At 47.3% G+C, this 71,783-nt stretch overlaps 1 protein-coding gene across 2 annotated transcripts; it reads right to left on the minus strand.

Annotated features, from left to right (window-relative positions):
• Positions 1-20,232: 20,232 nt before the first annotated feature.
• Positions 20,233-53,561, minus strand: GPT2 (glutamic--pyruvic transaminase 2). 2 transcript variants are annotated; one of them, XM_029211590.1, is made up of 11 exons: positions 52,065-52,401; positions 45,582-45,671; positions 43,439-43,547; positions 39,004-39,137; positions 36,633-36,876; positions 32,647-32,726; positions 30,835-30,971; positions 26,081-26,255; positions 24,182-24,337; positions 22,820-22,932; positions 20,233-21,564 (listed from the first exon to the last, which is right to left on the minus strand). In XM_029211590.1, exons 2-11 carry the CDS (start codon positions 45,612-45,614, stop codon positions 21,474-21,476), a joined length of 1,272 nt encoding a protein of 423 aa, XP_029067423.1. In that variant the 5' UTR covers positions 45,615-45,671; positions 52,065-52,401; the 3' UTR covers positions 20,233-21,473. The 2 variants fall into 2 exon arrangements, with proteins under 2 accessions (XP_029067423.1, XP_029067413.1); XM_029211580.1 differs by lacking the exon at positions 52,065-52,401 and adding an exon at positions 53,054-53,561 and having other exon boundaries at positions 21,009-21,564.
• Positions 53,562-71,783: the final 18,222 nt, after the last annotated feature.

Raw genomic sequence — 71,783 nt, forward strand, 5'->3', positions numbered from 1 at the left:
AGTCCCACCTTATCAGATATTTGATTTGCAAATATTTTTTCCCATTCCATGGGTTGTCTTCACTTTCTTGATAGTGTCCTTTGAAGCACAAAGTTTTTTTAATTTTCATTAAGTCCAATTTATTTTATTACTTATATAAAATTTTTAACCAAAGGGTATAACACTGGAAATGATCTTCAGTGTTCATTGAGGTATAGTAGCTGGTTTTTTACATACAGCAGTCATCTGGCTCTGGGAGTACGTAGGACATTGTAGACCTTGCTTGGTTATTAATAATTTACTTGGGAAGCCTACATGAAGTTACTGTTCAACAGTTACATCAATTAAGTCTTGGGTATTTTGCCCCAAGTACTGATTTTATTATAAAGAAATATTTCTTTCAGTTTTATTGAAATACAATTGACATACAGCACTGTATAAGTTTAAGGTGTGACAGCATAATGATTTGACTTTCATAATCATGAAATGATTATCAATAAGTTTAGTGAACATCCATCATCTCATATAGATAACAGTAAAGAAATAGAAAAATATACTTTTTGTGTGTAACGGGAACTCAGGATTTGCTGCCTAAACTTTTATATAATATATAGCAGTGTTAATGACATTTATTATGTTGTACATTACATCCCTAGTACTTATAACTGGAAGTGTGTGCCTTTTGACTGTCTTCATCCAATCCCCCCCACACACACCTCTGCCTCTGGTAACCACAAATCTGATCTCTTTGGCTATGGGTTTTTGAGTTATAATTGACCTACAACTTTATGTTAGTTCCTGGTACACAACATAGTGATTTCATATTTCCATACATTTCAAAATGATCCTTTGATAAATCTAGTTGTCATGTGTCATTATACAAAATATTATAGTATTATTGATTGTATTCCCCACACTGTACATTTCATACCTGTACTCATTTATTTTGTAACTTAAAGTTCATTACCTCTTAATCTCTCTCATGTATTTCTCTCATCCCCCCATCCCTCGTCCCTTGGCAACCACCTGTATGTTCTCTATATCTATGACTCTGTATCTGTTTAGTTATGTTTGTTCATTTGTTTTGTTTTTTAGATTCCACATGTAAGTGGAATCATACACTATTTGTCTTTGTCTGACTTATTTCACTTAGCATAATATCCTCTAGGTCCACCCATGTTTTCGCAAATGGCAAGATTTCATTCTTTCTTGTGGCTAATATTCCACTATATATATATATTTTTTTATCCATTCATCTATTGATGGCACTTGGGTTGCTTCCATATCTTAGCTATTTTAAATAATGTTACAATGAACACACGTGCATACATCTTTTCAAATTAGTGTTTTCGTTTTGTTTGGGAAAATGAATTGCTGGATCGTACGTATGGTAGTTATAGTTTTATTTTTTTGAGAGCTCTTCATACTGTTTTCCACAGTGGCTGCTACACCCACTCATTTTCTTGCTTTTCCTTGCTAACCCATTTACTTATGCCACACTTAGTAAGTTAGATCCATAAACCTAGTCTTCCTTTTCTGGCTTACTAGCTTGGAAGTTTTTATAGTATTTCATTAAGTAAACACATTTTATATTAATATAAATAGCTGGAGTTTGATTACAAAGGGATGCATGTAATCTAATAATAAAGACTCCCGGGAATTCCCTGGCAGTCCAGTGGTTAGGACTCGGTGCTTTCATTGCCAGGGCTCTGGTTGGATCCCTTGTCAGGGAACTAACATCTCGCAAGCTGAGTGGCTCAGCCAAAATAATAATAATAATAATAAAGACTCCCAAAGTCTTGTGATTAAGTCATCTCCAGTTGCAAGAGATTTGATAAAATTCTGAAGCCCACGTAATCTGGCACAGACTTCTAGAGAATATTGTTAGTATGATTCTTGTTTTTAATTTCTGAAATTTCAGTTAAATCTCTAGTCAAAGTGGGCCAAATGAGTCAAGCTAAAGATGCTAGAAGACCTGACTTCTCAGCTATAGGAAGAAAAGGGCCTGAGAAATCTCTTTAGCAGGGATAGGTTGAGAACTTTCAATCAGTTGGTGTACTTTAATAGTCTATGTGTGAACAGCTATTCCCCTCTTGTGAGCCACAAATTATTTTTTCTGTTAAGAATGCAGTACATAGCCATTAAAAAATCAAACATTGGGCTTCCCTGGTGGCGCAGTGGTTGAGAGTCCGCCTGCCGATGCAGGGGACGCGGGTTCGTGCCCCGGTCCGGGAGGATCCCGCATGCCGCAGAGCGGCTGGGCCTGTGAGCCGTGGCTGCTGGGCCTGCGCGTCCGGAGCCTGTGCTCCGCAACGGGAGAGGCCACGGCAGTGAGAGGCCCACGTACCGGAAAAAAAAAAAAAAAATCAAGTATTAAAGAACTATGTGCTTGGAAATATGAGTAATCCACTGCCCCCATCAAATCCCATGCTCATGAGACTATCAATACAAATAGATTGGTCTTTATTCTTCAAGATTTTTTAAAATGCATATAGAACCAAATCTCCCATCTTTAATCCTCCTCCCACAGGCAACCACTTTTATCAATTTCTTGTGTGTGTAAAAATGGGATACAACTTACTTTATAACTTTTCTTTGGTCTTATTATTCCTTTGCCATATTTGCATACTAATACATAAATATCTATGTCTTCTTTTTAGTGATCTCAAAGTTCCATTGTTTGAATGAACCATTATTCATTCTTCTATTGGTAGATATTGGGATCGTTTCCAATTATTTCTTATTACAATGATATGCATAATATCTTCATAAATATGTCTGTGCATTTGTGCACAATGCACAGATTACAAAGTTAAGCTTCTAATGCAAAGAACACTGGCACATAGTAGAACCTAAATAAATATTTATTGAATGAAGGAAGTGACTTGATCTTCCCGTATGGGCAATTGGTTTCAGCTGGACTCAGGTCTCTGAGGTTCTGACCTGGCTCAGGCATCTAAAAGGTGGATTCTACAGAGCTCACCAGGAGAGTTGAGCCATTTCCTTGAAGGCATAGCTGATCCTTTGTTCTCAGTGCTCTTGATGACCAGGCTCTCCAAAGAAACCTATCAATATGGATGGCAGTGGCATGACAGGACAACATGGTGATACCCTAGCCCATTCTCCTTTCATCCCGTTGATCCAGGAGTGTCTTATTTAAAGCTCCTTTGGTTCTAAGTCCTCTCTTGTTTGATCCTAGACATCAGTTAGTAGCTAGGTACCCAGAATGATCATCCTAGGAAAGACAGGCAGTGTTGGCTATTCCCTGTGTATCCCAACAGTCTAGAGACATCCACAATAGTGGCCCCACTATAGGAATTTATGCTTTGAATACTTCATTTCTTGCTATCAAAACAAAGCAACAACAAAAAAGAGAGATTCAATTACTGGCTAGGCTCTTGCCATAGCTGATCCTTCAGAGGTGGGAAAGTTCAAAGACCAAGGCTGAAGAAGCAGTGCTCCACTGGCTATCAGTCCTTTAGAAACCCTCTGACTCATTTTTAGAACGGCTTTGGCTTCAAAGAGTTTGTCCAGAGTTTCCTTGTCCTTTGTATTTACTCACAGAGGACTATTGACTACATTTGTTTTTTGCCATACGTGGGCCTCTCACTGTTGTGGCCTCTCCCGTTGCGGAGCACAGGCTCCGGACGCACAGGCTCAGCGGCCATGGCTCACGGGCCCAGCCGCTCCGCGGCATGTGGGATCTTCCCGGACCGGGGCACGAACCCGTGTCCCCTGCATCAGCAGGCGGACTCTCAACCACTGAGCCACTAGGGAAGCCCAATGGTATACATTTGTATCTGACCAAGACATTTCAAAGGAAATAATGGCTGATTACATTTCTGCTTATACTGATTAGTACGTATCTGCATCTAAGACATCTTGTGATTGCAATGAACAAAAACATACCAGTCTTAAGAAGCAGTGAGGCACACCTGGAGGAGGAAGAGTCCATAATACATAATACACTGTATTGTTGAAAGTCCAAGAGTCTTGATCCATGGACAATCATGGGTCCAGGGGTCTGTCTGTTAAGAGTTGACACAAAAGAGATCAGCTTATAAAGAAGTAAAACCTCAGCACACAAGCTTCCCAGCATGAACTATTACACTTTTTTAAGGTCCTGAATTTGAACTCCTGATTTAGTAGATCCACAAACAGAAAGAACCTCTCCTTGTTCCATCCACATAGACTGGATCCCAGGCTAGTCACCTTATTTCTCTTTGTTTGCTTAAAGAGGACAAAAAAGTCAGACTATGTCAGGAGTATTAAGGGCTTATAAAGGGCATTTAAAAAAATTTTAGCTACCTTCATTCAGTCCCCTCTCTCTGGGTGCTTATACTCTGGTTTTCCTCTAAAGCCAGGGGTCTGCAAACTGTAGCCCATGGGTCAAATCACCTACCACCTATTTTTGTAAATAAAGTTTTATTGGAACACAGCCATGCTCATTCTTTTCCATATTTTCTATGCTGCTCTTGTGCTACAATAGCAGGGTTGAGCACTTACAACAGGGACCATGTGGCCTGTAAAGTCTAAAATATTTACTGTCTTCCCCTTTATAGGTAAAATTTGCTTACTTCTGCTCTAAGGGACAAGTACTTTCCTCACTCTGAATTAGAGGCAGTTAAAGTTGGGTTTTCTGTCACTTGGCAACCAACTGAGTCCTTCCTGACACAAGGGTGGCCCAGCCCAAATCACTCTGTCTCCTAGAATGGCCTAAATCACATGCCCAGAGCAATGGCGCTGGTCCATCCCCATCATAGATGGACAGGAAGTATGTTCCTCTGACCAGAAGCTGCAATTTGTTTTCTGTCCACAGGGTCAAATATTTGAAATTGGGAGTTCCCAGAAAATCCCAGGTGCATGGTCACCATATGATGATGCCTCATTTATATATGCCTCATTTATATATATATATGTTGACAGTGGAAAAAGACGTATATATCTTTTTTTTTTTTTTGCGGTACGCAGGCCTCTCACTGTTGTGGCCTCTCCCGCTGCGGAGCACAGGCTCCGGACGCGCAGGCTCAGCGGCCAAGGCTCACGGGCCCAGCCGCTCCGCGGCATGTGGGATCTTCCCGGACTGGGGCACGAACCCGTGTCCCCCGCATCGGCAGGCGGACTCTCAACCACTGCGCCACCAGGGAAGCCCAGACGTATATATCTTTGATGAGAGGGCAATAGTGTTGTGGACTAAGAGGCTTAGCAGGATGGAAGCTTGCTGTCTTCTTCTATACCTCAGGGTGCGGACAGTGTCATAACAGCCATCCAACAGCATGGAATGACTGACATGTGCCAGGCTCAGGGCTTAGTGTTTTATATATGTTACATCACACAAACCCCACAACAACGCTGTAAGGTAGAAATTACTATCGCTCCAGTTTATAGGTAAGGAAGCCAAATCTCAGAGATATGAAGAAATTTCAGAAAGGTCACATGGCCAATAAGTGATGAAGGGAGGATTCCAATTCAAGTCCAAACTCCAAGGCCCAGGCTCTTTAATACAGTGCTATACAACCAAGTCAGCAAGCCTGTAAAAGCAGCACCTCTTTTTCCACCCTCCTAGCACAAATCCTGTGTGGGGCGCCCATTGGCCTGGTGTTGGTCATGTGCCATCCTTGAACCAATCACTGGGGTCAGGGGCACCAGGCTGGGTCCCGTGTCCAACTGTGAGCTTGAGGTGGGGCCATTCTCACCTAAATGACATGACCTGGGCAGTGGCAGTGCCAGCATTTTCATATAGAAGTGTTCAGGACTGGAAGGTGAGAGCATTTTGTGTGTTTGAGAAACATCAATTGTCCACATTTGTCAGGGGGTGGGCAGGGAGAGGCCGGGAGTTGGTGTGTTACCTCCACTCCTGGCTGTTGTGCTCTGTCCTTTGTCATCTTTGACCAGCTGGAATGTTCAGAAGTCATCCCTAGAGGACCCTTTCTGACAAAGCGATGTGTATCTATCAGGGAATAGAGCCTGTGGGACAGCACCTCAATTAGTATCTTGACAACCTCTGAGGCAAGTCAGTTGTTAAATATCTTGGTTTCCTTCCCTGCAACCTGGTGAAAGAGTCTGATCTGGCTCTCAAAGCCAGTCAAAGGGTCTAAATAACTACAAGACAGCCTACAAAATGAGAATGTAGCAGAGAGAATCACCTGTAGGCTAAAACCTGCCCAGTGGATGTTCACACCTGACTAGAGTCTGATGTGCACATCCACCCACCCACCCAGAACCCATCCTGCCTGCCACTGCACAGAATCTCTACATTGACACATGTCCATAATGTCTATTTAATCCATTGTTTTCTGTCTTGGTAAGAGTGTTTCAAAGACTGGGGGCTCTGTTAAGTGTTCCTGAGTATGAGGCATTCTTTAGGGGCTGTGTGCCCAGGTGTTTTGCACTTTCATCTCACAAAGCTGAAATATGACACAAGAGATGGGCTCAGCTACTAAGTTCAAGGGCGAGGGTTTGCTTTTAAACACACACACACACACACACACACACACACACACACACACACAGCCTCTGGGTATCAGATAGGTGACCAGCTCCCCCTGGTGCTTAAACATTTTTTCATCTGGGAATTACCTTTCTAGTCCTTTATCTTGGGAAAATTATGACTGTGCAACAAGATGCAATACAAGAATGTTTATTGAAAGATTATGATTGTAAGGAATTGAAAATTACCTGAACATCCCCCCATTAAACTTTGTTACATCCATTCAATGCATAGTATGTAGTTGTTAAAAAACAATGTTGTAAAGGATGTTTTATGGCATGATGTCAATTATATACTAGAAAATGCATTCAATATATTGCTGTTTTTAAAATATATGCCTGCATAACTGTTCTGATAGGATGTACGTGAAGTTGAAAATAATGATTTTTCTCTGCATTTGAAGGTTACAGGTGTTTAAAAATGCTTTTTATTATGAAAATATACACAAAAGTCAAATAATAAAATGAACCTCTATAATCTATTGCCCCTACTCATTAATTATCATCAATATTTGGCCACACTTGCTTCACCTATTTTTTTTCCAATAAAGAAATCCGTTTAATCTTAAAACTTACACTACTTTTTTGAACAGTAACATTTCACACCTATTTTTAAAAACAGACCTCTCTCTCCTGAAGTATTTTAAAGCAAATATCAGACATCATCGAATGTTATCCCTATATAATTCAACATGCATCTTTGAAAATGACATTTCTTATGTGTTTACAATGCCATTATCACACCTAACATATTAACAATAAACCCTTCAGTTTCTGCACTACCCAGATTATATTTGCATTTCCATGAGTGATTTTCTCTTATTTTTTCTTATCTGTGTTTGCTATTTTTTTTTACAAATAAACATAACAACTATTATTAAAAAGCCACAATTTAAACAATTAAAAATCCTTTGAGCAGAAGCAAGAAGAACTACAATCGTGCAGCCTGTGGAATGAAAACCACATTCACAGAAAGACAGACAAAATGAAAAGGCAGAGGAATGAACCAGATGAAGGAACAAGATAAAACCCTAGAAAAACAATTCAATGAAGTAGAGGTAGGCAACCTTCCAGAAAAAGAATTCACAATAGTGAGAGTGAAGATGATCCAAGACCTCAGAAAAAGAATGGAGGCAAAGATCAAGAAGATGCAAGAAATGTTTAACAAAGACCTAGAAGAATTAAAGAAAAAACACCTAGAAGAATTAAAGAACAAACAAACAGAGATGAACAGTACAATAACTGAAATGAAAACTACACTAGAAGGAATCCATAGCAGAATAACTGAGACAGAAGAATAACCTGGAAGACAGAATGGTGGAATTCACTGCCATGGAACAGAATAAAGAAAAAAGAATGAAAAGAAAGGAAAACACCCTAAGAGACCTCTAGGACAACATTAAATGCACCAACATTCACATTATAGGGGTCCCAGAAGGAGAAGAGAGAGAGAAAGGACCCGAGAACATATTTGAAGAGATTATAGTCGAAAACTTCCCTAACATGAGAAAGGAAAGAGCCACCCAAGTCCAGGAAGCACAGAGAGTCCCAGGCAGGATAAACCCAAGGAGAAACATGCCAAGACACATAGTAATCAAACTGACAAAAATTAAAAGCAAAGAAAAATTATTAAAAGCAACAAGGGAAAAATGACAAATAACATACAACGGAACTCCCATAAGGTTAACAGCTGATTTCTCAACAGAAATCAAGTCAGAAGGGAGTGGCACGATATATTTAAAGTGATGAAATGGAAGAAACTGCAACCAAGATTACTGTACCCAGCAAGGATCTCATTCAGATTCGACAGACAAATCAAAAGCTTTACAGACAAGCAAATCTAAGAGAAATCAGCATCACCAAACGAGCTCTACAACAAATGCTTAAGGAACTTCTCTAAGTGGGAAACACAAGAGAAGAAAAGGACCTACAAAAACAACCTCACACCAGTTAGAATGGGCATCATCAGGAAATCTACAAACAACAAATGCTGGAGAGGGTGTGGAGAAAAGGGAACCCTCTTGCACTGTTGGTGGGAATGTAAACTGATACAGCCACTATGGAGAACAGTATGGAGGTTCCTTAAAAAACCAAAAATAGAATTACCATACGATCCAGCAATCCCACTACTGGGCATATACCCAGAGAAAACCATAATTCAAAAAGACGCATGCACCTCAATGTTCATTGCAGCACTATTTACAATAGCCAGGTCATGGAAGCAACCTAAATGCACATCGACAGACAAACAGATAAAGAAGTTGTGGTACATATATACAATGGAATATTACTCAGCCATAAAAAGGAATGAAATTGGGTCATTTGTTGAGACGTGGATGGATCTAGGGACTGTCATACAGAGTGAAGTAAATCAGAAAGAGAAAAACAAATATCACATATTAACGCATGTATGTGGAACCTAGAAAAATGGTACAGATGAACTGGTTTGCAGGGCAGAAGTTGAGACACAGATGTAGAGAACAAATGTATGAACACCAATGGAGGGAAAGTGGGGGGGGCAGTGGCAGTGATGGGATGAATTGGGAGATTGGGATTGACATATATAACTCTAAAATGTATAAAATAGATAACTAATAAGAATTTGCTGTATAAAAAATAAAATTCAAACAGAAATTTAAAATCCTTTGATAGGGGCTTCCCTGGTGGTGCTGTGGTTGAGAGTCCGCCTGCCGATGCAAGAGACACGGGTTCGTGCCCCAGTCTGGGAAGATCCCACATGCCTCAGAGCGGCTGGGCCCGTAAGCCTTGGCCGCTGAGCCTGCACGTCCAGAGCCTGTGCTCCGCAACGGGAGAGGCCACAACAGTGAGAGGCCCGCGTACGGAAAGAAAAAAAAAAAAAAAAATCCTTTGATTTACACATTTTTTTCCCAGGAACACAGATTACATTAAGCGATTAAATACTAAATCTGATGAATCCAGCAAAGCTCTGAAGACAAGTAAGGGCTTGCAACTTTTTAGCTGCTTAGTGATTCTTAAGAATTCTTCTTAAGGATTTGTCAGCTTAAGTATTTTAGGGCAGAACAACATTATGAGGGAAAATCCTTTGTCTTTAAGAGAGAGACAGAGACACAGAGACTGAAAGAGACAGAGACAGAGCAAGTAAGAGAGACTGATTTCCATAATCAAATACTAGTCAGGAACACAGCTATCTCAAGGTTACCCAGGAGACCCCCACTCCCCGCTCAAAATCCACATTTCTACCTTTAAATGAAACTAGCCCCAGCCTCACTTGCTGCCCTGATAAACCCAGCAACAGCTGTGGATAGCTGTGGTCACACTATTTCCTCCTCCCAGTTCCCTTTATTAAAAATCAAGCTGAGCAGTTTGAGCATCTATAGACCAGATATATATACATACATATATATATATATAAAACTTTTTTTCCCCTCAGTTTTCCTTAAGCATATACTAACATATGCTGTGTCTGCAGCAACAGGAACTTAACTCTGGCTAACATGGCCAAAAGGAGAATTTATTGGCACTTAGGATCCAATAAATCAGATAACCAAGCCACAGGAACGGCGAGGATGTAGCTGGGAACTTTGAAAACAACTGAAGAAATTCAAGGCAAAACCCGTGAAGGCCTTTGGGCCATGGACTCTCATCTCTGATCTTCTCTGAATGTCAGTTCTGTTGTCTCATTGAAGACCGCTTTCCTCCATGAGACAAGATCCATGTTTTTCTCTGGGGCTTGAGATTCATTTTTTAAAAATAATTTAGCCTTTCGAGAATTAGACCATATTTCAAGTTAGACAATCCTGGGAATGGACTTACTGATCCATCCGCAGTCCAGGAGGTACAGACTCACCTTAGAGTGAGGCAGCTCCTGACGTGGGGGGAGAACATTCCCAGGAGAGGGTGAGTCTGATCAGACAATACTGAGATGTCCACCACTGTACTACGTATGGCAATTGCAATTGCAACTTCAATTTAATAGTGGATCTTGGATGACTTTTCATGTCAGTAGATATAGATGTACTAATCTGGATTAACAGTTGCATGGTATTCGTTTGGAGGGATACACCAATCCCTCATTAGTGGATATGTAGGTTTTCCCCCTCTTTTGCTATGGCCAACAATGCTGCCAAGAACATCCTTGAATACTGTCAGTGAAAATTCAATTAACTGTCAAGTTAAGAAGAAACAAAGGGCATTTTATTCAAGCCAAACTGAGGATTATAACTCGGGAAGCAGATTCTCAGAAAGCTCTGAGAATGCCTATTAGAAGTTGGAGGCACAGTCATATACATTTTTGAGACAAAAGATCGTACATGAAAATGACATACTGATACGATACATAAAGTTCACCAAGGTTACGTAGTCCAGGTAAGCACGTACAAAGTGAGAAGCAAGTCATCATGACCCCTACAGAGCTGGGAAAGAACATTATTCTTCTAAAAATTTACACTGCTAGTGTCCGAAGAAAGAAAAAAAAAGAGATCTTTATGGTTGAGCAGGCACTCCCATCTTTGAGGAGCTCTGGTTAATGTAATGTAGATGTGCACTACACATTAGGGAGGGGGTAAGGCAGCCCAAACAAACACAGAGAGAGAATTTTATCTTTAATTTTTTCTTGTCCTACCTTAAAATATAAATTTTATTTCATATATATATATATATATATATATATATATATATATATATACACAAACACATCTTTCACAAGTGAGAAAACATTCTAGGATAAATTCCTAGAGGTGAAATTTCTGGATCAAGGATGTATTCCCTTCCCAACCCCAGTAAAGTCTGTTGAGTTATAATTTACTTACAGTGAAATACACAAATCCTAAGTGGACAGTTCTATAATTTTTGACAGATGAATGTAACAGTGTAGCACACAGCCCTATGAAGACATGGAACAGGAAAATTTTGCTCCAGGCTATGATGGAGCAACGGGCACTGGATTTACCCAACCACCTTAAAAAACTAAAAACTGAGTGGAAAAAACACAGGAAACAATATTTTTCAGACAATGGACAACAGGCAACACAAGACAGTGTTCCCTGAGAGATGGGGACCAAATGAAGGGAGCCCTAGGATGGCCCCAGCTTTCTGCCTCATGAGAGATTCCAGGCCACAGTGCAGGGAGGGGTTCCCAAACAGAGACTTCGCAGACAAGGCCTCTGTGGACATGTGTGGACATTTATTTTTCTTAGGGAAACACCTAGCTAGAAGTGGAATTACTGGGTCACTAAGTAGATGTATGTTTGACTTTGTAAGAAGCCACCAGTCTTCCAAAGTGATTGCATCACCCCTGAGATTTTGGTTATTCCATGCCTTCAGCATTTGGTATTGTCAATCTTCTTCAGTTTAGTCACTCTAGTGACATCTCAGTGCTTTTAATTCGCATTCCTTTCAGTCACTGATGATGTTGGGCATCTTCCCATGTGCTCATTGGCCATTTGTATATCTTCTTTTGTGAAGTGTCTGTTCAAGTCTTTCCCATTTAAAAACAAATTTTTTTTTATTGGCGTATAGTTGCTTTACACTGCTGTGTCAGTTTCTGCTGCACAGCAAAGTGAATCAGCCATATGTATACACACATCCCCTCATTTTTGAATTTCCTTCCCATTTATGTTGCCACAGAGCACCAAGTAGAGTTCCCTGTGCTATACAATAGGTTCTCATTAGTTATCTATTTTATACATAATAGTGTATATATGTCAATCTCAATCTCCCAATTCATCCCACCTCTGTTTTTTAATTGGGTTGTTTGTCTTATTAACTTTTGAAGTTCTTTATATACTCTTGTTACAAGACTTTTATGAGATTTATGTTCTGAAAGTGTTTTCTCCCAGCATGTGGCTTGTCTTTTAATTTCCTAATCATGTCCTTTTAGAAGGCAGAAGCTCTTAATTTTGATGTGGTTCAATTTATCAATTTATTTTTGTTTTAAGATTTGTGCCTTTTTGTCCTAAGAAATATTTACATCATAAGTCGCAAAGATTTTTCTCTTATGTTTTTCCTCTAGAAGATTTATCATTTTAGCTCTTAAATTTAGGTCTATGATCCACCCCAAATTTTCCATATGTGTGAGGCAGGAGTTGAAGTTCATTTGTTTCCCCATATGAATACCCAGGTGTTGCAGCACCATTTGTTGAAGAGACTTTCCTTTCCTGCTGGATTGCTTTAGCATGCTTGTCAAAAATTATTTTGTCAATACAGATGTGTCAAAGGTATGTGTGTGTGTGGTCTCTTTTATGCCAAAGTGATAAATGTATGTGGTTCTATTTCTGGACTCTATTCTGTTCTTTATTTTTGTCTCTCCTTAAAGTAATACAATACTGTCTTGATTACTGTAGTTTTTTTTTTTCTTTTTAAGTATTTATTTATTTATTTATTTAGTTGCACCAGGTCTCAGTTGTGGTGGGCAGGCTCCCTCAGGTGCGACTCACTGGCTCCTTATTTGTGGCATGTGGGCTCCTTAGTTGTGGCATGGGAACTCTTAGTTGCGGCATACATGTGGGATCTAGTTCCCTGACCAGGGATCGAACCTGGGTCCCTGCACTGGGAGTGTGGAGTCTTATCCACTGCGCCACCAGTGAAGTCCCAGTTACTGCAGTTTTAAAGTTGGCATGTGTATACTTAATGTTGACCGCGCCAAAATGCTCTCCCAAAAAAATGGTACAGACTTATACTCCTATCAACAGTGTATCACTGTTACTTCTCCCACTCTTATCAGCATAAGCATCATCAACCTTATAAACCATGAGACCACGTCTTACTCACTGCTGGTTCCCCATCACCAAGCACTGTGCCTGACACACAGCTACTCAGCCAGTGCTAGATGCATGGCAGGCGTTGTTAGCATTTCTATGACTGTTGCCAACACTTATTAGGCTGCCCTGGTAGGTAACAAAGATGAGATGATCAAGCTAAATTCCAGGCAAATGATTCTGAAAGCACAAAAGATTATGTCATTAGGATTAGGGTGGAGTAATAACAACAACAAAAATAACAGCAAAATCTTACACAGTGTTTCTGCACAAGAAACACTTGTTGTCATGTCTCAGTTGTCACCCATGCATTCCAAGAAGTTAGAGGACAGGATAAGGAAGAAAAGGGACACAGGGCAGGTTTCTCCTAAGGAAAGTTCCCAGAAGCTGCCACATGACACTATTTATGATGTCCCATTAAATTTATGGCCACACATAGCTGCAAGGGAGCCTGGGGAATGTAGGTTTGACTTCTCCAGGTCTTCTTGACTTCTCAGATTTGGTTTTCTGTCATGTACAACCAAAAGAATCCTAACATATACACTCTAACTCCTGGAGTGGGGCTCTGTCACTCAAAGTGTACCATGATGCTGACTCAAACGACTGGGAGCATTTTGTTTTAAAGTTTTAAGGTGGAAATGGCAAATAGCAGCTTACTTTAACCATAAAGGGAAAAAGGTCCACAAAGTTCCTTTTGGGAGAGGACACAACTCCATGTAAATACCGGTTCCTAACTGGTGCCAGCAGGTCAAGATAGACCTGCACCAAAAACAAATGTCCAGTTTCACTAGAGTTGTAAAAGTGTTTTTTTTTATTGGACCTACCTCATAAGGAGTCTAGTGTAACTGGACCCAATGCATTTTTATTTCAGAAACTGTGACAAAAAAAGTTACCACTGACAGAAAAAATAACCTGTGTACTTTGTCTGGCAGAGTATGTTCAGAAGTATTGGGAAAGAGTCCTCACTTCCTCTACGTGTCATTTTCATATTGTATCTAGCATTCCAAGGGTGTATTTTTCCCTTCAGTTTAAACATTTATTGAACATGTATCATATCAGCACTGCTCTAAAGATTAATCAGATTATCACAGAAAGTGGTCAACAAATGAAGCTATTTGCATGAGATATGCTAATTCCCCCCCCCCACACATACATTTTCCCATTCAGTGCTCATAGTTGTTCTATTACCCCATGAATAGGTATGATTAGCTCCATTTTGCAAATGGCAACACTGAGGCTCAGTGGCCTCTTAGCTGGTAAGTGCTAGAGCCAAGGTGTGCACAATGATTTGCCCAGCTCTGGCTCTGCCTCAGGAGTGAAGGACCTGGAGGTTCATGGAAAACACCCACTCCTGAGCATGTTCCACAACAAGCCTTAAAACACAAGCGTGAGGGAGGGGAATGCCCTCTCTATGTATGGATGTATTAAGTGGCATTATTTTTAAAAACCAGGAACTGTATATAATCTAAATGCTTAAGTGTGCAGTTAGCCAGATGGCTATTTATCCATAGCATTGATGAAGTAGCCAACCAAACTGCTCATCAGGCACTTTTATTAGCATGTTCTAATGTTGAAGGGGGAAAAAAAAAAGGATCTAAACACACACATACATCTCAACCACATAAAAATACTCTCAGGAAAAGGACAGTATGGAATGTTAGGGGAATTCCTTGGCGGTCTAGTGGTTAGGACTCCACATTTTCACTGCCAAGGGCCTGGGCTCGATCCCTGGTCAAGGTTGGGGAACTAGGATCCTGCAAACCATGTGGCGCACCCCCAAAAAAGGAATGTAGGCTTGATTAATTCTGGTTAGAGAATTACAGGGGATTTTAAAATTTCTTCCTTGACTTTTATTTTCTAGTTTTTCCACATGAACATCTTTACTCTGATAATCAGAATACTTTTTGTTTTACACTGTGATTTAATGTACACTTTTGTGCTCTGACCTAAGCATCACTAGGATTCTCGATGTTTTTACAGTTTTGAAATTTAATATCTTCAAAAGGACTTCAAGGTTATGCATTCAGAGCAAAGCAGACGAAACTGGGGAGGAGATTAAAAAAAAAAAACAGGGGGAAGGGTGAGCTGTGACAAAGCGAGAGAGAGGCATGGACATATATACACTACCAAACGTAAGGTAGATAGCTAGTGGGAAGCAGCCGCATAGCACAGGGAGATCAGCTCGGTGCTCTGTGACCACCTGGAGGGGTGGGATAGGAAGGGTGGGAGGGAGGGAGACGCAAGAGTGAAGAGATGTGGGAACATATGTATATGTATAACTGATTCAGTTTGTTATAAAGCAGAAACTAACACACCATTGTAAAGCAATTATACCACAATAAAGATGTTAAAAAAAAAAACAGAAAAACATGAGAGTCAGCCCTTCATATCTGTGAATTGAACCAACCTCAAATCAAAAAATATTTTTTTCAGAAAATTCCAAAATGCAAAAGTTGAATTAGCCACACACCAGCCACTATATACATTGTATTTACAACTATTCATGTAGCATTTACATTGTATTCGGTATTATAAGTGATGTAGAGATGATTTAAAGTATATGGGAGAATATGTGTGAGTTATATGCAAATACTGTACCATTTTATATAAGGGATTTGAGTATCCTCAGGTTTTGGTATCCTGGGAGATCCTGGGACCAATCCCCCATGGATACTAAGGGACGACTCTATATCTTCTAATTTTTTTAGTGACAGATTCTTTTTTTAAATTGTAGTTGATTTACAATATTATATTACTTTCAGGCGTAAAGCATAGTGGCTCAGTATTTTAATAGATTATACTCCATTAAAAGTTACTGCAAAATAATGGCTATAGTTCCCTCTGCTGTACAATATATCCCTGTTGCTTATCTATTTTATATATAGTAGTTTGTATCTTTTAATCCCATACTCCTATCATGTCCTTTCCCCTTTCCCTCTCCCCACTAGTAACCAGTAGTTTGTTTTCTATATGATACTGTTTTGCTATACACATTCATGTTTTAGATTTCACGTATAAGTGATGCAATACACAATTTGTCTTTCTCTGACTTACTTCATTTTGTATGATATTCTCTAGGTCCATCCACATTGCTGCAAATGGCATTATTTCATTCTTTTTTATGGCTGTATTCCATTGTGTGTGTGTGTATGTATATATACAACATCTTCTTAAGCCAGTCTTCTGATGATGGGCACTTGGATTGTTTCCATGTCTTGGCTATTGTAAACAGTGCTGCAATGAACATTGGAATGCATGTATCTTTGTGAATGAGTGTTTTCATTTTTTCCAGATATATACCCAAGAGTGGGATTGTTGGATCATATGGTAGTTCTATTTTTAGTTTTTGAGGAACCTCCATACTGTCTCCATAGTGGCTGTATCAATTTACATTCCCACCAATAGTGTAGCAGGGTTCCCTTTTCCCTGCACCCTCTCCAGCATTTGTTATTTGTAGACTTTTTGATGATAGCCATTCTGACCAGTGTGAGGTGATATTTTTTTTCTTTCTTTCTCAAGCATCTTTTCATGTGCCTGTTAGCCATCTGTTACATCTTCTTTGGAAAAATGTCTATTCAGGTTTTCTGCCCATTTTTTGATTGGCTTTTTTTTTTTTTTTTAACCTTGAACTGTATGAGCTGATTTTGGATATTAACCCCTTGTCAGTCAGGTCATTTGCAAATATTTTCTCCCAGTCAGTATGTTCTTTTCATTTTGCAAATGGTTTCCTTTGCTGTGCAAAAACTTTGAAGTCTAATTAAGGCCAATTTGTTTATTTTTGCTTTTATTTCTTTGGCCTTGAGAGAGAGATCCAAAGAAATATTGCTACGATTTATGTCAAAGAATGTACTGCCGGGCTTCCCTGGTGGCGCAGTGGTTGAGAGTCCGCCTGCCGATGCAGGGGACACGGGTTCGTGCCCCGGTCCAGGAAGATCCCACATGCCACGGAGCAGCTGGGCCCGTGAGCCATGGCCGCTGGGCCTGCACGTCCGGAGCCTGTGCTCCGCAACAAGAGAGGCCACAACAGTGAGAGGCCCGCGTAGCGAAAAAAAAAAAATATGTACTGCCTACATTCTCTTCTAGGAGTTTTATGGTTTTGGGTCTTCCATTTAGGTCTTTAATCCATTTTGGGTTTATTTTTGTAGGTGGCGTGAGGGAAGAAATGTTCTAATCACGTTTTACATGTAGCTGTCCAGTTTTCCCTGCACCACTTATTGAAGTGACTGTCTTCTCTCCATTGTACATTCTTGCCCCTATGCCATAGATTGATTGACCATAGGTGTGTGGGTGCCTCTTATTTTTTCAAGTGGGAGAATGAAATAGGAAACTCTAACTGACGTTTCCTCTTAAGGAAGAGAGTTGGGTGGGTGTCTGGCAGTGAGTTTCATCTTTCTTTTTCTTGAGGGGTCTCCTGGCTCGGTGGCAGGATGAAGCCCAAAAGCAAGATATATGGAAGACCTCAGAAGGCATTGTGGAAAGAGTAGAGGTAGGTAGAGGCACCCCCAACTAGGGAGAGAACAGCATCAGCCCCTCCCTCCTTTGCGTCACCCACATACTTCGTTTAAGCCCAGCCCTGTTGGGTGGATGGGATTTGAGCACTGAACCATCTGGTGGCCATTCCATCTGTAGGCTCTTTGAGGACAGTGACCACATCTTATTAGCTTCTGATTCCCCATTCCCTAGAAGTCTGTGGCTTATGCTTTCAAATCAAACATTTGAAAGCTTTCTAGATGTGTTTACAGCAAACACTATACCAAAAATAGTCTAGAATAATTACTGTATTTCCCCATCCTTGTCTATTTAATAAAATCTTTGTAGAATAAACTACACCAAGTTTGCTCCCCAGACAAGGAGATGCACATGTCCCTGTGTGTGTGTGTATGTGTGTGTACAGTGTGTGTGTGCAGAGCATCTTCAGTCCCCTTGGTTATCAACCAGTAATGACTTTCAACCTGCCTTGAACACACCACCTCCTTCCCCAGCCCCTCTCTAAAGAGCCACCTGTGGTTAAATGAGGTTTGTGGGTGTGGCACCACCTCCAGCCCCCATTTCTGTGGGGAGCAGCTTCTCCTCCAATGGCCCTGATGGGTCTGGCGATTCTAGACCCTCCTCTACCACCGCTCATGCACAGGGCCAGCAAAAGGACTCTATTCTCAAGGGCCACAGTGACTGTTCAGAGAAGGGCATGTGGACCAAGGCAGAGCCCTTCCGTGGGATTTTTCGATGCAGAACTGGACAGATGGACAGGCAGGCTTTGCACTTAACAGTGCACATCAAAACTAAAGTCAGCATCCCTCCAGGATTTCAATAAATTCCTCTTACGTGACACAATAAATTCTCTTCTGCTGAAGCTACTTTGAGTAGGTTTCCATGTCTTCCTCCTGAAAGAATCCTATTTTTTAAAAAATATATTTTCCAAATTTTCTATAATAAAGACAGACGTTTCTGTTTTAAGTGAAAAATAAAGTTCTGAATCCCAGAACCACACTTTAACATTGACATGGATCTGGGAAAGGCTAGGGAAATGAATGAAATCGCTTGTATAGGCAGCTCCCCTTTCCCCACTGGCCTCAGGACTGCTTCTCTGGCTCTCCCTGCCTGCCTGCCCTCCCCTGCCCCCTGTGAAGAAGCTGCTAGTTCCTGTTTCACTCCCACTAGAAAATCAAGGTCTGTTTTCATTTGAACAACATTCTAAAGAATCGGTGAAGTTTCCCCACCTCAAGCAATAAAAAGCAGCCCAGAGTCCTTGGAGTTGACACCTAAGAAGAAATGGAAACTGAAAAGCTGTGACTTAGGAACGTAAGAATGAACATAAGAGTGAAGATATACAATTAGTGATGTCCGCTTGATATTTAGATTTAAACTACAAAGCAAGTTAAACACAGTCACCATTTTGGACATATATTTTATTGTTCAGAAATTTCCACCAGAGCTTATCATGAAGTACCTTTGTCAGGAGATGCCTACGAGAATCCAGAATGGCAAACAGGGACAGGCAGGCCTGTCAGCTCTTCCTGCAAATCCACAAACATGGGGACAACCAGTCTGGCCTCAAGGTGCAAGGTGATGGACCAACAAGGTATAGCCCAGCATCCCCACAGGCAGATCTAGATGAACAGCAGAAAACTTCACAGGTGTGGATTTAAAGTGCGACCTCAAATGACAAACGACTTACTCTGGTGGTGCCCCCAAACAAGACATCAGAATCTGCAGAAAATCAAATCTACCATGATCAGCGTTCCTACCTGAATGAAGTTAACCTCCTAAACCAGCTGACCTCATTAAGTTTTTACTCATTTATTTTAAAACCAAACCAAGTGTATATGACATCTTTTTAAAAAATCATGTAAACATTGCAAAGTTTTTAGGGGTTATTTATAATCTGAAGAGATTTATAAAAAAAACTACTGGGCTTGTTAAAACTACAAATACTAACCCTACCCCACCCCCCATGAAAAAAGCAATTGTTACAAAAATATAAAAAATATACTAGCTTCTACTATTTAACCTTTCCACCAGAAATCTCACAACTCTGGGACACATCCTGGTTTTTATACCATCAACAAGCACAAGTGCAATTTTCTCAAATTTTTAAGGAAGAAAAAGTCCCCAAACATTCCCTTTGTTACTTGAGATTGTGGCTACTTTCTTCATAGGGACTGTAATGCTAGTGGTAAGGACAGTTTGAAGTTTCCTATTGCATCCCCTGCATGGACCCGGCGTGGGAATTATAGCACAGGAGGCTGCTTTCAAAGCTCACTCCTTTAGCCTTTTCAGATTTCTCTCCAGTCCCTTCAATTCCACTTTGGGACTTGCTGGATCCCCAGACTCCTGAGCTGGCCTTGGCTTCCCTAACCGCCCACCAGGGAAGGCCCACAGTAGGAAAAGAGGGCGTAAGCCTGCTGCCACCCATAGTGCCCACTTTCTGGGGGCACAGGTTGGGCCCTGCACCCAGGTTTGCTCATACCAGGGAAACTGTGCACTTGGTGGATGATCCCCCAACTCCCACCCCCCCCCCCCCCGAGAGATGACTGATGCTACAGGACAGTCTGCAGAGTCTGGGAGGGGAGCCAGAAGCAGATGTGGAGGCAAAACACTTTGCATATAAGGTAAAATACTTCTATAAACTTTGAATCGGATCACATGTACACAGCAGCCACGCTACCAGGCACTTTGACCAATTAAGAGCTAGGAAATGGACCAAATTCCGCTTGAAACAACTCAACAAACACTATGGGAAGGGGGTGTGGTTTAACTGTCTTCATGTCCTTAAGGATACCCCTCCCTCACTAGGACATTTTCAGTGTTTCCTTGCCCTACTATCACCTAAAGGCTCACTCAAGCCCTTGGATGAGACTGCTTGTTTGTTGGGTAACAGTGGGATGGATCCACACACCACCAGGTAGAATCCCTCTACGTGACTGGGATATTGCTGGGCTGAACCCTGTGCCCCTGGAGTCCAGGGAGATCCCTGGACGGGCGTCCCAGCCTAAGCGTGCCCAAGAGAACCCTTCACCCAAAGCCCTCGTGTGTGCAGAGTCCTCACTACCTGCTGTGTGCTCCCACGTGGAGGCCTGGTTCAAATCGGAGCCTGGCTCACACCCACTCCTCCCCTGCAGGACCCTCTGACCTTGGCCATAGCCCCCGGTGCCCGCCACCACCTAGTCTGGCATGCGGTCCAGCCCCATGCACTGCTGCCCTTACCATTCTTGTCTGAGAGCAGGCTGTCTGCCTCCAGGTCAGAAGGGCGGGCCCTCTCGGAGCCTCCAGTGGACTCTAGGCTCTCCTGTTTGAAGGACTAGATTTTCATACCGCTAAAGGTTTTATTTCACAGATCATGGTGGTGAGTTTGCGATTTCCAGTCCTCACCATGGTTAAGTTATACATTTCCCGACACCTTGTTTCTCCAGATCTGAAACAGCTCACCCAACACACCCTGGTTGTTTCAACCCCAAAAGACTTTTCCAAAAGCAACAGCAACAGATTCAGAGGACACCACCACATACGCTGAGCAAGTCCCCTCTACTTTGGTTGCATCAAAAGACAGGGCTTCTGAGACAACCCCAATTCAATTTGCTCAGAAGAGAGGTGCTCCCAACATCAAGGCACAAAGAAAGAAGTCTCCTGGGGCAAAATGACGATGAAAGCGACCAGTGGCCTTCGTAAGGCCTGAGGCGGAGTCGCTGGGGGGGGCGAATCCAGTCTGGGCTGGGTGGGCATCAGGAGGAAGGCTGAGGGCCAGGTCTCCCTCTGGGGCCTGAGGAGTCCTCACGCGTACTTCTCCAGGAACTTTATGTGAAAGTCCTTCACCTTCTGTAGAACCGTCTTTAGCTTCTCCACTGGAGGAAGAATGGTCATTCTGTCAGGAAAGAGAACAGCGTCAGTCGGACAAGTGGCTCTGGAAAAGGGGAGAGAAGTGAACCTGGCAGGTCACTCCTCCACCTGCAGCTGCAGAGACCAGGTGGTGCGGGCAAGTTGTGTGGGGAGGGACAGGCCTGTCTTGTCCACTGCGATGGCTCCAGGCCCTGGACAGCACCTGGCACTTGTTGAACCACTTTCTCCCACCATTCACACATTTTTTTACCCAACTCGTATATGTGAACAAAAGCAATAAGCTGGTGGCAGCATCTCAGCTCACTAACACATCCACCCATAATCATAGCAGGTCTGCCCAACACTCTGACAGGTGCATAGAACTTTCTCGAGCGCATGACTCTTGGTATTTCCTATGGCTACAGAGCGAGACTCCATTCCTGCTAGACAGGCCTTTTCCATCTCCACCATCTGTCTCACAGTGAGAACCTCCAGTCATAACTTTCCTCCACAGGAATTCCCACATTGCCATGGTAACTAACTCCTGCCTCCAATACTGTCAGCCTGCTTCCCAGCCTTAAGGGCAGCTCTCGAGAAGTAACCACTTCTTGAATGAGCTGTGAATTGCCAAGGTGAACCCAACAAGGGTGGAAAGGCCATCCACACCACCCACACGTTTGTCCACTGCGGGGGGCGGGCCCTACCCACGACCTTCACTGCCTCAAGACTTAGCCTCAGGTGCTAAGCCCGTGACATTTCTTTTTTTAGCATCTGCTGCAGGAAACATCTGAGAGTGCCGTGCATGGAGAGGGTGCTGTTTGCAACAGAACTGGCCTCAGCGGAAGACCAAGCTGAGCTGCTCCGGCTCGCCCAGCAGAGTCACATGCCTGTGAAAGGAGGCACAGCAATTCCACCATGTCTCAGAGGCAACATCTCAGCAGGCTTTTGGTGCAATGGACAAGCTATTGAGCTCCTGGATGCTGTATGATACCATCACAGAGTTGAAAAGGGACAGGGGAAGGACAAGAAAACATAGCACGGGAACACTGCAGATGGCATATGATAGATGGGGGCAGTGGAGGGGAGACAGAGCAGTCAAGGAGATGACCTTGGCGTCGCCCACAGTCTTCCTTAGTCCCTGGCACAGGGTCTCAGCTATCTCTGCAGCAGGACAGAATGGGAGTGGGATGGGGGGACAGGGGCTCCACACATCCCAGTCTCTGTAGGTGCCTTGATGTTAAGAAGCCCAAGTTTCCCAAGACAAACCCGGGACCAGCCCGCTGGTGCAGAGGAAGTGGTACCTGAAGTGGTAGGTGCCTTCCCTCTGCCCAAAGCCACTGCCGGGCACAACACAGATGCCCGTCTCCTCCAGGAGCTTCATGCAGTAGAACATGTCGGGGGCCATCTTATGGGCCTGTGGGAGTGGGACAGAACTTAGGATTCATTCCTGGTTTCGCACTGTACAAACATTACAATCTCAAAGCCAAATACACTTGAGATGGCAGGTTCTTTCCCATGGCAGGGCCCTTCTGCCCTCCCCTCCTGTGAGAACCAAGGCAGGATGCTGGGTGCTGTAAGCAGCTGGGGCCAGGAACAAAGAACCCAAAGGCCACTGTGGGACAGCCATGGGCTGCGGGGCTTCTGCTCTCCAGTGGGGAGTGCCAGGCTGTTGCCTGTGTACCCTACCCCCACGGAGCAGCTCCACAAGCACTGGCCATGTCCTATACGCCAAGCCAGGGGCCTGAGGTCTCTGCCCAGGGGGCCTCAAGGAACAAGCCTCTCAGGGGCCCTACTGTTGGTGCTTCTCACACTTCGGTTTGCACAACCAGGCCACCTGTTAAATAGGTTCTCAGGCTCCAACACCAGAAATTCTGATTCAATCGGCTGAGGGGTGGGGCCAGATTTTGAATGTTTAACAAGGTATCGAGGAGGTAAGCAGGTATAAGGACACTTTCAGAGATACGGCTCTGGCCCTTGATCCTCAAACCAGGGTCTGCGGCACCACCTGAGAACTTACTAGAAACGCAGAATCTTGGGCCCCTCCAAAGATTTCTTGAACCAGTATCGGCATTTTTAACAGGACCCCAGGTGATCGATGTACACACTCAAGTTTGAGAAGCGCTGCTCTAGGGTACTGTGGCCAGGTGGAAGAGACTGCTCTTGATGCTTCCCCAGCATCTGTTCAGTTTTTTTTTTTTTTTTTCGGTACGCGGGCCTCTCACTGTTGTGGCCTCTCCCGTTGCGGAGCACAGGCAACGGATGCGCAGGCTCAGCAGCCATGGCTCACGGGCCCAGCCGCTCCGCGGCACGTGGGATCTTCCTGAACCGGGGCACGAACCCGTGTTCCCTGAATCGGCAGGCGGACTCTCAACCACTGCGCTACCAGGGAAGCCCTCTGTCCAGTTTTAAATGCATCATATCACACGTGGGCACCTGCCTTCAGCACACCGCTCACCTGGGGCCGGCCTCACACCTGCCGCATCAACGCAGCATGCTGCAGGGCTGGGTCTCTGAGAGCCCATCATCTTTACACACTAAGTACCATCTGACCAACGGATACACAAAGTTCAGAGCCTCTAGGGCCAACACTTTAGCTCCCCATGGCAAGAAGCAGTCCCATGTGAACCCAGTGAGAGAGCCAGCCCTGACCTGGCACCCCTGACCTGAGCTGCCTCCATGGCTTTGGCAGGGATGAAGATTCGAGGAAAGGCGTACATGGCCCCCTGCAAGGGGTTGCAGTGAATTCCTGGGACTTGGTTAAACAGGTCTTCTGTCAGCTTAGCTTTTCTGGCCAGATTACCCAAGACGGACTCTTTCTCCTGATGAGACAGAGAAAGCACAGGAGTTAGCATCTCTGGACATCATGGCTCAAGACCCTGGAAACTATCCCTTCAAACTGGGGCGTCAGGGCAGACTGGTGAAGGTGAGCTTGCGTGTGCATAAGCACAGCAAATGGGGGAGGTGGGCGAAACACATGTCCCTCTGCAGGAACTTCTTCCACAGACGCTCAGCCCATGAGGCTGCCATGTGACCTGGGGCAGGAGCACACGGGCCACAGGTAGGTCCTAGGTAGCCTGTGTCATGGGTTCTACTCTTTTTTTTTTTTTTGTGGTATGCGGGCCTCTCACTGTTGTGGCCTCTCCCGTTGCGGAGCACAGGCTCCGGACGCCCAGGCTCAGCGGCCATGGCTCACGGGCCCAGCCGCTCCACGGCACGTGGGATCTTCCCAGACCGGGGCACGAACCCGTGTCCCCTGCATCGGCAGGCGGACTCTCAACCACTGCACCACCAGGGAAGCCCATGGGTTCTACTCTTGTACCAGGATGTCATTCCTGAAAATGAGAAAAACCAGTCCCTGCCCATTGGTCTGAATGAACTTGGGCCTGGATGGAACACCCTAGAACATGCTTCTAGGAGACAGCCCCACCACTTCATTTTGGGGAGTCACCCTTCCCCCAATCCATGTGGTGTGTTTGGGGCACGTGATCCAGGCAAAGCACATCAGTGACAGGCTCAGAGCTGGACATGTGTCCAAAGCTGGAGCAAGCAGTCCAGCACTTCTGCAAGTACTACTGCAATGTGTGGGTGAAGAGCTGTGGCCTGCGGATGAGCGGATCAGCAAAACGTAGCATGTACACACAGTGGAATGTCACTCAGCCTTAAACAGGAGGCACAGTCCGACACATGCCACAACAGGGATAAACCCTGAGGACATCATGCTAATTGAAATAAAGTCACAAGAAGACAAACGCTGTATATGAGGTACCTAGAGTAGTCATATTCACAGAGAGTAGAATAGAGGCCACCAGGGGCTGGTGGCAGGGGGAAATGAGGAGTTATTGTTTAATGGGTACAGAGCTTCAGTCTGGGATGATGAAAAGTTCCTGGAGTTGGACGGTGGTAATGGTTGCACAACAATTTGAGTGTACTTCATGCATTAAACTGTTCAGTTAAAAATGATCAAAATGGTAAATTGCATGTTCTGCGTATCTTACCACAATTTTTAAAAAAGGTTGTGAATTTAGAACAGCTGGGAACTGACTTCTTGGTTATATGACCAATAAATTCCATTTCTGTTTAAACTACTTAGAGTTGGGTTTTTCTCACTTGCAGTTGAAAAGGTTTGACTGCATCACTTCAAGCTGCAAGGACAGCCTGCAGCTGTGTCTTAAGCCACAGGCAGGCCCGTGGCCTAGAATCAATGCCATGCTCATCCATCTCCCCCTTTTAGTTTAGTAACAGAATCATTCCCCTCCCACTCCCACCCAGGGTGTTCTCAGGACACAAGGCCATTCCCTCTGGGCGCCTGCCCATCCGTGGTGCTCACAGGCGAGAAAGAGGAAGGGGTGCACCCCGCCCCCCCCCACGTGCAACAGTCCTCCCACTTCAAATACAGCCCAGCTGCATCCTGAGACTTAACCTCATTGGGGTGAGTCAGGCGCCACGTGGAACCACGAGCACCCCCGGGAGGCCATCTAGACAGAGGCTGGCCATTGAGACAATACATGGTGAACACTGGCCGCAGCAGTGATGCAGACATGCCATGGGACAAGCTGACTCACCCTGCTGAACTGCTCGAAGGATTCCTCTCCTGGCACCGGGGGGTTCACAACGATGTCCATGGCAGCCTGCCCAGACACTGGCGGGCACAGACGCACCGAGAGCAGCTTTACCAGCTGGCCCTTGATCTCAGGGTGCAGGTTGATCACCTCCATGTAGCCTCCTCTGTAGCCACACCTAAAAGGTTGAAGACGGGGAGAGGACCCACCAGTCACAGAGAGACCTCTACTAAGTGCATCCAGCCGGCCAGAATCTTCTGTAAACATCCCCATGCCCAACACTGAGTTTCCAGGTGTGGCCGAGTTCTTGCCAGTGGAAAGTGAAAGGGAGTGATATGTGTAAATTCCGCATCACTTCCTTAAAAGCATGCTCTCTCCTTCCTCTCTCCCTTTCCCCACTTCCTGAGAAATGCACACGCCAGAGCAGCAGCCTCAGTGCCCCATGTTGAGAAAACAGAGCCAGCCCACCAGCCCACCTCTGAATGACCTCACGGGGCAGAGCCAGTCCTGGACTCCCCCTACCTTTGGGCTGTTATCACAGAGACACACTTCCATCTTGTTTGAGCCACTGTATTTTGGGGCCTTTTGGTTAGAGCAGCTTAGCCTGACTCTTAACTTATACGCTAGCCCTGCTCCAAAGGGGCATGTGATTCAGGCTGGGCACCCCCTGCACAGGTTCGAGGGGTGGGCATGTGAGCAGTAGCCTGAGGATTTGGCTAGAACTTTCTGATGCCTGAAAACAAAGCCAACCCAAAGCAGAGCAAAGCAGGGAATTCCCTGGCGGTCCAGTGGTTAGGACTTGGCACTTCCACCGCCGAGGGCCAGGGTTCTATTCCTGGTAGGGGAACTAAGACCCCACAAGCCACGCAGTGTGGCCAAAAAAAAAAAAAAGGAAAGCAGAGCTGAGAAAGAAAACAAGACAAGGTCAGAAAGCAGAAAGAGATCTGGTGACACTTTTAAGCCCCCTGATTAAACTCTACTCTTTGACTTTTTAAATTTTATTTATTTTTTATTTTTTTTCGGCTGCGTTGGGTGTTTGTTGCTGTGTGCGGGCTTTCTCTAGCTGCGGTGAGCAGGGGCTACTCTTCGTTGCGGTGCACGGGCTTCTCATTGCGGTGGCTTCTCTTGTTGCGGAGCACGGGTTCTAGGTACGCGGGCTTCAGTAGTTGTGGCTCGCGAGCTCTAGAGCGCATGCTCAGTAGTTGTGGCGCATGGGCTTAGTTGTTCTGCAGCATGCGGGATCTTCCCAGACCAGGGCTCAACCCTGTGTCCCCTGCACTGGCAGGCGGATTCTTAAACACTGCACCACCAGGGAAGTCCACTCCTTGACTTTTTTTTTTTTTTTTTTTTTTGCGGTACACGGGCCTCTCACTGTTGTGGCCTCTCCCGTTGCAGAGCACAGGCTCCGGACGCGCAGGCTCAGCAGCCATGGCTCACGGGCCCAGCTGCTCCGCAGCATGTGGGATCTTCCCGGACCGGGACACGAACCCGTGTCCCCTGCATCGGCAGGTGGACTCTCAACCACTGCGCCACCAGGGAAGCCCTCCTTGACTTTTTACTGATAAAGATTAAAAAAAATTTTTTTAAAGATTTATTATTTATTTATTTATTTAACTTTATTTTTGGCTCCGTCAGGTCTTAGTTGCGGCACGTGGGATATTCGTTGAGGCGTGTGGGATCTTTCGTTGCGGCGCATGGGCTTCTCTCTAGTTGCGGCGTGCGGGTTTTCTCTCTAGTTGTGGCGCGTGGGCTCTGTAGTTTGTGGTACGTGGGCTCTAGTTGAGGCGCGCAAACTCAGTAGTTGTGGCGCGTGGGCTTAGTTGCCCCATGGCATGTGGGATCTTAGTTCCCTGGCTAGGAATCAAACCCACGTCCCCTGCATTGTAAGGCGGATTCTTTATTTGACTTTATTTTTTAATTTTACTTTTGGCTGTGTTGGGTCTTCATTGCTGCACGCGGGCTTTCTTTAGTTGCGGTGAGGGGGGGCTACTCTTCACTGCAGTGTGCGGGCTTCTCATTGTGGTGGCTTCTCTTGCTGTGGAGCACGGGTTCTAGGTGTGCGGGCTTCAGTATTGTGGCTCGAGGGCTCTAGAGCACAGGCTCAGTAGTTGTGGCGTACGGGCTTAGTTGCTCCGCGGCATGTGGGATCTTCCCCGACCAGGGAATCGAACCCACGTTCCCTGCACTGGCATGTGGATTCTTAACTACTGTGCCACCAGGCAAGTCCCTGTAAGGCAGACTCTTTACCACCGGACCACCAGGGAAGTGCCCTGATATGGATTTTTTAAAAAGCCTCTTTGATGTAGGCCAGTTCAACTTGAGTTTCTGTTACATATTTCCAAAAGGATCCTGACTGATATACAGTCAAATCTCATGAAAATAAGCTGAGATCATACAGTCAAAAACAAAAACAAAAATCTTTCAGAACGAAATCAGCTCCATCAGCCACACTTTCTGGACTGTGATTGATAACGTTCAGACTAATAAGCACAGAAACGCAGGCACCAGCTCCTGCCTTCCTCTGTATGTGTACCACACCCACACAACCTCAGAGCACCTGATATGATGAGACACTCGATAAAACACTTTTGGGATCAGGCTGCAGAATGAACTGGCAGAGACAGATCCCCATGTGACCCCTCAACTTGCTTTTCCAATGCGGGAAGATAAATTCTGGCATCTCGGAAACGTTTCCTGTAACAAAGTTGAAAGAAGAAACTTTCTGCTTTATTCTCTGCTGATGAGCAGAATATCAAATTGGGCAAATCAGTCTGATCCTAGGTAATCAGGATCTGAGGGCAACAGGATACCACCGCAGGTTACCAACATCCAGGGTATTACCATTAAAACAGTCATCAGTAACACAGATGGAAAGATGGGTGGGTATGTGACAAACACACTTGAGTTTGAAAAATGAGTTAATGGAGAACATATTTGTTTAGGAAAAGAGCTACACAACACATGAAAGCCTAGCAAGGAGACAGCATCACTACTGGGGTAGACCAGAAAGACCAGCATAGATCAACCCCTGCCCACATCAAATATAGCCAAGAACAGTTGGGTGACCATCCCAAGGGGACAGCTCCCTTGACCTGGCTAAAATATTTCTTGAAGCTTCACAGTTACACTGGCCTCCAGACCCCCTCCTGACACCTGGCATAAAGCAGAACTCCCACAACGCTGGGGAATGAATGTCCTTAGCTGTAAATACACTGGCCTTTCCATCTCAGTCTAGTTTGTAGGTTCCTCCTCTCCTCCCCTAACTGCTGAGCAGGGAGGGCCTGGGCCCAGTCCTTGGACCTCTTCTCTATCTATACTCACCCCTGGTGAGACATCCAGGCTCAGAGATCTGTCTAACAACTCATACATTGACATCTCACAAACTCTAATCTCCAGCTGGATATCAGCCCTGAGCTGCAGACTCACACATCCATCTCCATCTGGACATCCAAAAGGCATCTGCAAATTCTACACATCCAAAACCAACTTCTAATTCTACCCCAAAACCTGCTTCACACACAGCAATCCTCATCTATTGATGGCAACTCTATCCTTCCTGCTGTTTGAACAAAACACTTGGGAATCATCCTAGACTTCCCTCTCTCACACCCACCTTTTCCATCAAGCAACACCTGTCAACTCCACCTTCAAACATATCCAAGATCAAACGTCTTCTCCCCACCTCTACCCTGGCCCACGATATCTCCCCTGGACCATAACAGCCTTCTGACTCGAATGCCCACTTCTGTCCCTACCCTCATCACACAGCAACCAGAGAATCTGGTAAAACATAAGTCAGGAGAAGTCACACCTCTGTGTAAACCCTCCAAGGGTTCCCATCTCACTCCGAGTAAAAGTAAAAAATAATCTAAGTAGCCCGGGTGATCTGGCCTCCTATGACTTTTTTTGGTCGCAACTTCTGCCACTTTCTCTCTCACTCCTTTCTAGTCTCCTTGCCACTCCTCAAACAGCTGCTCCTTCCACCTCAGGGCCTTTGCACGTGCTGTTCCCTCTGTCTGGAATGCTCTTTCCTCAGACATCTGTGTAGCTCCCCACAACCCCTCCCTTGGGTCTTAACTCAAAAGCCAACTCCTCAGTGACCAGACCCTACCTCTCGGCCTTCCCATCTCTTCTCTAATTATTTTTGCCCACTTGACATGTGATATTCGTTTGTCTATTGCCTCTCTCTCCTCACTAAAGCATAACTCTGTGAGGGCAGGGATGGCTGTGGTTTGCTCACTGCTATAACCTCAGTGCCGAGATCAGTACTGGACTCATAGCAGGTGCTCAATAAATATTAGCTGAATGAATGAATACAGGATTGAAGCTGACTCTGGCCCCAGAAGTCACACAGTGCTAAGGCAGGGTGCATACAGAGCTCCTGCACACAGAGCTTGCCCTACTGGCCTGACAGCATTTGTCCACTCAACCTGCCTTCCCTGGCCCTCAGAGTTCAGTCAATGTCAGAGCAACAGTGACATGGCTGGCAGAAAACACTAGCATTGGAAGCTGCTGTGAGGTCCTGTTTTCATTTTCATCACAGCCTTATTTTACACGAGCCCTTGCACAAGGTCTGTCCTCACACCACCATGCTCCCTTTGGGGAGGTGTGGTCTGTCTCCTCCTGCTTCTTAGATCAGCAGAGTCGGTGGATAAGGGCAGCTGTCTCTGTCCAGCAGACTGAGGTGGGGCAGGGCGGAGAAGCACAGGGACCAAGCAGGCCCAGGGGCAGCGGGAGGGAGGTGGGGGCCCACATACTCGCCCATGTAGCCCTTGGAGGTGGAGTGGAAGGAGGCGAGCTCCACGTTGCTGGAGTACTCGGGCCCCATCTCGTAAAGCACCTTCTTAAAGGAGTGAAATCTGCAGTCTGGAGAGTACACGTTGTCCTGGTACACCTGCAGGAGGGGACGGGATGAAGACAGTCATCGCAAGTCCCCCAGAAGCCTGAGCCACCTAGGCGGCGGCTGAGGGAGGGCACAGGTGCTCCAGGCCAAACTGCAGCCAGGCAGCCTGCCGTGAAGCCCAGCCTCGGACACCACTGCCAAGCCAGACATGCTTGAGGGAACCTTACAGAAGAGCAAGGAGGGAAGGCCTCGGGATGGATGCCCACTGGATTCTCCCACCCAGTCTCCAGATCTCCTTTCTGCCTCATGTGCCAGTGACGACATCAAGTATCCCACCTGCCCAAGCAGGTTTCCTCCCGGAGTGTGATGCTCACTTCCATCAATAGGATGAGTGGTGAAAGCAGTTCATGTACCTGTCCTGACCTCCGCACCTGAAGTGCTAACTGTGTACCCTCCACACGTCACGGCACTCACCCAGCTCTCTGTCCACCATTGCTGTCAGCGCCCACACTGGAGCGAGCAGCCCCCACACTGGAGCGAGCAGCGCCTCCCTGTCCCCACACAGTCTAGCGTGCCGCAGGCAAGCGTCCCATCTGCCCTTGGAGATGAGCTTCCCATACCCAGTTTGGACATCAGGGAAACTGAGGCTCTCTGGAGTGCTGTGGGTCAGCAGGAGGGTCAAGCCAGCTGCACCTTCAACAAGCCAGGCAGAGCTTCCTCCTCCCCCACCCCTCCCTTCCCAGACCCCGAGGGAAGAGGTTTGTGCACCAGGTCACTCTGCTGTACATTCTCTCCTATAGAAATGAACATTTTAGGTCCATCTGCTATTAATCACGGCAACAATTTGGTGGGTAAGCTCTGTGTGGGGGGCGGGGCGGTGCGAGTGATGAGAAGCAAAGAAATGAAGCTTGTGTGTTAGAAGCTACGACTAACTAGAAATCATGCAGCAATGAAGAAATGAAAACAGGATATGACGGGTCTTTCATTTCTTTCCTTGCAGGAAAAGAATGGGCATGCCTTGTCTCCAGAACTGGGGTTCAAGAAGCAGCAGCTGTGGGGGGTTAATTAAGACTCCCCTCCTCACAGGACATAGCATCAGGCCCACCTAGCACCCACTTTCCCTGCTTGAGAAAGAGGCCCTGAATTTGCCTCAGTGAACACCCCCCCCCCCCCCCCCGCCGCTCTCTGCAGGCTTGGGGGCACAGGGCAGAGACACTGCCCCGTGCCCAGGCCTGGTCAGTTTGCATATTGCAACCATGGGGCCACAGTAATTGGCTCAGCAATGGGTGTTTGACCCAAGCTGCACCAGTGAAGCTCAATTCTGAGACTTTTGCTGGAACCACCAGGAAGAAATGCTCTCTTTCTAGACTGGGAAGATAGCAGGCCCGTGTGTGAGGCCAAGGCAGCAGGATGGAATGAAAGGAGGTGGAAGATGTGGTTTGAGTCCCTGGATCCAGCCCCACTCCTGAGACCCTGCCACCTTTTTACTTTTCAAGTTTAAAGTAGTTTGGGTTAGATTTCTGAAACTTATAACCAAGATTCCAAACCAACGTTGGGATGATTTTTGGTCAGTCTCACAGGGTGTAACACTGAACATCCTCAACCTTGTTAGAATCTCTCTTCCAACACCTAGAAAACTCTCTCTGGCTATAGAAAAACCAGGCCTGGCTCCCTCTCCCAGAAGAGAAAGCGCACCCTCACCTCTGAGAGCCAAGGCTGCTCTTACCTCATCAGCCAGGAGAAAGAGCTTCTCTTCCCAGGCAAAGTGAATCACGTCTTCTATGCACTTTCTGCTCTGCACCTGACCTAAAAAGTCCCCAAACAAAAGCAGAAGGTAGGTTGTAATGCTGTTTAAATTGTCCCCAGGTAAGAACCCCAATCAGAATCGCTCAGGTATCTGTATTCCCCAGGACCCTGTGGGACCACCCTCCCTAGCTGCTGTGACTCGGGGGGTTCAGTCAACCTCCAGGGAGCCCCGACGGTCAGCCCCGTCCCTCTGACTCACTTAAGTTGGGTACGTGGAGGGAGCAGTGTTTCACACCCAACCTTCTTGCTATTCTTATTGGAGGTGTGTGTGTGTGGAGGGGGTATATTTGTATTAATCTGTGCTGGAGGGCAAGAAGGCATGACAACATCATAAAGAGCAGGAAAGTTAAACTGAAGGAGTTTAATCATTCAGCCCCACTCTCCTCCTCACCCCACAGCGGCAACACCAGGAGAACTGCACTGGCTACACCTTCTGCCCACACAAGCTCCGTGAGGCAGGGACAAGGTCTGTGGGCTCAGTGCTGACCCTCAAAGCCAGCACTCAGCAGGGCCCCGGTAAATACTGTGGAATTAGCTCTAAATGAGATGAGCCTGCCTGCTAGCTCTGGCTTCTCCTGTCAGCAGCTACATGGGAGCTGCGCCCTCTGAGGATGCTTCCGGATACCCGCAGTGTCCCTGCCAGGGTCTCCCTTCAGGGCTTGACTCAACATTTCATCCATCTTAGAGAAATGAGTGCCAGCCAGCAGCAAAATATTCACCCATCAGTTCACAGGAAATACTGTGGGTTTAGGTGGGGAAAGGAACAAATGCAACAAGGTAGAAATGAACCTTTTCCCAATATTTCCTGAGGCCCACCGTAAGTGTGGCACTGGGTTGTCTGACGTGCTCACATAGCCTCTGGGAAAGCACTAGTCAGGCATGCTGACTTCTCACAAAAGGCTGTTTCTTTACTATACATAAATGTGCATCTATGGATGTTACATATATGTATATATTTATGTGTGTATGTATGTGCACGTGTGTTATTTATATACGCATCTATATCTTGATGCAAACCAGTATGTAGAGTATGTTACCTTCTTGTTAAAAATAACTAAATTCTTGTCCATGTAAGAATAACAAGAATAAGTCTTAGAAAAAATATATAGATGTATCTTATAAGAGCATGGTATGATTCAGCCAGGATTTCAGACTTAAACTGTCTAAGCAATGAACCAATTCCTTTCCTAAGGGACCAACCTGTCTCCTGCCAAGAAAGGGTCAACCGGGCTTCCTATGCAGCAAGCTCATGGCTTTGGGAATTAGGAAGGGTAGTAGCCCTGGATGCTACAAGGAACCAGCTGCTGTTCCCACAGACAGACAGGAGCTGCCTATCCAGGGGGCTGAGCCTGCCTAAAAATGCTGCTGGTCTTCTCTCCCAGGGCTGCCATCCCACAAAGTGTATCCTGTTAGAATGCAAGCAAAGGTTTGAGCACCAAGAGCATCAAACCATGTGTACATACTGCCAGGGGGAGTGCTGAGAGAACTGAGTAAGGGCCAGGCCTCAGGAAGCCTGTAGCTCGGGAGAGGAAAGGAGACCTGCTGTGCGCAAATAATCCCTGTGATATGAGCGATGCAAACTGTAGGACAAGGACAGAGCTTACTTCTCTCCAGTCTTTGCCTGGGACGAAGGAGTCACTCAGAACATGACTGCTGAGCCAATGGATGGACAAACACACATGGTGGTACAGGAGGAGCCACATAGGCTCTAGAGGGGCAGGGCACAGCTGTGCCCAGCAGGGGGAGACATGAGCCCACTGCACAAAAGAGGTGGCTCTGCTGTAGGCCTCAAAGCCGGGGAGGGGTCTAAGTGCCCCTTCCCAGAGGCCAGGCCAAAGGAATTTCCCACAAACTAATGGGGACACCTGTTGCTTGCACCAGCCCTACATTCTGCCCTTTTTTGAGCAACAACACTCAGCTGTCCCAGGGAGAACTCCCTCTCTTTAAACTCCAGCAAGGGACATGGGATACAGACCCAGCCAATCAGCCTCAGTGATTTAACTAGGTCAGGCACGGGCAGGTTGGCCAACGTGGGCCAGTGAGAGTCTGGCCTGTGGCTTTGGCTGAAACTATAGGCAAGGCTCTCTGTGGAGGACGCTTAGGTGCTGGGCAATGACTGGAACTGCTGAAGGCCACTCCCAGGACAGATGCTTCCTGAGAAGGATTCCAACCCAGAGAAGAGCAGAGCTGGGAAATGGCCTGGGGTTCCTATGACAATGACGCTGATTCAAGTGTGCTGCTTTACCCTGGACGTCACAGATCCACTCCCTTCAAGTCTTAAGATGAGTTTCTGTCTTGAATCCCGAAGAGCCCTGTTAGCCACTTATATCCCAGTCCATTTTGATACCTTTTAGCCAAAGTGGTCACAGTGTGTGGTTCAGGCAAGATACATGGTTATCACAGGTAGGTTTCTATTTTTCCATCCCCCATCTTCCAATAGCTGATTTTCACCCATTAAGACCCCAGAGAGGGAATGCCCTGATGGTCCAATGGTTAGGACTCAGTGATTTCATTCTCAGGGCCCAGGTTCAATCCCTGGTCGGAGAGCAAAGATCCCACAAGCTGTGCAGCATGGCCAAAAAACCCCAAAAAACTGCTTATATTAACATATACTCACATGACTCCCCCACCTATGACCTAAAACAGGAAAGTCTCTAGTGCAGTTATTTCTCCCAGGATGGCCAGGTGAAGATTTATGTTAGCACCTGGCCAAGAAGTCACCAACCCTATGATATAAACTAGGTATACAGAGTATTTCCTAAGATGTAGGGCCTACTACTCCAAGTTTGGGACCAGTAGCATCAGCATCACCTGGGGGCTTGTTAGAAATGCAAATTGTCAAGCCCCACTCCAGCCTAATCACATCAGAATACCCAGAAGTGGGGCCCAGCAGTTTGTTTTTTTCTTAACAAGCTAAGGTTTTAGGACGATCATCCTAGGGCAGTGCTTCTCACCCTCAGCTGCATAGAATACTGATGCCTGGGCCCCGTCCCCAGAGATTCTGAGGTGCAGCCTGGCCTTTGACATTTTTAAAGGCTCCCTTTGTGATTCTAATGTGCAACCAGGATTGAGAACCCAGCTCTGTCATTTTCCTACTGAACCAGGGTTAGACCCTTCATCCCTTCCCCCAAGCAGTTGGTGTAAATAAACCAGGGTGGAGGGCAGCTGCACCCATTTTCTGCGCTCAGGAATTCAAGTGGCGCTTTCAGCTGATTGAGGCATCATTTGATGTTCCCAAGAAACAGATTCCACAATCAACTCCACCACGCTTTGGCCCTGACCCAGTTTATCTCAACAAAGGAGGAGAGAGGAGCCCTTGTTCTCTGCATCCGAATAGCATCGGGGGCACATGAAGCCAGCAGCCTGGAAAGATCAAAACAGGCAGAACTGTGCATTTTTTTTAAAAAGAAAAATACGCAAAATTAGGAGTGATTTTCAACTTCTGGAATCAGGTTTTTTTGGTTTGTTCGCTTTTGTTTTTAATATGGCATTTCCTTTTCAGGCCTCAAAGTACACAGTAACGCTGTGTCAAAGAAAAACAACGCACACACCAGCAATCTGAAAACTGGTTCAGAAAAACAAGTAGGAGTAAGGGTAAAATGAGGCCTATGATTAATGGTGATGGTTTGTGCGTGACCTCAAAAAGAAGATTCTTTGCAAATGCAAGAACAGGAGAAAAACTGGTCTTAATACAACCCTGCCCAGGAAAATGCCTGCATTTGCTCACCTCCTAAGGTGGCCTGCGGCAAATTTTATGGCTTTAGGTTAGCAAATCTGAAGTTGGATTGGGAACCTGGGAGCAAAGAGGACTTCATTATTTCTTAGATCTTTAGTGTCCAGACATCCAGTACTGCAGCCACCCTGCCCCTGCTCCCCAAGAAACTGGCAAGGTAGTAAAGCACAGACCTGTGGGGTTCCCGGGGTTGATGATGCACAGCACCTTGGGGTCACAGTGCTCTTTGGCCTCCCGCACGGCCCGCCGGAGCTCATTCACGTTCAGGGCCCAGCAGTTGTCCTCATCCAGGTAATAGTTCACCTGGATGGCATCGAGTTCAGAGATGACCGCCGAGTAGAGGGGGTACTGCGGGATGGGTATCATCACACCCGTCCGTGACTTGCCACCTCCGGAGACCAGGATCTTCAGGATCGTCTGCAACCGAGAAGTCACATCTTGCAAGGCCACTGCCACTTCCCACCCGCGGGGGCTGACCAGCAGCAGGCAAGCTGGAAGGCCCCAACCCTGCCTTTCACCAGCCACCCCACTGCCTGCCTCCAGTGCAGCCCCATGGGAGTGGCTGAACTTCCCCGAGCCTCACTTTCCTCATCTGTAAAATGAGGTCTGCTGTGAGAAATAGGCAAAATGTTTTAAAGTTCTCAGTACAGTGCATGGTATGTAGTTTAACACGCAATACTTGTTAGTATTTTTTAAAGAGGTCTTTTAAAGCAGTAGCCCACAAACTGGCCCTGTCTCAGAATTTTTCTGACCTCACCCCTGAAACTCATTCTGTATGTCTTGGGTGGAGCTCAGGAATCTGTCTGGTCGGTAGCTATCAGTGCCCAAGGCTGGACAGACCCCTGAACAAGGGATTGTTGAAATGGGATAAAATACCCAGCTATGGCCACCAGGTGGCGCTTCAACCTGGCTGTTTCCAAAGCTGAGTGCGCCCTAGGTTCATAGGATTCCTGAGAAACCAGGCCTGGGGATTCCTGTGGGGCACTGGTGGAGGTGGCAATAATTTACTGGATTAATAAGCCCAAACTCTTCTGGGTGAGTCCCCACCTTACACACGGACTTAGCTCCTTTCTCAGGTTCGGCTCCTTGCTGCAAGAATGCCACTGGATTAAAAACTGCAATGACTTGATTCTTTCACTAAATCTTGAGGACCTCTCCCCCAACCCTCCTCTGGAACCTCTACCTATACCTGGGCTTCTCTGGGAACAGAGACAGGCCTTGGCAGAACACAGTGGAAGATGCCATGGTTGGGAGCCTGAGTCCAACACTAGAATCTCAAATGCCACAAGAGGCTGACTTAGAGCAGGCAGACCACCTAAGGTCTCTGGGCCTCAGTTTCCTCCTGGGTTAAAGGAAGAGTTTAATGCATTTGAAAGGCTTTAGGAAAGGACTAAAGCATTTAACAAACAGGAGCCTTGGAAGTCAAGAGACACAGACAAAGATAACTCCATTAAAGGAAGGGTCAGACAGGACAGGCTCCCTGAGTAGGGAGAACAAAGTGAGTGGATGGCACTCAGCACTGACTGGGCACGGGGGCAGGGTGCTGGAAGGGGAGGGAGGCTGCAGGTTCCTCAGGCCCTGGGTTCAGCCCCTTCCGCTATGGAACACTTGATACCAGCCCCTCGTCACCTCTTCCACGGCTGATCCCCAGCCCAAGCCACCTCTTCTCTTGCCTCCTAAACACTCCCTTACATCTATTATGCCCCCTCTTGCCACACTTAAAGCTTAAGAACCTAAATATAATTATGTCCCTCCGCCTACTTCAAATCCTTCAGTGGCTCCCAGGCTCTTAGGACAACAAGGCCCCACCTGCTTCCCAGCCCACTGCTGGTAACTGGCCCTCACCATGTGTGCTCGTCCCCCCTGATGCTGTTTCCAGACACACAGCCTCCTTCCAGCTCAAGGCCTCTATATATGCTGACCTTCTGCTCCGAACCTGTCTCTCCCCTGCCTTCCTGAGTTCACAGGTACGCAGCTTCCAGATCTCTATCTGTTCAGCCTTCCTTGGAGAAACCTTCCTGCCCTCCCCAGCCCCCCAGGTCAGAGTCCCTGCTGCTCCCTCCTGTAACACTTTGTCCTCTTCCAGAAGAGAAACTGAAAGCTTAAGATTTGACATGTATTTATGTGCTATTAATGCCAGTCTTATCCAGCACTGATGTGTAAGCAGAGGCCAAACGTGTTTGTCTCCCCAGCACCTGGCACAGTGCCTCGCAGAGCAGATACACCGTATGTGCTGAGTGAGAGAAAGGCCGATGTCGCCAGGAAGACGGGCACCCTCGAGTGACCCCTGACTCCTCCCAGCTGGACCTGCTGGTGCCACTCTGGAGGGAAACTGAGGCTGCAGGGGTACCCAGGTTCATGAAGACTGAACAAGGTAAGGAGAGCAGGCTACCAGGGTGGGGCAAACAGCAGCGACCAGAGGGAGGCCAACCTCTCCTCCCAGGCTGTCCCCCTGCTAACAGGGTCACACACTCAGCCCTAACGTGCAAGGCTGTTCTTCACGTGGGTGAACAGTGGACAACAACAAGCTACCCTCACACGTACGGAAATGCCGTCACTAGCTCCAGTGGTCAGGTAAATGTTATCCGGGTCTGCAGGTACACCACCATCTCTCCTGGTGATATAGGCAGCCACATCTTCCCGGATGCAGTTGACGCCCTGGCTAGCGCTGTAAGATCCTGTTAAGACAGCAAGCAAGACAGTGACTAGAGGCAGGATGTCTGGCTCCATAGTGTCTGTGATAACCATATAATTAACTGGGAGTGGGAAGGAGGGGGAGGTCAGGGAGGTCTCAGTGTGGCCCTATTCTCACTACTCTAGGCTCTGGAACTGTGGCAAGCTGCTTAACTACCTATCTGGGCTTCATCCACCCATCCTGTCATCCATCCATCTACCCACGTATCTGCCCACTCACCCAACCATCTGCCCATCTGCTATCCATCCATTCATCCATACATCCATTCACCTGCCCGCCCACCCACCCACCCAGCTGCCCTTCTGTTCATCTGTCCACCCACCCACTCATCCATTCATCCACCCAGTATTTGCTGAGAACCTACTTACACATCAAGCATTATTCCAGGCCCTGGCTTCTAACCAGTTGAATGGTGCCCATACCTGCTTTACCCACCCTACTGGGGTTTACACGTTCTATGACAGTATGTACCATTACAGCTGGGACTGCCATGCTTCCATCACTGTTGCCTACACATGGTTCCACAAAACTTGAGAGAATGGTCACCCCAAAATGGCACCACCTGCCAGCCCAGGAATCCAGAACCTTCACCAGCACTAACCACAGATTCCCTGGGGCTGTGAGGCATGACCCACCTACCCCCACCCCATGCCAACAGCATGCTCAGGCTGCCAATTTGGATCAAAATCCAAACCACCATTTACATGAAGTTCAAAAACAGTGGTGACCACTTTGGGCTTGGGGGTATTGACTGCAAAGGGGCACAGAGGAGCCTTTTGTGATGCTGGGAATGGTCAATGTCGTGATCTGGGCAGGGGTTACACAGGTGTGCACACATAGGTGCTGTACATTAATATTTGTGCTTTTTACTGTTTGCATAAAAACTTTTTCAAAATGTCAAGCCACTATTTATGTTTTTAAAAAGCAACTGAAAATAGGTACCTGCACATGCACAAAATCTCTCTGGAAGGAGACTCAAACTGGTGAGGTGAATTCTCTGGGGAAGTGAACCAGGAGGCTTGGGGTCAGAGATGGGAGGCAGATCTTTCACTCTATATCCTTTTATACCATTTGAATTTTATACACGTTTAAAGAAAACCAGCTCATTCCTTCTAAGACTACTGCAACAGCACCACCAGGAGGCAGGATGGAGCTCTGGAAAGTGGCCAGCTCTTCTCTGGGTCTCAGTGCACAGCATCCAAGGCCCAGCACCCAGGAGGTGCTGGGTTTCAGGGTCTGTGCAGCACTGGGCTGGCCTTTCCCCTCTGACCAGTTGTAAGTGGGGGCGGGGGAGGGGGGAAGGAGGCTGGACCACTTCTCTAAGGATCAAGTGGCAAACATTAACACGTATCAAACCTGGGTGGTGAGTACAGAGCCTTGTCACATTATTTGGGGTATCGAATGCATCTGAAATATTTTGCAAATAAAAAAGTGGGGAGGTACAGAAGCCGGTGTTAGAGAATCCTTCTTCTACTGGATGTCTTATTTGATATTTCTTGAGCTCCCATGCTCAGAAAGTTTCCTGTGCTCCCTATTTCCCTCTGCCTTCTTTCAGTGCCCTCCCCTCCACTCCATGAGGCCTGGCCATTTCCACACCAGCTAAGCCTCCTCTTCTTCCTGCCTTTAGTTCACCTGCTTCCCTGAATTCCCAGACCTTCCCCCACGGGCAAGCTCCCTGCTCCTGCCAGCCACAGACTTCCACCTTCTGTTATGCTCTGAACCACACTGATCCTTCACAACTCAGACCTAGTCTCTCTCTAGGAAGCCTGAGATAGGGCCCCACCCCAGCCTTTCTCCCAGTCTGTGATTTCTCCAGTTATCTTATTTTATACAGATGAACCCCTGCCTCCCCATGTTGACTTGAGGGCAGGGACCATCACCTATTTCTTCTGTTCATTGCTGTAGAGCACCTACCCCTGTGTAGGACTCTGCCCTGGGACCCATGGCAACCTGCCTCCCACTGCCCACAAACTGGCACCATCTGCCAAACCCCTGGCGCCATCGCACCCAGACCCTTTCACTCGATCACACTCAGCCTTAAACCTCAAGGCCTTTGCGCACACCATTTCCTCTGTCTGGTGTGCATTGACTCTCTTAGTCGTCTTCCACATGAATTTGAATGCCAGTTTCTCCTTAAACCCTCCCTCTACATTAGAATCCCTTGTTATAACCCCACAGCTCTCTGCTCTTTCTCTAAGAACTCATGAAAACTGGGGATTATGTTTCTGTGTTAATTCTTTTAAATGTTTGTTTTTCCCAAATCTGACAGTGAGCTTCACGAGCACAGAAACTCCACCTGCCTTGTTCACCAGTGTCCCTCAGGGCCTAGAGCAGCGCCTGGTACACGGCGTGGGCTCAGAGAGGAGCCTGACGAGGGCGTTATCTCCCGGCTCTCACCTCCCCCAGGTGTGTCTAGGTTTCACCTCAATCCTACTTAAGATCCGGGACACAGCCTGAGAGCTGGATTACTCATCAAACAAAAAATAAATGGAGCCCCAGTAAGAAATAATTTTAAAGGGCATGATAAAAACACGTCCAGGTGAGCCCTAAGACCCTGTGTACACATTTTATAATCTCTCCGTGGGCCAGGGTAGCCCTGGGCATACTGACATTTTCCATTTCCTTTATTTTTGTGGGCAGGTGCTCAGGCTGCCCAAGCCTTAGTTGACAGAGCACCCCCCCCCCATTGTCCCAGTCTTGGCCAGGACACTGCCCCTCCCCCAACGATGGGCAGGAACAGGTAGTGACCTCCAGGGCGGGGCTTCTCCACACCTGACAAGGGGCACAAATGCCAACCTTCCTGCAAGCCCGGGAGGTGGGTACGAAGTATCTCCTAATTCAAGGATGAGGAAAGAGGCTCAGAGAGCACCTACCTCACCTGTCCTCATGAGCTCCCCAGACAGAACTCAGTGCAGGTTCCCAAAACCCCAAAGGCCAACAGTCCCGACTCACACGGACATGGCCTCCCAATGCCATTCTCCCAGCCCTGGCTGACACAGAAAAAAACTTGTCGATGAGGCTTAGTGCATGGAACAAGATCCCCTCCCCGTTCCCCAGACATTAACATCAGATATGCAAGAGCAAACCCCCTCCCTCCACCTCCGGGTTGCAGTTCCTGGAGTCTCAGGCCCACTGCCATGGGTCTTAGAGAAGCGCCTTTGTCCTCTGGGCTGGGCAGAGGGTGCAGGAAGAAAGGAGCCTGGAGGCCAGGCCTCTGGGCTGGCCTCTGCCAGCTTGTGGTTCAGTCCTTGCCACACAAGGTGCTGGCCCACACCCCAAGCAGGCTGGCGGGCAGGGAAGCTGGCCCCTTCCTGAGAGGGACACTGTGAAGGACACAAACTTGGACAGAGGGCTGGTAGGGTGACCACAGCCAGGAAAGTAAGCATAGGGCTCTCCATAAAGGGACAGAGCAGAAAAGGGGGAGGGGAAAGGCAGGGAGGTGACAGAGATGCCAATTGTGGCTGATCCCCTGCTGAACAAGCCACATGAATCCCCGTCCCATGTTTTGAAACATTTAGGCACTAGTCCTAAAAAAGACCTAAGGACAACGATTTTCCTCAGGACAAAGGAAGCTGGATTCCCTATGTAGGCACTGGGCAAAGGAATGAAGCAAAAATAAACAGGAAAAAGAACATGAGATGAGAACAAAGAGCCAGAGGCCCAGAGGCTGGAAATCCATCTCAGCAGGGAAGGGAGAGAAGATCATTTTCACATCTACAGGGCCTTCCTCCACGGAGCCCTCTGGTGCTGGGGGCCGAGGCTGGGCCTGGGCTCCCAGCACAAAGGAGCACAGTCCGGTGACGGGAACATAACACACAAGTTGGGGGCGGGTGGGCGGCACCTTCAGAGCAAGGAAACCACCAAAAGGGGGCCACAGGCACCTCACAGCGTGGCCACAGGGAAGTGAGAAGCCGGGCCAGCGGGGCATGTGCCTCCCTCTGGCCTCCGGCTTCGGAGGCTGCCTCGGGCTCAACCTTCTGCTCTGAGGGTGGGCTAAGCATCAAAGCCACCTCCCAGTGTAAACCCCAAATCCAGCCAAATGCAGGCTCTTGCGCCTGAAGTGCCCCAATCCACCAAAAGATGGCATCGACCCCATAAGCTCAGCAAACAAGAGGCTGACAGAGCACGGACAAGAACACTGTCATTTACTCTGCACGTCAGCCACCACACACATTCACACACTCACTCAACGTGTAACCCTTCATTCTGGGCCGAGGCCCAGGCCCACGCTGAGAACACACGTCCTTTTCACGCCCGCTGGGACCTGGCAAGTCGGGGCCTCACCCAAGCTGTTCCCGCCACAAGCCTGTAGGATCCGCCGGGCTCGTTTCTTAGCATCTTCTGGGAAGCTGGGGCTGTCCAACAGGTTCGGGTAGGTACAGAGTGCCATCACCTGGAGGAACAGAGGCATGGGCTGGGCTCCCAGCACCTCCCACCCTGGAGGGGCACAAAGGACTCTGGGCAGGCGACGGTGTGAGATGACAACTCTGAGGGACAGTGCCCTCACAGGCCTCTCCACAAGGGCCCCAGCCTGTGGGGGCCTGGGGACAGGCGGGGAGGAGGAAAGTGGACGCTCTGCAGCAGAAGGGAGATGGTGAGAGGCAAGGTCCATGATGACCTGGGCCTAGGCGGAGGGTGGGCCACCACCCTCCGAGGAGCCAGGGGACAGAAGGAGGCTGCTTACTCTGCCCCACCTCCTCCATAAAGGACAGCAGCTCACACACCCAAGGCCACAAGAACCAGGGGTTCCAGAGCAGGGGGCTGGGGCTGAGGAGGCAGGTGCACCCCAGATGACAGGATTGCACAGACCTCTGCCTACAGCCTGAGCACCCCCCATCACCCCTTTTCCTGGCCAGAACTGAAAACCGAGTCAGCTTTTTCATCTCTGTAACAGAGAAAATCACCCTAACCTCACAAATTAAGAGGATTAAGCAAGGAAATGTTTTGCAAAAGTGCTGGCAAACCCCCGCTCACCAGGCAAGTCTAAGCTGGAAGCTTAAGAGCGGTGCCAGGAGCACTGAGGCAGGCTGTGGCTCACGGCTGGGGGACTTTGGGCGGGTGCAGGCTTCTTGGAGCCCAGCTTTTCTTCAAAAAGATTTGTGCAATAGGCAGTGACCCAGCCTGCCCTCCTCCCTGGGGTGCTTGTGAAGGCTGGAGGAGGCCAGCACCAAGCTGGATCCGGGAGTGTGCCAGACAGCCAGAAAAGGCTGAGGCAACAGGAGGCGCCCCAGGCACGTGTGGGGAACCTCTGCAGAGGGAAGCCACCTTGGGCCTCTCCTCTCCTAAGCTGGGTGCTTCCAGGACGAGCATCCAGGACAACCAGGATGCTCTGACCTCCTCTTGCTCCACTTCCCTGGCAGAGCCTCTCTGTCTGGTCTGATCCACTTCCTCCCCACGGGCCCAGCTTGGGGCCTCTGACATTCATGGGCAGCTGGCACGCTCCTGGGGTCTGCAACAGTGGCCATAGGAGTCCATGCAGTGGATGTTCCTGAGTTCGTTGCCAGCCTTGGTTCTTCTCCCCCATACCCTGTGTGAATTCCCTGAGGGGCTGCAGGCTGAGGTCCCGGGGCCCCCAACAACGCTCCACCCAGGGAGCAGGGTAGGATCGCCCCTCCTGTGTGCCAGTCCCTGCAGCAGGAAGTACGGGCAGGAAAAGACCAGGGCATTCAGCACTCAGCTTTGCTGCCTGCCCCAGCCTCCCAACCTTAACCACACAAGGACCAAATTTTGCCCCATTCCTTCTCCGGGAAAAAGCTTTCGCTGTAGCTGGTCTCCAACCTCTGTCTAGCAGGCCCTGGAGTACTCTCCCACCTTAACTTTTCCCCTCTAGCCCACCAATCCCACAGTTTTGGCCCATGCAGCATCCTTGCAATTGGCACTCAAACTGAAACACTGCAATGTGCCTCTTGAGGGCCTTCACACTCTCCATCTCATGGAGTCCCCCAGCAGTCCTCCGAGGCAGTGTCTGGTGATTTCCACTTGCCCAAAGCCACCCAGCTGGTAAGCAGCAAAGCCAACACTCAAACCTGGGGATTCTCACTTGGGAAGCCATACCTGGACCCCCACGCACCATCTCCCAGCCCACTGGGCCTCTACCTCTCCCATCTACTCTCTGATGCCCTCACCAACCCAGCTCCAAACTCAGCATCCAGGACCATGCACCTGGGAGCCTTGTATACTAGAGCATCCTCAAAATGGGTTTAGGAATTTTAGACAGCTTTGGAAGGGGAGGAGACTGAGGGAGAGAACCAGTGGGGACATCAGGCACTGGAGGGGGCTGCTACTTCAATGGCACCTCCCTGTGGGCTTCTGGTGTCTGCTGTGTCCTGAGGGAGCTGGATAGGCAAGGAGGCAGAGGTAATGTAATGGGTCTGGCTGGCTGGTTCCCTGCTGTCCCAGTGGCCTCTGTTCCTGAGGGCCAGCTCACCTGTCGGAGGAAGGTGATTGGCTGCTGGCCCATGGCTTGGGCATCCCCGATGTTGGCACGGATGACTTCAGTGAATGGTTTTTTGATACCCTGAGTAGAGAGAAAGCAACAGGTGGTTACTTAGTGACTCTCAGACCCTGGATTCCAGAGGCCAAGCAATGCTCAACAGGATATTAATAAGCAGCCCTATTCTGAGCCTTGCCAGGTGTCAGGCCCAGTGCCCTTGACATGCTTGGTCCCATTTGACCTTCACAACCACCCCTATGAGGAAGGGCCAGTATTGGGTTGGCCCAAAAATTGGTTTCGGTTTTTCGGTTTTTCATAAGATGTTATGGAAAAATCCGAATGAAATTTTCGGCCAACCCATATACAACCCTTTTTACAGATTAGGAAATTAAAGCTTCAAAAGGTCACCCATTTTCTGAAAAGGCCAGAAGAGCTTCCTGGGCTGCCAGAGCACCCTGAGGCAGCTGCAGGTCCACGCTGACCCTGGGGCAAATGTGGTGGGAGGGAGGGAGGGGTCTGCAGCAGAAAACATCAGGGAGAGGATCCCACAACTGCCGGCTCCCTCCCCCCAAGCGCAGCTCCACCTCCACCCCTAAGTGAATGACTAGGGCACTGCAGCCACCCTCCCCTCCAGAAGACACTGATCAGCAGGGACCTCTTGGGGGTCATTCTCTTGCAACCCTGTCTTTGCAGGATGAAGAATGTGGACTGATTTTCATATTGAAAAATAAAAAGCGTCAGGGATGAAAAGACTGGCTGAAGAGCAAAACTGAGGCCACTGCCTGAGCAATGCGTTTAGCACAGAACAGAGATGGCAGAGAGAGGAGGAACTCGGAAACCCTGGCAACAATGTCACTGGGGAGGTGACTGCAGGACACTCCGGCTGCTGCTAAGGAGAAAATGCATTTTGGATGGAGAGCTGTGGGGATCTGGAAATGTGGGAACTCCACGCAGCTCACTGATAAATCCAGAATTAGCCACTGTAAGAGTTAGAATCAACAGCAGGTTCAAGGACCTCCCAGGGCAGCTGAAAGGATTATCTGAGACAAACAGTATGAAAGCACTTGGCAGAGTACAAACATCATCATCTTACAAAGCTGGACCAGGAACAAGGTCACAAGGGTCATGGTGGAGGGAGAAGGCGGTGGGGCAAGGGGTGGCAGTACCAAGGGGGGGGTCTGGGTGGAATGCCTGGCCACCTTCCCATATCTCCAGCTGCCCTTTCCCCAAAGGCACCCTAAATACATATTTTAAAGGTACAATTCTATGGTTCTGACACCTGCCTTCTCCATTTCACACAATGTGTGCATAAAAGCAACTTTAGAAAATTTTCCCTTTTTTAACTCAGTAATATACCCCTTAAGTAAAGACCAGTGGGCTTAAGGGATGAAAGCAGCTGCCCGCCGAACAAGCCTTCCTGGCCCTCATCTGCCACGCCTCAGCCCCTCCCATACAGAAATTCTCCAGCTGCTTCAGGAGCCAGGAGGCATGGGGCGTTGAGGAGGGCACCCCAGAAACAGCACTGGACCGTCATAAACAGGGCCTGATAAGTCTCCAAAAGCTACGTCTGGTGGCGGGTAGTGGGGAGAAAGGCCTTTTAATTCCCTCCTGCTCCTTTTACCAAGTTCTTCAGGGCTGGCCAATATGGAAAGACATCTCAGGGGACCAAGGCAGGGGGACAGCACCACCCACTGCCCAGGGCTGGGCTGGGGTGAGGGCAGGCACCCTGGAGACAGGCTTCGGGGCATGTGGCCTCAGGGCTCGTCCCACAGGTGGAGCAATCCAGGCCACTGTGTGCAAAGGGGCAGACCTGACCCACTCCTTGGCACTGGCCTGGGCTCCTGGCATGGGACGCTCTGTCAGCCTGACTCAATTGCCACGGTCCCCCAGGCCTGGCTAGCTGAACTCAGGTGATTTCCATGGTGTGGGCACAGCCCATTCTTCCGTAGGGAGTAAATGTGTCACAGTCAAGGGCCAGGAACTACAACACACAGCTGTGGGCCCTCAGCCAGCCCAATTCAGGGAGAGAATAATGCCTGGAACAGATCCCTGGATGTTCCTTTCCTGTGTCCTCACCCTGCACTGCTCAACCAATCTGGGGCCTGCCAACAAGCAGCCTAGGAGCATAGAGCATCTCCTTTCTCGGGTCTGGGTACCTATGGTCTCCAGACACTTCGTTCGCTATGATGGACGAGCTGCAGGGTGGGAAACTGGCTCCTCTGAATGGGCAGGGGACCAGCCTGCCCAGCCAAGGGCCACCATACAAAGGAGACTCCTGTATCTAGGCACTTGAGATCTACATGGGTTGGGAAATACCAAGGAGTCAGGGGCAGGCTCCTGCCCACAGTGACTCATCCAGGCCTGCACGCACACCCAATGGCAACCTCACCTCAGCCCCGCCCTCCGGGAGCCTGCCAGGTCAGCACATAGCTTTCTAGTTCCACTTCCCAGCATCCTAGAGCCCACCTGTTTAACTCATCTGCACACATCCTGCCCAGAGCTGCCTCCCTGTGGGGCACTGAGATGAGAGCCAACACAGGGGGGCTCTCTTCCCACAGTTCAGCTCAAGGAGGGCTCAAGGAGAAGGCCCCCAGGCTGTGGGGATGGCATATTTCAGAGGGTGTTAGCAGGGAGAAGGAAAAAGGAGTTAGCATTGTCCTTCCCAGCTCACAGGCCCAGCATTAGGACAATGGACAATTCTAACAGGCACAAGGCAGTTTCCTCGAGGTAGGGGTGGCTCCTGTCATTTCATGTGACGTGCGAGCGGGAAGGTTTGGTAGGACGGTGAGTCCCCAGAGAGCCTCCCTCTCCTTCAACAAACACTTATGAATCATGCCCTGCGACAGAAGTGGGCAACACAGGAGAGGCTACCACCTTCAGAGCCCAGGCTGATGAAGAAGTGGACTCAGAGAAGGGAGAGAGGGCACAGCTGGCTCCAGGCCAGGAAGGCCACATGAAAAGACCCCAGGGCCATGAGCAAGACTGGGCAGGCAGGAAATCCAACAGAGAGCTCCAGACGGAAGCCCCAGAGACAAACCCAGCTAGTCCCCAGGGTCCCTGAAAACAGGTGCGCTGCACCGCTGAGGAAACCGAGGCTCAGCACAGGGTCTGGCCCCGACCATTATGACAGGCAAAGCTGGAAGAAACCGAGCCAAACCTATACAGGCCTGTGATTAAGAGATGAGGTGGGGGCTTCCCTGGTGGCACAGTGGTTGAGAGTCCGCCTGCCCATGCAGGGGACACGGGTTCGTGCCCCGGTCCGGGAGGATCCCACATGCCGCAGAGCGGTTGGGCCCATGAGCCATGGCCGCTGAGCCTGCACGTCCGGAGTCTGTACTCTGCAGCGGGAGAGGCCACAACAGTGAGAGGCCCGCGTACCGCAAAAAAAAAAAAAAAAGAGATGAGGTGGGAGCTCCAAGGGCTGAGTTTCCTAACCATGGAAGCAGGGAAGGCTGGACGTAGGTTCCTGAAGTCTAGGGGCCTGTGGGAGGGTCAACCGTAGAAGCTGAGGTTTGCAGGGATGAAAGCTGAACGAGCTCCAAACAGGATAATTCAAGATAGCAAGGCTAAGGCCCAGGCAGGAGAGCAAACCCCACATTCCTAGACCCAGAGACTCAAGGGGAAGGCAAGGAAAGAGTGACCCCTGGCACTCTCCCCAAGCAACTCTCATTATCTTGAAAATGAAGACTCTTAAGAGTTCTGACTGGGGAATTCCCTGGCGGTCCAGTGGTTAGGGCTCCACACTTTCACTGCTGAGGGCATAAGTTCAATCCCTGGTAGGGGAACTAATAAGATCCCACAAGCCATTTAGCGCGGACCAAAAAAAAAAAAAAAAAAAAAAGAGTTCTGACTGGTTTCTAGCTGTTCAAAGCATCATCACTAAACATCTCCAACGAGTCTTTACGAGAAATAAATTGGGCTCATTTTGCAGAGGAATAACTGAGGCCAAGGTGCTCTGAGTAACTTGTCTGAGGCCCACAGCACATAAAGGCAAAGCCCAGGATACAGGTCCTTGGTGACTTGGGCAGGGTGGGTGGGTGGAGGGTTCATCTAAATGGAAGCCTACACTACAAATTTCTTTATTTTAAGATAGTATCTAAGCTCTAAAGAAAATGATCGATGAGATTTCACCTCTTGTGCCTGGCACATCCAGAGTTTCCAGACTTAGTTCTTAGCTAACGATAAGGAGGTGCTACAGCATTCTCCACTTTTACTGTGTTTAGTTGCAGCACACACTGATGTTAACAGTATTCAGTTTTTCCCGTCGTAAATGTTTTGCCCTGACTCTGTGTACTTTTACAAACAGAAGCCTTCCTGTCTCCACTTATGCCAACCTCCTCCCTTCCCCCAATAAAACAAGGGAAAAAGAAGTAGGTTGAGGAGGAACAGACAGATCTTTTCAAAACTCCTACTAATGGCCGCTTATTTTTAAATGCTGCTCCCAATGAACACCAGGATCTGAAAAGCTGATAGGTTCTCCCACTTAGAGCTGCTGTCAGGGAGAAACAGGGCCTCCCTGAGAGCACACAGCCCAGGCTGGAGGAGAATGGCCCCTTTCACACACCCACTTAGTCAAGTGCCCCTCCGCCTTCAGGCTCTCCTGAACATTCTCCTCCACTCCTACCACCAAGCAAGATAGACGAGACTTGCCTGGCAAGCCACCCCACAGTCAAAAACCAGAGCCACATTGACATATATACACTACTAAATGTAAAATAGATAGCTAGTGGGAAGCAGCCGCATAGCACAGGGAGATCAGCTCGGTGCTTTGTGACCACCTAGAGGGGTGGGATAGGGAGGGTGGGAGGGAGACGCAAGAGGGAGGGGATATGGGGATATACGTATGCATATAGTTGGTTCACTCTGTTATACAGCAGAAACTAACACACCATTGTAAAGCAATTATACTTCAATAAAGATGTTAAAAAAAAAAACAACCAGAGCCACGTGTCCAGCCAATCAGCCGGTACTATTTACAGAGCACCTGGTGAAATGATTCCAAAAGGCAGCTTAAAGGTCTTCAGATGGACAAAAAGGCACAAAAGTCAGGACCTGGGGAAAAACCTTGGGCCCACCCGACCTTCCTTTTATAGACTAGGGAAACCAAAGCCCAGAGAGGATTGAAGATTTACCCCAAGTCACTCAACTCTCTACAAATTCCATCTCTAACCAAATCGAACCCTTTAAAATAACATCAGTCCAGTTTTGATCATTAGAGTTCAAAATAGAGGTAGAAAAAACGAAGCTGTGCAAAGCCAACGCAAGCCAAGCCAAGCCAAAAAAAAAAAAAAGACTGGGAAAATATGGCTCTCTCAGAAGGGGCACTGTTTAAGCTAGCAAAATGGAGAGGCTGTCTCTAGAGAATGAAAGGTTTAAGCAAGGCTATGCTGGCTTGGCTGGGGCTATTATCTCCAGCACCAAGAATCAGGCAACTGAGATTCGACCAAGTGAAAAGAGAATAAGAAGGGATGAATTTGAACGAAAGCACCGGAGAATGTAGGTGGACAGAAAGAATGTCTCAACTTACTCAGGGGTAGAACATGGCAGTGGGGCCATCTGTCCTAGAAATCACAGGGTGTTTCCAGCCCAAATGACCAAGAAATTTCTCCACCTCAATGATGGAGCCATACCCTGTTGGAACACCATCCTGGTTCCCCATTGCACACCAAACTTTGCACCATAAAGTACTGAGCCCAGCACACAAGACTCCAGTCCCCCTTTTCCATCTTATTCATCTACCATATCTCTCTGCCAGACAGTGCTCTCCAAATGGCACCAATTCCCTTCCCCAAATGCCCAGAACTTCCCAACCTTCTGTCTTCGCTCACAGCCCTCCTTCCACCTGGAATGCTCTCACATTTTCTGTGCCTGCTAAAAAAATCCCACCAATCCTTAAAGAATTGGGGGAAGAGAAGCTCAGGTCCAGAGGACAATATGGCGATCAGATCCCTGAAGGCAAAGACAGTGTCCCCTTCTGCCTTAATCATCCTTGTACTTCATGGAGCCCACACGCAAGCTGCTATTTAACAACAGGCAGAGATAATCCGTGGAACCCCTACAAGTTCTGGAACCAGAAAAATCAGTTGTAAAGTGATAAACCGGAAACAATTTAATCTCAGCCTTATCAGGGAGACTGTTGTCTTAAGGAGGGCCAGCTAGAGTCTGTCAGGTATCAGCAAGGAGCAGAGCAGCAAAAGCCCATTTTCTCTGCCTGTGGCCCACCTTCGGGACAGGGAGGCACAGAAACCGAGCCAGCCTTCTGTGGGCCAAGCTTTAAACTTAGCCCTGCAAGGAGTCAGAGGGAGACACTGGACTCTGACTTGTCCAACTCACTGTTTTGAGTCAGCAGAACTGAGTGTCCCAACAAGGTCTCAGCGAGCCATGAGCTCATCAACCCCCCAAAGTCCCCACGTTAATGTAACGGTCCCACCACGGCTTCCTCCCATGCATTCAAGGAACGTTAAGTGGCCAACTCACCCCCAAGACATCCAGTTCTGGTGCCTGTGAGAGCGAGATCAAGGAACCCTCCCCTCTTCTGGGTTAGAACTATCTTAGGCAAGCAGCTGGGTGACTGCTGTCATGAGTTCTTACAAATCTTAGGAGTGTTTACTTTTTTTAACATTACCCTCTTGACTCCGCCTCCTGAATTCCACCTGGGTTAGAACTCTGGTATCCTACAGGGGCATCTCTTACACCCACCCCAGCCGCCCTGGTTGCAGGGAGGCAGAAATCACTACTGGGTGTGTGGTCACTTTACACACAGCTATGAACTCAAGTTAAGGTCCCAGCCAGCCGGCCACCAGGAGGAAGAACGTCCCAGGGCCACCCTACCAAGGCCCAAAAGGCCCAAGCCTCTGTTACCCACTGGGAGAACAAGATATGGCTGTCAGTCAGGGTTCCAAAGGGGGCCTAAGGGAAGGAATTGTGCAGGACACTCTGCAACAACTCCACTTTTGTCAGGGAATCATTACTGGCAAAATGACCCAAAAGGTCTCAGAGAAAGAAAATCTTCGTGAGCAAACCTAAGTCTCCTCAGAGCCTTCCTCCCTCCCCTGGTACCTAATGTGATCTCTGAAATTCTGGTTTCTTTCTTTACTGCCTGTTGTCGTCCTCACCCCACCCCCACCCCCCCATGGATCTTGGTTCCACGCGGGTAGGACGGCCGCATAGCAGGCAGTGCCTGGCACTAAGGGCAGCTCAGTTATAACTGATGAATTCAATTCAACAAGTGAACCGTATCTGAGGGCCTTTCTTTGTGCCAGGTGCCAGGCACTGGCGGGTAAAGGGATGGGGGGAGGGCATTCTATCGTTTTAGCCAAGGTGGGCTGAATGAAAGAGCTGGCCACGCGGGTGGGAGGAAGTCCAGCGGGCGAACCCCAGCAGGGGACAGCTGCTACCTCCCCCCACCAGTGCCCCCTAGCCTCCCAGGGCCCTCCCGCCCCACGGACCCTGGAGCCAGCGCTCACCCTCTGCAGCTCGAGCTCGATCTCGCCGGCCTTGAGCACGATGGGTCCCCGCACCGCGTACTCCACCGCCTTCACCTGCGGGTTCATGGACTCGAGCGTAAGGATGCGGTCGCGCCGGCTCCGCTCGGGCCGCACCTTGAGCACCGCCGAGGCCTCGGCGGCCGCGCTGCTCTGACCACGGCCCCAGGGGCCGAGGGTCCGGGGGTAGCAGCCCCGCCGGACCAGCGCCGCCGCCCGCTGCATCGCGCGCCCGCCCAGAGAAACCTTGGGACAAAAAGGGGAAGAGAACACACACGTCACGCACAGCCCAAGGCGGGCACGCCGACACCCGTCCCCAAGCCCAGCCAAGGGCTCTTGCAGCTAGCGGTGCCAGCCTGGCTTCTGGGACGGGTGCCCATCCCCCGTCGACTCGGACCCTGCACCTCGCCGCTGCAGAGCCAAAGCACCGCACGACAGGGGTTTTGCAAAGTCTGCTCCCAATGCATGCATGCAACGTGCCTGTCGCCACCTGGCCACCCCCTCTTCTAGTCCGGCTAGAGCGCGCGCCTGGAGCTGCTCCTCGGCTCTGGCGCCCGCAGCCGCATCCCAGGTCCCGCACCACAAGGCTCCTGCGCTCGCACACCCACAGCCGGCGAGTCCGCCCGGGCCTGCCAGCTGGCTCCTGGGCCTTGTAGTTCCCTAGTCTGTTTTCAGAGCAGGTGTGGAGAGCTGGTCGAACTACAAGTCCCATAGTGCCCCGCGCTGGCCTGATCGGGGGCCGGGCAAGAGGCGGGAGCGGTGGTCTGGCTCTGCTGTAGGCTGGGCGGGCTCTTTTGTCTGGCGGAGGGGATGCGGTGCCGGGACGGGTCCTGGCGGGGTCTGCCCTTCTCAAACTTCTGCGAATTTAGAGCTATTTGCAGCTTCTCCCTGGAAGCGCATCCTGCATTCCCCCCTACATCCCTTCCCCCAACACCTGCAAGGACACAGGCTGAGAGATGGTGCAGTCCTCGCCCCAGGTTTCATCATCCAGGGCCCGACGGTGGCAGTGGCCGCTCTACGGGGGCTGGTAAGAAGGGGGCTGGTAAGAAGAGGGCTGGTAATAAGCGGGGCTTAGGAGTTTTGGACTTGACTGCCACTCTTACCCGTCTCAGCGTCGGTTTCCTTGTCGTCAAAACGGAGATCAACTCACAGCCTCTGAGGAATGTCGTGAAAATTAAAGGACTAAGCAGCTGGTATATACCAGGTGGTCAGGCTTCCTGACAGCTCCATTTGAAACGCTACCACACCTCCGTTACCTGTGTTAATTTCCTTTCTACCCCCATTAACCATGAAAGCTCTAGAGAGCAGGGGCAGCGTTTTTCTTGTTCATCATATTCACAACACCTCTGAGTGTTGGCAGTACATAGTAAACACCCAGTAAACGTTTGCTAATGAATGCTCAGCGCATGGTAACTATTATTTTGGCTGAGGCACCTGCAGGAAAAGGCATCCTGGCTTACCCAGAGTGAGTGCGGGGCAGGAGTAGGAATGGAAGACAACTGTTCTGAGACAACAAAATCGACAGAGAGAATGTGGGAGAAGTCACTTCCTGTCTCTGGGCCTCAGATTCTCTATCTGCAAAATAAGTTGGATTAAATGACCTCTGAGGTCCCTCCTGGGCTTGGAAATTCTGTGTCTAGGTGTTTTCAGGCAGATAAACAGTCCAGAGCTTCCTCACCCCAACAAATACACACACATTAGATTCGTGAAAGTGGGGGGCAAGAGGAACTTAAAAAACACAGCAGGTACTAGAAAATCTGGGTTTGAATATAGGTGCATATAGCCACTTACCACTTGGCTGACTTTGAACATGTTACTTAGCCTTTGTAAGCCTAGTTTCCCCATCTGTGAAAAGGGGTAACACACCTACCTAGTGGGACTCTGGGGAAAGTTCAGTGAGGTAACTGTAAAAGTCAAGAGTTTGGAACCTAGTGCTGTGGATCACTCTTGTTCATCCTTATCAAGGGAATGCCATATACTTTGATTAAATAAATTGATTACCAATGAAGGGGAAAGGGGGATGGGGAGAGCAACAGAAACCAAAGATCGCGCTGAGAATTCCTATGTTAGCAAACTGTCTTGGCCTGCCGAGGTCCCTGGAAAGTTATTTGGGCTTCTCATCACTGGTTCCATCCCCAGCACCTGTGTCTGCACTAGCTCCTTCCTAGCCTCTGTCTCAATGGCTAGGTATTCAGTCTCCAGGTAAAAGATTCTCCCCTGGGGAGCTTAGCTTCTCTAAGGACTCCACTGCCTTTAATGTCATATTCTTACTCGCTCTGCCCACTTGGGGAGCCACACACCCACATGCTCCTTTCTACCTCCAAAACACGCTTAACCTTGACCTGTGTATGCTGTAAACACAGTCCCTTCCTGCTGTCTCCACCCCTGATCAGAAGGGACAGTGGGCTGGGAGGTAGGGCGGGCTTAGGTGAGCACAAATCCATCTGCGCAACTGAGAAAAACAACACCCAGCACGTAGCCCATCTACGCCCAGCACATAGCCCATGTACGTGGGCTCCCACGTCACCATTGTAGAAAACTAGTGTCCCAAATATGTCCTTTGCCAACCTGTCATGATTGCATGAGAAGAAAGCTCCCTTACTTTCCTGTGAACCACACTTCACAATTTGCAAAGCACTTTCTTGCCTATCACGGAGTTCGAACCTGATAGACATCAATGAAAGAGAAAGGGCAGACATTATCCCTATTTTACAGTTGAAGCTCAGAGAGATTGACTTGTTACTTAATCTTTTCAGGTGGCACAGTTAAGTGTAGAGCAGGAAGTGTGATTCCTAACCCAGTGCTGCAGCCCATACATGCAGAGACCAGGCTTGTGTAGCTCTCTGGGTTTGGAAATTGGAGCTGCCCATTGCAATGCACTGAGCCCTTAAAAGGCTTTTGGGTGGTAGTCGTGGTGATGATGATGGTGGTGGTAACAGTGTGAACTCTGCCTTTATTTTGCCTCTAGACCAGGTCAAGATAGGGCAGGAGGCAGGCTCCTAAATATCAGAGACAAAACCTGATTGAAATAATCATAGATGCCCTCCCTGTGAGCTAGCTGAGAGATCCAAATACACAGCAAGCTCTTGATGACCCACACAGTTGTGAAAGTCATATGTGTGCAAGACATGGTGCCAATCTTTATTTCTTTCCTCAGTAGGTTTTTACTGGGCACCTACCAGGTGCCAGGTGCTGGCTGAACTCTGGGTCTATAATGAGTCTCACAGACCTTCCTTGCCTACACAGAACATATAGTTTCTTAGGGAAGGCAGACATTGATTGCACACACAAACATGATTACAAACTATGATAACTGCTGAGGAGTTTTATGAGCACTTATAGCCCAAAGGTCTGAGCAAAGCTTTCCCAGAGGAAGTGGCCCGCAAGCTGGAGCTGCCTGGCAGCCTGGCTGGATGATGAGGGATAGCAGTACTGGCAGGTGTGGTAGACACAGAGATGTGCCCTCTCACCTGTCAAGGGAGAACTTGCCTTTAACCAAGGGGTGCGGTCAGCAGACAGCCTTGCACAGCACCTGCACAGAACCGCCTTGTGAGATCACCATCACACCCTAACTGGAGAAGCCTGTGGGACATGCTGGAGCAGTATTTGCTCCAGGCCTTCCCCAGGAGGTTGGCCAAAGCTTTGGCAGACCTGCATCATGGTTTTTCTTTCTCTGCCTGTTACTGCTTCCTCCCACTTCCTCTTACAGGAGTGGATTCCTAATATCCATCTTGTACCTCACACTCCATCTCAGTGTCAGTGGTGAGGTGGACAGCATCCCAGGCCAGGGATCGCTGAAGGCTGAGAGGTCTGAAGACCTCCAAGAAGGCTAGGGTGACTGCAGGTCAGACAGTGAGGGAGGGGCAGGGCTGAAAGACAGGGGTCAGAGGTGAGCAGTGGTAGGACAGGCAGGCCAGGTCCTGAATGTAAGAATTTTGGTTTTCATCCTAAGAACAATTAGAAGCCCCTGGAAGGCCTAAAAAACTAGGGAGTGACATGATCATATTTATGTTTAAAATTCTGCTGTATGGAGGATGAATTGGAGGGGGGCAATAGAGGGTGCAGGAGGATGAACTGTGGCACAAATAAGGTCCAGGGTTGGCCTGGACTAGGGTGTGGGGTGATGGGAAATGGACAGGCTCCTCTGCATCCCTAGAACCTGGAATGATACCTGGCACACAGAGGTTCTCAGTAAATTTTTGTTGAATGAATGAGGAAGTCAATTCTATAAGGTCCATGCTCTCAAGGTGTTTGCAGTCCAGCAGGAGATGGGCAGCACGTGAGTGCTGAATAGAGACATTTCACAAAAGCAGTATTTGCAGTTCAGTATTGAATTGATAACATTTCAAAACAGATGCAGACACGTTGTTGTCTTAGCAGCTGACTCAACAAAATCCACGTATTGGAGAACAGGGAGAGGGAAGAGTAGAGGAGCGAAAGAGAAAGAACAGTTGTATAAGCTTCAGAAGCAAATGCAACCTCCTTTATTCAGAGTGTGTCTGTTGTTCCACATTCCTTGATTTCTTGATCCCTGGTCTTGCCGGGATATGAGGACTCTGACTTTACTTCTTCCATGGAGGACATTTGGGAAAGGTTTCAGAAACAGCCCAAGGGACTAATATAAAGAGAATCCTTAGCAGCAAACTCAATGACCTCAGCTATTCAGTGCCCAAAACAGACAAAATATTAAGCAATGGCTCAAATCAATACTTCCAACTGGTTTACCCTCTGAGTTTTCCCAGATATTTTCTTCATGAAGCCACAGAATCTTTCACCTAGAGAAGATTGCAAAATAGTTTTGGGACTTAGGAACTTAAGAGAAAAAAATATTTATGCAATACCATAAGCCCTTGTCATTTGTTGTTCTCATTTACTCCTTTAGTTTTTGGAGTTTTGGATTCTAATTCTTTTAATTATTATTATTATTATTATTTTGTGTGTGGGGGAAGGAAAACGCAGCATTTATTGTAAAGGCGTCAATACAAGGAGGATGGGTGACTAGTGCTCTAAAAACCCTGAACTCCTGGATTCTAGTTCTTAAAGAAAGGGAATCTGTTTCCTATTTTATGCCTGGGGAAACAGGCACAGATTATCTGTGATTTAGGTTTAGTATCAGGGTGGCCTGGCCCAAAGCTTTCTTTATTAGTAATAATATTATTAAAATTATAGCTAGTAGTTATTAAGCATTTTTAATGTGTCAGATACTGTGCTTAGCGCTTTACTGCATCATTTCATACAAGCCTCAGAGCAACCCTAACATATTTACTACTATGATCCTTATTACACAGATAGCAAAACTGATGTTCAGAGAGATTGGGCTGCTTATCAAGATCACACAGCTAATAAGTGGCAGAGCTGAGACCTGAACTTAGGATCTCAAAGGTTAAAGGCTCAGTCCCATAAGACTGCCCCCACTTGTGACACTAGCCACAAATGGAGTCCCCAAGCTACCTGCCCTTGTGCCCGACAACTACAAACTCAAGGGATCCCACAACCCCTCGATCAGATTCAGTAATTCTCTAGGATGACTCACAGAACTCAGGGAAGTTCTATACTTATTATAACAATTTTATTATAAAGGATATAACTCAGGAGCAGCCAAATGGAAGAGATGTGTAGGGCAGGTATGGGGAGGAGAGCAGTGGCACGAGAAGTGGAGGAGGGCATACCATCCTCCCAGCACATGGGTGTGTTTGTTACCTTACCAAACTTGAGTCCACTTGCTGATGCACTGCAAAGCCAATCTACTGACACCAAGCTGTGGGAAGGAAAGTACAGCGTTTACCTGTAGGGCATCAAAGCAAAGGAGTGGGGAGACAAGCCTCAGACCCATTCCTACTTGGTCTTTGAGTTCAGGGTTTTTTTAAAGGGGAAGAAAAAAGAGGCTGGGATTAATCATCGTCTTGTGACATTTCTTGATCATAGTTTCAGGAGTCAGGATGTCTCTGGTCAGGTGGTCCATGGCCTGGGGGGGCTCGTCCTGCCCTGGCGAAACAACCTGAGTTTGTCGTTAATGATGAGATCTACAACCGATTTTTGTACATTAACAATGTTATCTTAATGATGTTACCTACAACAGCAATTTTAGTCATCTGACTCTGGTTGATTAGTGTTCAGTTAGCACAGAATTGAGGTCAGAGGGAAGAAAAGAAATAATGTTTTGGATAGAGAGATTAATCATAAACTCGGTAAGGGATCTCGGTTTTAGGGGGACTTGGTTTCGCGTTCACCAACCCATGAGCTCCCCAAGGCTCCCTGTTCAAGAGTTTTTAATCAAGGCTTCATTACGTAGGCATGATTGATTACATCATTGACCACTGGTGATTAAACTTAACCTCTAGACTCACTCACCTCTCTGGAGTTTGGGAGGTGGGGCTGACATTTCCAACCCTCTAATCAAGTGCATGGCCAACTCCTCTCTTGAAAATATCTAAGGGCTCACTTTGAGCCACCCTGTTAGCGAAAAACTCCGATTCCCAATTCTCCCATAGACACAGCACCTTTTACATGTTTTAATTTCCCTAAGTGTCTCACCCTGCTTTTTAAAGGGATCTAGGTGGTATATTGTATTCTTCAATCAGTAATCTTCTGCCCCAGGCATATGTGGGTCTGTATTCCCCCTGTGGCTTTCATGAGCCATGCCCACTGCTGCCCACAGGTTTTCCCAGCCTGAGATCTGAGCTGTGCCATGTTTGGCCATCTGAGCTCCAAGTTAGGCGACACAGGGACCAATCAGACAGCTTCCACACAGGTTAAAATGTTGAAAATTAGGTCCACTCTGCCTTCTCTGGTTCATGGAGGAAAACTGGGGATTGGATCGCCACTTCCCCTAAACCACTGTGTGCCACGCTGAGGAGAGTGTGGGGCAGGGGCAAGTAAAACACCACAAAACTTCTTGCATTTTGAATGTGGCTTTTACTTAAACTGGGCATTTGCTTGGTTGCTATAGGTCTTTGATTTGCAGAGCTCCTCTTAAGTTAGTGTAGCCAGTCTCTAGCTGTTGATTTAATGTTTCCATGGGGGAACATTCCAAGGGCCTAGTGCTTCCTAGCCCGCCACCTTGCTGATGTCACTCCAAGCACCTTTTAAATAATATGTGACCATAGTAACTTCCCTGTGGCCTCCAGCAGGCAGGTAACAGGTGAAGTGGGACAAGCCAGGGCCTGGTAAAAACACCAGGAAGCTGGTGTCTTTATTTCCTCCATGCTGAGCGCCTCATTGGCTCCATGAGGATAGGGGCCAGTGGGGGCTATGACTGCTGCCCACACCATCAGCCAGTTGAGATCTGAGATGAAGTGTGTGGATGAAAAATATTGCCTGCCAGATCAGTAAGCAAAGGATGTTGCAGCCATCAAGCCGGCAGCCACTGCAGCCAACCCTCACTGTGCACCCTGAGGGGACTCAGGATGGAGAAAACAGGATACTGGCCCTAGATAGTTAAGATGCACATCAAAGGAATGATTTCAATGAGCCCAGACTCTCGCATCTTCCCAAACATAGAAAATCATTAAATTCATTAACTTGAGATGTCTGGTTTTCTTTAATTAACGGTAATCTTTTGGGACTTCCCTGGTGGTCCAGTGCATAAGGCTCTGCGCTCCTAATGCAGGGGGCCCAGGTTTGATCCCTGGTCGGGGAACTAGATCCCGCATGCATGTGGCAACTAAGAAGCCCGCATGCCGCACAACTGAGTCCGCTTGCTGCAACTAAGAAGCCTGCGTGCTGCAACTAAGAGTCCACATGCCACAACTAAGAAGTCCGCGTGCCGCAACTAAGAAGCCCGCATGCTGCAACTAAGACCTGGCACAGCCGAAATAAATAAATTTAAAAAAATAAAAAGGGACTTCCCTGGTGGCACAGTGGTTAAGTATTCACCTGCCAATGCAGGGGACATGGGTTTGAGCCCTGGTCTGGGAAGATCCCACATGCCGTGGAGCAACTAAGCCCGTGCGCCACAACTACTGAGCCCACGCTCTAGAGCCCATTAGCCACCACTACCGAAGCCCCCGCGCCTAGAGCCCGTGCTCTGCAACAAAGACAAGGCACCACAATGAGAAGCCCTCACACCGCAATGAAGAGTAGCCCCTGCTCGCCGCAGCTAGCGAAAAGCTCACGCACAGCAACAAAGACCTAACACAGCCAAAAATAAATAAATTTTAAAAACCCAGTAATTTTTTAATGTTCCAACCACCTGATTTTTGTTGCAAAAACTCTTATATATCCTGGCTCCTCACTTACTTCTTCAGAGCAGTCCCTCAGAGCTATCTGAGAGTCTGTCTTCTGGGCTTAAGTCCTCAGTTTTGTCCCCCAAATAAAGCATAATTCTCAACTTTTAGGCTGTGCTTTTTTTTTCAGCTGACAAATGTTTCTCTCACCCTTCCCCCCCAAAAGTTAACTGCCCACATTGAAAGTAGTTTTACAGTTTGCTAAGTGCTTTCCCTTTTGTCCTCTTAATTTTCAGCCACCCTGAGCGGTGGGTGCTATTAGCCTGTCCTACAAATGAGGAAACTGGGAATGGAAGAGCTCGAGATTTCTTCTGGGCCACATGGGTTATCTAATGGCAAAGTCTGAACTTCCCATTGGAAACCTACGTCTGTGCCATGATGTGGTCAGCTGTAATTCTGCCTGTGGCTGAAGTGACATATGCAGTGTGGAGTCACCTTCTCTGCCTCCATGGACAAAGGGCAGGCTGCCTCTTCCTAAAGGTGACAGGGTAAGGGACTGGGGAAGCCAGATTCCAGGATAGGAAAGGAGTTCAGACCTTTTAGGACCATTTCTGCTGGATGGTACAGCAGTGATGCAAGTCCCAGATGATGAGGATAGGGCCTGCTGGCCACTGCCACCTTCCCTATAAGTGCAAAGAAAAGTGTCAGCTTTCACGCCAGAAGCACCACTCACAAGGAGCAACTGGAAGTATTTCTTTACTTAGAGGACCAGCACCTTGGCCTTCCAGCTGCAAGGCCCTGGTTCTGGGCCTCCAGCTTTTCTTTCTTGCCATAGATTTGGATTAGATGCTTGATTAGACACTTTGGTCACAAGTGCAGAGCTCCCCTTTCTCACTGCCTTGGGACACAGAGGACAGAGGCTCTTGGCTTTTGAAAAGTTTGGGGAGATAGAGGGAAGAAAACGAATATATGTGAGAAAAAAGCAAATCTTACAAAGACTGATAATCATGTGCTACTCTGTCTAGAGTGTCCAGGTCCCTCTACTATAATCAGGGCCTCGCAGAGGACAAGAAGCGCTCCAGCCAATTCCATTATTTAAGCATCACTTTAATTAACGGGGAAAAAAGGTATAACAATTGTGGTATCCTTTTATTTACTTCTGTATTCAGTAAACTTTCTTATATAAAACTTTTCAAACTCACAGAAAAGTAGGACACCCATGTAACACCAACTAGATTCAACAACTTAACATTTTCACCATATCTGCTTCATCTGTATATATATAATACACTTCATCAAATAGAAGGTGACATTGACTGTAAGACATTCCATTATTTTATAAAACAGTAAAAATGAGAAAACACTGCCATTTAATTGTTAAGACACCACCAATTTCTAAGATACATTCCAATTTCAGGGATATTAAAAATGTTTTAGAAAAAAGTGTGTCCAAGGAGTATATATTACATAATTCCATTAGATGAAGTTCTAGATCAGGTAAAACTAATCTATGGTGAAAGAGATTATCAGAACAGTGGTTCCCTCAATGGGGGCAGGAGAGGGGATTCATTAGGAAGAGCCAGGAGAAAATTTTCTGGGGAAAATATTCTGTATTTTGATAGAGTAATGGCATTTGTCAAAACTCATGTAACTGTACCACTTAAGATCTTTATATAATACATAATGTCTTATAAAAGTTAAAGTAACAAAATATTACTCAGAATCAATTTTGTTTTGCTAGAGCATTTTAAAGTAAATTACAGTAAATTTTTCAACATGCATCTCCAAAAAAATAAGAACATTCTACTACATAACTACAATACAATTATATCATACCTAAAATTTAACAATAGTTCCCTGATATCATCCTTAGTTTATGTTCAAATCTCTCTAAGTGTAATTGTCTATTTTATTTTATTTTTGTTGTTTTTAAACTTATTATAAAATAAAACACATTTACAGAAAACTATACCAAACATACATATAGATCAGTGAATTATTGTAAGGTGAATACTCTTAAAACCACCCCTCAGGAAAAGAGATAAAACATTGTCAGCCATCTCAGAAGCCATCCATATGCCTCATCTCAATCACAAACACTCCTTTTTCAAAGTGACCACAAACCTAAGCAAGATTCCCCGAGGGACTTCCCTGGTGGTCTAGTAGTAAAGAATCTGCCTTAAATGCTGGAAATGCGGGTGTGATCCCTGGTCAGAGAATTAAGATCCCACATGCCACGGGGGCAACTAAGCCTGCGCACCACAACTACTGAACTCACACGCCTCAACTAGAGCCCGCATGCCGCAAACACTGCAAACTTCAGAGCCCACACGCTCTGGAGCCCGCGCCACAACTAGAGAGAGAAAACCTGCGTGCCACAACTAGAGAGAAGCCAGTGCACTGCAATTAGACAGAAACCCAAGCAGACCGTGCGCTGTAATGAAAAGATTCTGCATGCCTCAACGAAGATCCCGCCTGCAGCAACTAAGACCTGACTCAGCCGAAAATAAATAAAATAATAAATAAATCTTAAAAAAAACAAAAGATTCCCTGAGTTTTTGCATGTTGATAATGTGTTATTTGTTTCTGTGCCCTTTTACCCTGTTGGATACTCAGTTCAATTGGATACAAAACCCTTGGCTCATATTTTCTCTCCTTGATTATCTTATATATGACTCTATTTTCTTCCAGCATAAAGCATTGCTGTTGAAAGGTTAATGAAAATCTAATTTTCTTTCCATCATAATTCACTTGGCCTTTTTGCCTTGATGCAAAAAAGGGCCAATTTAATTCTTTTCCTGTAAAGTCTAGAGTATTTCTTGGTGTTGGTCATTCTGGGTCAATATTTTCAGGTGTAGGTGTGCCTTTTCAATATGTAATTTCAAATCTTATTTTTAAAAATAAATTTATTTATTTGTTTCTAATTTATTTTATTTTTGGCTGTGTTGGGTTTTCATTGCTGCACATGGGCTTTCTCTTGTTGCGGTGAGCAGGGGCTACTCTTTGTTGCAGTGCGCGGGCTTCTCATTGCGGTGGCTTCTCTTGTTGCGGAACATGGCCTGTAGGTGCACAGGCTTCAGTTGTTGTAGCTCGCGGGCTCTAGAGCGCAGGCTCAGTAGTTGTGGCGCACAGGCCTAGTTGCTCCATAGCATTTGGGATCTTCCCGGACCAGGGTTTGAACCCGTGTCCCCTGCATTGGTGGGCAGATTCTTAACCACTGCGCCACCAGGAAAGCCCCTCAAATCTTATTTCAAGAAAGTTTTGTGGAATTATAATTTTTAGTACTTGTCATATTGTTCCCTTGGTTTGATTTTCTTTCAGTTACTCCTGTTATAATATGTTGAATCTTATTTACATGGCTTCAGTATTTGTCACTTTCTCTTGAATCCTTTTTCTTTCTTCATTCTTTTTAATTTTAAAACTTTTTTCACCTTCTATTTCTCATAAGGCAATATCTATAATGTGTATTCACTCTTGCTTTCTTTTTGATTTAGTTTCATTCCTCAAATAACTTTTATTTATTCCTAATTTTTCCTGAGATTTATCACTTAATTCCATAATTTTCTAGTTCTGATTTATGTTAATCTTTGATATCTTGTATCTTTTGAAATCAGAGATGCCTTGTACTCATCTGATATTGGAGCAGGCAAAACCCCTGTCACTTCAACCGCTTCGCTCAAATCAGCCCACTCTGCCTTCCTATGAATACCCTTTTGCTGGCCCATCAGATGCCCTGGTTTCTTCCCTCTGGTTTCTCCTGCATAAATGTGAATATCCTTTAGATCTTATAGTGTTGGTAGTGGTTGTCCTCCCTTTCCTGTATTTTGGACTTTTGGCAGGCACATCTTATCACCTGGTTTTGTTGTAGATGTTGTCCATAGTTTTTGGTTTTACTATCTAGTTGCTCTGTCTGCTTTTCTTTTCTTTTCTTTTCTTTTGATGGAGAGAAGATCAGGGAGATTAAAAAACTATGCTGCTGCTTTGTCTTTCCAGTAGTGTTAGGGAGGAAAAAAGAGCCAGGAGAGCTCAGGAAGCAAATTATTGTATTTGCTCCCATGGCCAGACCAGGACCAAGTACTGTGTACCTGAATCTCAGGTGTTAATAGGAGAAGGTGTTTCCCAAAAAGCAAGCTATCACATTTTAAAATTCTATACCAAAGAAGGAGAAGCACAACAGATGTTCACTATGGTGATTCATATAATGTTTCATTTGACAGGTTCCATTATTTAAAAAAAAAAGTAAACATTCATCAAAGATAATGCAATTACATGACTTGTCCTTTAACCCTATCTGTTTTAAAGTTAATTTTTATTTATTAACAAATAATTTACAAATACATTCCTTTATAAGATATCAACACATACATAAGGCTAAAGTCCTCTTTGGACACTCCTCACCAGCCCAGGTTCCCTGGCTATTTTTTGACACCTGGCTGACTTTGCCCCTTCAACAGGCTGCTGGTCCATGACCCTCTGCCTTGCTGAAAGAGCATTTAAAGTCATTTTAACATTAACCAGAGTTAAATGTAATTAGGAAAGTGAATCCATTCACAGCCATTTTGGAGGATTATCTGAGCTGCTGTTGTCCTCCATTTGTACAAAAATGTAAAACTTGAGAACAGTTGAGAATTTTAGGAACTTGGCCCTTTCTCTGTTCTTTAGCATGGTGAGAAACTTGAGGCATGATTCATCTCTGATCAGCAAGCCTACTGTTCTATCATAGCATTGGTAACTAATGGGCTTTTTGGCCCAGTCTTCACAAGGTTTATTGAGATTGTTTTGATTAAGCTGCATTCTGATTCAAGTTGCAGAAAACCCTACGCATATTGGCTTTTAAAAAGGGATGTATTGACTCATGGAACCAAAGAGTGTGGAGGTCCTTGGCACTTCAGGAGTCACTGGATTCTGAGCGCAAATCAGGTCGTGGCAATATGCCTGGCCCAACTCCAGGGGGCCTCATTATATTGTGTGGCATGAGCCCAACACTATGTACTCTTGGCAATGCCGTTGGAGTCCTATGCTGTGGGTCCCTCTTTTTGTTCTGTTTTCTCGGTTTGTTGACTCCCCCTCGCTGGCCTCCCTTCAAAGCGATAAAAGTGCTGTAGTAGCGCCTCTTCCCCACCTCCTCCCATCCACCAAAACCAGGAAGGAACGGAGGACTTCTTTCTCCCAGAAGCCCCAGGAAAAGTCTGGTCATGACTCACTGGCTCTGACTGGGTCACAAGCCCAGCTCTGAGCCAATCACTGAGGCAGGGAAAATGGATGATTGGCTCATGCCTGGTCAAGGTTAGCAGCTTCTTCCTAATCCCCTTGAATGAAGAGGGAAGGAGGAGGGAATCAGACATGGTTAGTAGAGTGGGGCTGTGACAGGGATAGCTCAGCCCTGCTTAGGTGGCACCCCTCATATGAAGCATCACAGTGGTTGAGAATGTGTGCTGTGGAGACACATGGCTTTGGTTCTAATATTGGCTTTACCATTTAAGGGCTGTATGACCTTGGGCAAGTTAACAAACCTCTGGCCTCAGCTTTCTCATCTGAAAAGTGGAGGATGATAGCATGTCCCTCATAAGATTGTTGTGACATCAAATTAATTAAATATGCATATAACACTTAAAACAGTGACTGGCTTGGGACAAGATCTAGAGAAGCCTTTGCTATTATTGAGAGAGATTTAATGATCTGGAGGGGAGAATAAGGAAGATTCTCTGTACATTAAGTATTGAATAAAGAAGACAGGTTTCCTTTGGCCTAAGGCTGTGAGATACAGTGACGGGAAGAGACCCCTTTCAAAAGCTCACCCATCTTAGTTTGGAATGAAGAGCTTCCAGGTTCAATGAATTTGCATACTTGGGGGTGGTTCACACAGAGGAGATCTGGGGGTGAGGGCATAACTGCTGATTGCCCTTTGTGAGAGTTGATTCACAAACATTGTTCTAGAACTTTAGACTCTGAATCATGATTTTGCTGCCAGCCTGGGGAGCAGCAACTGCTTCAATTTGCGACAAGACACACTGATTTTATTTATAACTCTCCTCTCCACTTAACACAGCTGTTCCACAAATGACTCAGGTTGCAACTGTAAGCCGATAGGGGGTCCCTGGAGAAAGAGAACCAGGCATGGCTTTCTTGACATAAGGGAAGCCATTTTTGGCCTAAGCCATTTTGTGATTTAATCCTGGCCACAATGCTTGCCCTTGAACAGGTCTCAGTAATTAATGATCTTAAAGGAACAAAAGAATGCAGAAACAAACAACTGTTATCTGGCAAGAGAAGTAACAATAGCAAAGATAATATATCAGTTGCAAAGACTCCCAGTTCTGTTTCAATGGTAAAGATTAGCCTGAGGTGCTCTCACCTAAAGCTTGGACTCTGTCAACTGCCCAAGCGCCTTCATGAATATGCATGTACGCTTAGCTTACAACTTCCCCAATTTTGCCAATTCCTGGCGTTCTCCTTACTTGCTGCAAGTAATAGTAAATCCTTCCTTCTCCCGATGTTTGGCTTTGTTGTGTCTTTTGGCTCGACACCCACCAGTTTTCGAGTAATACAACTTGAGGGGAAATTGGGGACTGTGACTGAACTTTCTTTATAATGAAGTGGAAACTGCCATTTTGAATAGAACTTCCTTCCTAAATCCCAGGTCTCAAACATGGCAGTTAAGAGAAGCCTGAGAAACAAAAGAGGCTTGTGTTCCAGGGCTTCTTTTCAAACCCCCAAATGTTGAATTCTCTGTGCCTGTGTCTTGGCCTTGTACGTGATTCCCCCCAACAGCCTCCTCCCACCCCTTTCTCAGCACAATCTCAGATCCTGGCAGCAAGAGGCATGTGAAACTGGGCACATTTTTATTCCACGCAGATAGGGTTATATAAATCTCGTTTTACAGTAATGTCTTTTGCCTTTTATTTTGTGTAACTTTAGGGGTCTGCTTGGATTCTTAATGGGCCATATCCCAGGTTGGCTTTGTTTTCTGTTTTAAGCAAAACATATTGATTCCAATGACTTTTATCCAGGCACTCACACATTTATTGAGGGCCTACTATGTGGCAGTTGCCCTGCCAGGTGCTACTATAATCAGAGGGCTTCTCCATATCCTTTTAAGCTAGTATTTTGCCCACAAATTTTTTTTTTTTTTGGCGGTACGAGGGCCTCTCACTGCTGCGGCCTCTCCCGTTGCAGAGCACAGGCTCCGGAGGCGCAGGCTCAGTGGCCATGGCTCACGGGCCCAGCCGCTCCGTGGCATGTGGGATCTTCCTGGACCGGGGCACGAACCCGTGTCCCCTGCATTGGCAGGCGGACTCTCAACCACTGCGCCACCAGGGAAGCCCCCAATTTTTTTTTTGATGCTGTCCCCTTTTATTTTCTTTTTCACAAAAAGTTATTGGCTTAGCTAAAAGACATAATTCTTATGTGGTTACCCTCTGTCCCAGAGGGTCAATGCACTGAGACTGAGACTACATCAGGCTATGTCCCATTTCCTTGTTTTCCAATGTGCTTCTGAGGGCATCCTCCTCTCCTTCATCTTGCTGCATATGCCTTCTCATTTTTCTAAAGTTAGGCCAACATCATGACTCTTAAGGGAAACTTCCTGGACCATTCTGATTTAGATATTCCTCTCCCAGTCTCCCTTGAGTCCACCACTCTTGTAGAAAGCATTGCATTTGGACTGTGAGCATTGCTTTACTTGTCTGTCTCCATCACTAGGATAGAAGCCAGGTGGGGGCCATGTCTGGTTGGACTTACTATACCTGGGGGTCTAATAGATAAGCATAAAATCAATGAATAAACACATGTTTACTGAGTATCTGCTATGTGCCAGTCACTGTGTGAGGCTCTAGGGGCACCAAAATCTAGAGGAAAGATGTATATCAGATTAATAATCACACATGTCACTACATAATCTTGAACTGATCAGTGCTTTGAAGGAAAAGAACAGGATGTTAGAAGACTGTGTGATAGGAGTCCTTGAATAAGCAGGACTTTTACCTCAGCAGGAAGGAGAGCGAGAGCTGGCAGGAGCCCCTGGGTGTACTGGATGAGTCAATAGATAAGTGAGTGAAATAAGGGGAAAGGGAACCTACATAGCTGCCTGGTTGTCATGGGCATCTGCTGACTTGGCTTGTCCTGTGTCCCTTGTTCAGGTGAGAGTACCTTGATTCTTTTCTTGGAAATCCAAGCCTCCCTCATTCTCATCCTGACCTATGCCTCTTTCTAGCAATGGGCACTTGACCTAACCAAATTGGGTATGTCATCTCCCAGGCCCCCTTCCACGTGATTAGTCTAGGGATCTTGGCAGAACTATGAAGAAAAACATTTATTTCTTTCAGCACTTGGGAGTTTGCGCTCAAGAGAGAAGAGAAGAGATGGATGGAGACAAATGGATTACTGATCATTTTTTTTTTCCAGACACGCCTGAAGCTCATGTGGATACAGTTGTGACTAAATTCACATATGTATGGCTCTTAACGCTATTGACTAAACAATTCTATCTTTTTATTGGCTTAAGCTCATTTTCATAGGGCTTCAGTTACTTGCAACTTAAAGTGTCTCTTTTTTTTTTTTTGGCTGTGCCGCGCAGCTTGCGGGATCTTAGTTCCCCGACCAGGGATCGAACCCACGTCCTCTGCATTGCATTGGAAGGTGGATTCTTAACCACTGGACCACCAGCGTAGTCCCTATAATGATTTTAACTAATGACACTCATTTGCTGAATTCAAAGGTGGTAGGGGAGGCCCACTAAAGCAATTGTGGAGGTCATTGAGCAAGGAAGAGTGGCAGCCCAAACACACCAATATTTCCTGCACCAGGAGGGATTCCCTCTAAGCATCTATGTTCTACAGCCTCTTCCCCATAGACCCAGTGGGTCTGTGGGTCTGCATCAGTGTTTGAGTGTCTAGCAACAGAGGTACTGTGGGAGGGCCAATAGAAGGAGATACAAATAGGAACCTTCTCAGGCCCTGGCCCAAGGTGCTGGAAAACCACAAGCTGCTGGAAAACCCACAAGCTGCTTCTATGTTGGAGGAATGTGGAACAACCCTGATTTAAGAGTAGAGAGCTGGCAGGCGAACTGGCTTTTGCCGGGCCAGGCAAGCTGGGACTGTCAGTGGCTTCTGTGAGCAGGAGCACCAGTGGGCATGACTGCCATCTAGTGCCAGATGTCACCTTCTGCAAGCTGTTTACTGGCTGTTTCCAGCTGGAAGGCTTTTTGAGAGCTGAATGGAGTTAGGAGATCATTACCTCTGCCCTCACATCAGGAAGAACCTTAAAATCAGACTCTTGATATTATCTCTAATTTAGCTTATTATATTACATACAGTCAGTCCCACAGCCAAATTGACTGGATGGGATAAAAGGGCAATCATTCCTCAGTGTAAAATTTGTGTCTCTTTCCAAACCTCTAGGTTACTATGAATTTCATAGATAGATAGATACATAGATAGACAGATAGATAGGTAATTTAAAAAAAAATAAATTTATTTATTTTTGGCTGCATTGGGTCTTCACTGCTGCGTGCAGGCTTTCTCTAGTTGCGTCGGGTGGGGGCTACTCTTCGTTGCGGTGCGCGGGCTTCTCATTGTGGTGGCTTCTCTTGTTTTGGAGAACAGCCTCTAGGAGTGCGGGCTTCAGTAGTTGTGGCTCATGGGCTCTAGAGAGCAGGCTCAGTAGTTGTGGTGCACAGGCTTAGTTGCTCTGTGGCATGTGGGATCTTCCCGGACCAGGGCTCGAACCCGTGTCCCCTGCATTGGCAGGCAGATTCTTAACCACTGCGCCACCAGGAAAGTCCCTAGATAGGTAATTAAAAAAAAAAAATCCTGGAATGATCACATTTATCATTCAGGGTTCTGGCAGGAAACAGGCAGCACACTTCAAAGGGGTGACTGGGGAGAGTTTAATGAAAGGGCTACTCAAAAAGGATGGGAAGGGACCCAGGGAAACAATCAAGGACCAGGAAAGCGCTCTAGAGTTAGTGACAGTAGGAAGCAGCAAGCACCCATAGGCCAGATGGAGCAAAAAGCGGGAGAGGACCCAGAAGGACTGTTCCATAGGAGAGAGCCACTTGACAGGTGCTTTGGCCCCAGCTGTGGTTCTTGGTTGGGTTCCTGAGAAGCACACCCTTAGAGAAGGATTCACATGTAAGTGATTTAATAAGGAAGTATGCCCAGACAGATGGGAGGTGGAGGGGGAGAAGCAGGACAGAGAAGGTGAGAAGGCCGGGCAAAGTGATTTCTGGCAGAGTCCTGTGGAAGGTAGCTTTACCCTGACCCCTCCAAGGAACTTTGGGGGGCAGGTTATTTCTTACAAGGTCTGCCTGGAGGCAAAGAGGCTTGGCATTGAGACTCTTAACCTGCCAGTCATTCGTCAGGTGGGCAAGGAGGAGAGGAAGCAGGGGATGATGTAGGTCCTGGACCATCTGAATGTTCATTTAGGGTGAAGCGCTAACTCCAGGGCACAGCTGAAGGTGCTGGGTGTTAGAAGAGCACACTGAAAATCAGTACAAAGTTATCCAAAGGGATCTGTGTGAAGCAAGAACATCTGCTTCTAGTGGCGAG

The sequence above is a fragment of the Monodon monoceros genome, unplaced genomic scaffold (genome assembly GCF_005190385.1).
Source record: "Monodon monoceros isolate NGI ecotype Baffin Bay Population unplaced genomic scaffold, NGI_Narwhal_1 Super_Scaffold_10, whole genome shotgun sequence".
Lineage (NCBI taxonomy): Eukaryota > Metazoa > Chordata > Mammalia > Artiodactyla > Monodontidae > Monodon > Monodon monoceros.

Excerpts from the sequence above, each read along its gene's own strand:
- GPT2 (XM_029211580.1), bottom strand. The coding sequence starts at position 53,296 with ATGCAGCGGGCGGCGGCGCTGGTCCGGCGGGGCTGCTACCCCCGGACC. Across the intron at positions 32,727-36,632 it reads CAACCCCGGGAACCCCACAG|GTCAGGTGCAGAGCAGAAAG; the intron begins GTCTGTGCTTTA and ends GGGACTTTTTAG. Across the intron at positions 30,972-32,646 it reads TCTTTCTCCTGGCTGATGAG|GTGTACCAGGACAACGTGTA; the intron begins GTAAGAGCAGCC and ends CCCCTCCTGCAG.